The following is a 72,089-nucleotide window of genomic DNA, read 5'->3' on the forward strand; positions in this document are numbered from 1 at the left end:
CACCCCGATCCGCTCTTCGATACCGGAGCAGCTTTTACCGGTAGCAGCGGGAAAGTATACCATGAGCCCGCGCTCCTCCATGAATATTCGAAATGGAGTCTCACTGCAAACAATGAGGACGCTCGTGTTCTGTGACAGCATCACTGAATATCCCGGAACAACATCCACCCGATTCTCCGGCGAGCGTTCCACCCGTCCCCGTTCCTCTGCCCACCGACACCACCAGCATCCGGCGATAATGGTAATGATGATCGTAGGCAGACCACTCCCCCCCCTCTCCCCCTAAACTCCAGTAGCCTGCATTCACCCCACAGCGAACCACTATCACGAGTGTAAACCGTCTCGGAATTGAAATGATGGTGGTCCCATATATTCATGTGCAAAATGTCGCACGTGGATGCAAAATATTTGCGTCTGTACTGTTTTTCATGCAAATCGGACGAAGAAAAGCGCGAAACGCCTGCTTGCCCCGAGATCGCACCCTCCTCCATCGCAGCAGAGGTCTCCTCCAGGATCGTTGAATTGCGCGGCTGCGAAGATGAACGCCGGGTTCCTCAATGCTGCATCATGGCACTAGGCGAGAATCTGTTCTTGAGCGAGGAGACTCCGCGAACATTGTTCCAATCTGTCCCGATTCGATGAACCCGTCTCAAAACGATGGTCTGAGTCGACGGAGCCACTGAAGATTGCGGGAGTACACTGGCTAGAAGAAGTTGAGGAGGGGCACCGACAAATGGAAAAAAATCAAGTCGCAGGAGACTTCGATTTATTGATAGCTCGACAAGTCCAACTTCGGTCCCGATCCGAGTCGGATACGGAATTCAGACGAACTCCATGACATGTGTTCGGGTTTTCATTTCGCCTCGGTCTCCAAGAAGCGTATGCCTGCCCAACGCAAACACCAAACGTGTACAGATGACGTCATTGACTTCGGGGAATGCTACAAGTAAACAAGGCCTCCGGAAGGTTGAGCTCCGCAGCCGAGGCAGCTGAATGACGCAGGGGTGGTACGACCCATCTCCAAGGAAATGCAAGCGGAGGATTCAGGACCACCACGTCATTTACTATCAGAACAGCATCCACGATCATCGCCACGTGCTTAGTTCTATGTAGAAACAGTGACGGTCACATCCACTCATCAACCCTCAATGAAACCGAGGTAGAGGACGCGGTTCTAAAAATCCGGAGCACGAAGGAGATACACGGTCAGGAACAAGCCATTGAAAGCCATCAGATGGATTCGTGTATAATCACCACAGCCCCGGAAAACGAGGGCGAGAGTCAGAGCTTTCTTGTTATTGAAGCCCCTCGTGTGATTCCGTATGTCGTATGAGTGGGCTGTCGGGTTTCCGCCTTCTCGGATCAATGGTGCATTAATGCGAGTCTTTTATTTGGATTCGCGGCGAATATGACGATCCACAAATACCTGCCTGCCTGCCAGCTCGTGCCCTCACCGACCGACCGACCGACCTGTTCCCCTGCGTACCTACCTGCATACCTTTTCGCATACTTGGGTTCATAGCTGTCTGTATCTCAGGGCACCCGCCCGTTCTCATTTCTGTCATGCAGCAAGGAGACGACTCGTCGTGTTCCCGAGAGCTACAGAAGCTTCTCCGTGAATCCTTTCATATCGTGTTGTCCCATGGAATTAATCTCCCGAAAATGGACCACGGCCTTTTGGGGAAAACAGAAAAAAAAATTCAGAACTCCCGCGAGATAGGCTGCCTTGAAAGCTCTAGGAACCATCTAATGACTGATGAGTGACTTCAGACTTCTTCGGCGACCCGGGATTCCCAATCGGGCTCGTGCTCTGATCGCTTCCATGGCTACGTGGATATTCGATTCGCCAAGAATCTGAGAATTCTCCCTCTCGATGCGACGGTGAGACGACCGGGGCAGCCTGCTCAAGCGACCAGACGATGCTGGAGAAAGTTGTCTCCAAAGTTTGCTCACCGGATCCGCATACGTTCACTGATACAGCGCGAGCTCGATAGGCTCGGATGAATGTACACAAGATCAGGTATCGGCTTGGAATAGAAACGGCTGGTCTATCATGCTGTTTGTGCGAGTCTCTTCTCGATGCGGTGCACCCCAGGAGAGAGGGGAATGTGCTCGCATGACCACGCTGTGAAGGAGTTTGTTCCATTTCTTTCGAGACGCCGAACCCTGCCTCCAGCCCCGTCGGAATATTTCGCTGCTGTCGTGCCTGGCCTTCCCCTATATGACTCTCACGTTGTTGTGCATCCGGTGCACTCAGTCCTTCATCCCCGGTCCAGAATCCAATGACATAGTCTGATGATTCGGCAATGTTTGGCTGAGGGCTCTATCCCATGTGTAAGTGGTTTTCGGGAGATGCATACAGCCCCCAACATAATAGCATAAGCGAGTCGTTCAGAGATCAAATGATAATTCTCGCTGAGAGAAAGGAAATAAGCAAACGAACACGGATACGAGCTAAATGAGCTGCAAGAGGCAAAGCGGCACAAAAACGACCGAGGGCATAGCTGAATACACATATGTGCGCGAAACTGAGGGGCCGTGCGTGGGAGGCTGTGTCCATTAAAGAAATCCAGCCAGCCGAGCGGAGTTCTCACGCTGGCCGGCGGGGAAGGCGGTGTTGAGCTGGTCTGCGTGACGAAATATCACTACAACAGCATCTTGAGTCTTGAGGGATTAGCTGATGGAAGGCTTGAGTGGAAGCGCTCTCTTCGCGAGTGACCGAGTTAGTTCAGGGTTAGTCCATCAATGCTAATGCACGCAGACTGAGGTGGGAAAGTATGCGCTTGACCCACCACGGGTCATGGGTGCGAGTGTAGCCTTCTGTCGGACCCAGCGCTTTGATAACAACGGCTGGGCATCGAAAAATGGGATGCCCAGCGATCTGGTTCACGCAGGGTTGAAGCCTCCAACCGCGAGATCTACGGCACGATTTGCTCACCGTACATCGTCGTCTTACGGGTGCTCGCCGAGTTCGATCGCAGCTCGAGAACGCTCTTCGGAAAGCCGCCGGCATCCAACGAACTAGATTTTTCCCTGTCGACGGCAATACCGGGGAGCTCGACGGGAGATCCCTCTCCTCAAGTTCAGATCTACTACAAAGAGAATACGAGAGGCTTTTCGTCGGGTTCTTCCGCAGACGCTTCCGTTCTTAAGGCGAGGATCGGAGAGTCAGGCCAGGAGGGGAAGGGGAGTTGTCGGTTTGTAGCGAGAGAGCTTCCGACGGGGCTCTGATCTGGTACGCTACTCGTGGCCGTAAGGAAAGACCCGCTCAGCCTCCGACGGGAACGCGGGAGGGCCGGCAGCGTACGGACGAGCATGACCCGAACACGACGCCCCCGCGCGCAGCAATGCAGCACCCGACGACGTGGTGAGCATTTTAAATCGCTGCTTAACTTCAATTGAATGCAAAGAGACCCAGCAGCAGCTGACGACGAACGAGAGTGCAACCCGATTGCGTGTTTGAATCTCCTCGGTTGTTGGACTTTTTATTAACGTCGACGAGCGTTCGACAGCTCTCAAAAGCGCTTGATCCTTCCGGATACCCTCGTTCATCCCAGCGTTTGTCGATCGGCCGGACTGTCTGTTCATCCGTCTGCTCCCCCTCCCGAATGAGCGCCCGAAGGGAACGAGTACAGTGAACCCACTTGTCTGGTGATTTTCGAATACCGAAATGATTTGTGATTGAGACTTTCGAGAAGAGGTATTCGATGTGACCCTTCTCCTCACGGACACCATCCAGAATCTACCCCGTTCGATTATCATCGCCCCATCGGAAATTTTCCCCTTTGTCGTGCTCGGCGACGGTGATCCTCGACATCGGACTATCGAGAGACTGAACTGTAACTGCGACGTCAACGAGGATCCGTCGCTCGTGCTCGGGCGAGGAGCTGCTGCTGACTCTTACCGTCGACGTCGGTCCTTCGTGTGCTCGGTGTGTCGAATGTGAGACCCGATGCAGGACATTATTATGGAAGTATTCAGAAGAGATAAGATAATTAATCACAAGGGTCAGAAGAAGCTGTCGCAAGAACCTCGCAGCGTGGACTTGAGTTTTCCTTGTCTTTCCACGGGAGGGAAACTAAGCAGGATAATTAGAGACAGTTCTTGCTGCTCCCACTGCTTCTCGGAGCAGTGGGACCAGCCCTCTTTCATTCAAGCGGGAGGAAATGGCGAACCGTGTAAAACAGGCGAAACTTAGAGCAACATTTGTCTCCTGGCTTCGTGAGCGGAGCAGAGGAGCAAGAAGAAGATTCATGATAAGTCTCTTCGTCCGTTGCAGACTGACTCAGCAGGGGAACACACAGGTGGCGCCAATGGTCGAATTACTCAAGTCGAGGGCTCTAAGGAGCAAGCGATGAACGTTTGGTCCTGCCACATCCAAAGGATTCGGACCTCAGGTGTCCTGAGCGTGCTTGTTGGTCAGGCGGCCAGCCTGGCAGCCTTCGCGTCTGCCGGCCGACCGACTGGTCGACCCTGGAGCCGACCAACCCTTGCGACGGCAAGGCTTAAGCTCCTAACCTAATGGGCCCTGGGAAATGGGTACGTAAGCCTCGAGGATTATCCACCCCACCGACCACAAAAGACCATCTCCTGTGACAAGTCGCGAGCGCATGAGTGTCTCCGCGACGCGCTCAGTATTTCAAGCCGAGAACGAGCTTCTTACATATGTGTTTATGTAACGGCACAACGTCTCAGGCTCTCTTTCTCTCTTTTTCTGTGTGTGTGCTGGAGCGGGCACGATGCTCATTGACTACCTACGTTTGTGGTTCTCCCCTGGAGACGAACAAAACGAAGTCGCTCTCCGGAGCTTACGCGGGAGAACTCCCGCACTCGAAGGCTGGCTTCCCCGCAATCGACTCGGCAGGGTGGAGGGAGCGACATGTTCATGATGGAGAGAACCTGTCGAAATTCGACGGGATAGAATGTTTCGACCGGCTCCAACGGAGTCGGTCAGCAAACGGGAATCCGAAAAGAATCGGATAGATCGGGTCGCGGGAGCACGAGACGAAGGCGAGATTGTTTTGCCTCGAGGTGACTCAGCAAACCCTTCGGCCAAACTGCCCGTCCCTCGAGTTCCGCCTCTTCAACATGTGAGCCCGCAGCTGGTTCAAATTGTCGCGCCATTCCTCCTCTCGTTTTGCCCCCGGCTCCCTCTTCCTCCCTCATTTGTTCGTTCGTTCTCCCCTCGACGTGTGCTTCACTCTCCTCATAATTCTCCTGCCATCTACTTCTCCACCATCAGCAGGCGAGTAGCCCACTGCCCTCCACTCCAAATGCTTTCTTTTTTTCTCCGCGACGGCGGGGCGAAGCCACACAGTAATGGCAGATTGCTAAGATGAGAATAAATGTCGGGAGCACAACGGGCGAAACCGCAGATTGAACTCGGAGCAAGAGAGAGAGAGAGAAAATTGAAGGAAAAGAAGCCGAAGACTGTCCGTCATTCCCGGCGGCGCTCTGAATCAAACGAGCCGGACCTCTGGGGTGATAAAGTTTCCGTCTCGTGATTCACTCACTTTGGATATCCGTTGCCTAACTCTGGCCCCCCCGACGCGACGGCCCTCGGTCTCGGAGAGGTCACGATGAAAACGAACATATTTCAATTTCCTACCCAATGGCGAGCTTCGGATCATCTCCGCGCCGACCGACGACTTCTCTCGAGCAGGTCGAAGTCGTGTTGCCACTTGGTTAGCTCGGCGGAGGATGGCTAGGTATGTCGAAAGCCGATCGGTGGGCTCCGGCTCTGGACACCGGCATTGATTATAATTTCATAAAGGCCCCACCGGACCAAGGGAAAGAGGAATTCTGATTTAATCTTCTGAGTCAATATTGGATGACGCTGCCGCGAGCGAGCTCCAAATTATTATGATGTTCCCCGTCTGCGGCGTAAGCCGAGAAAATGCGGCTTGTTCATCATGTTCGATCTCCGATTCGAGACACGCGATCAGGTTGCATCTTCCCTCCAATCTAGAGATTCCACAAGAGGTTCCATCAGCGAAAAGGAGAGCTCCGAGTTCAGACCGCTGTGGTGCTGTCTAATATCGCAGACTCTCTCAGACCGATGATATTCTGCGACGTTGGTCACCTCCGATCAGGTACCGTGAAATTCAATTTTGAAACGATCCCGAACCAAATCAGACGCGATGGGTCGCAGTGACGTGTCCGACCGTTTACGGCATATCAAGGACAAATTCCAAATTCTAGATTCCCTCGGAGAGAAATCCTACGCCAAAGCTTGAGCAATCGCGAATAAGTTGACTCGGCGAACGGAATATCCGCAGGAGAGAAGATCCTTCCTCAGGGATCGTGCAAGCCATGGATGGATTCGCACGAATGGAGGGCAGGGTATTATTCTGGCGGGATTGAGAAATGTTCGGGATGATTCATTAGCATGAGAGATACGATATCCATCTCGCAGAATTATCAGCCGCAATCGGCTGGTGTTCGGTCTCTAAATGTTCGAGCTCAGCTGGACCCGGGGCAAGCTGTGAGCGATGAGCTGACCGGCAACAACCGTATGACGTGGTATTCCATTAATTATGAATATTTTTATAGCCCTGGCAGAAATCGCTACCGCCTTGACGACGCTGCTGCTTAAGCTAACGTCCTTGAAGATTTCATTGTCCTAATCAAGCTGAATTCAGAGCCGGCCTTGCGTTCATCCGGATGGTTTTTCCTCTCGCTCTCCATCCGTCCTTCTGAACTCTCATATATTGATTCTTGTGGCAGAGCCCCGGGAATACGCTTGTGGCGTTACCAGCAGATCGACGCCGCCGTGACGTTTCCTCAAAGCGTGTGGAATTTTTCCTGGCATAAAAAATGACTTCGCCACTTTTTGGGGTCTCTCTCTCGTTCGCTCTCACCGAGTGGACCACAAGATTTTTCTCTAGACTCTCTGCCAGTTTCTCTCCCGGTCGGCTATCGCTGAAACCGAAGGACGTGGCTGGTTGGAGCGACCGTGTTTTGATCCAGTAAATCTTTGAGGAAGAAGAACCTTTCCTCCTCATCGGCTGGGTCTGTGTCTTCCTCAATGCGCCTCCTTTGTAGAGCTAGCTGCAGCAGTCTCTGATCCCGTCAAAACCTCGGCCGTCGCGTTTTTTCCTGCCCCCTCTCGCGCTCGCTCCTTCTCCTGAGATAAGAACTGGGACTGAGGAATGGGTTGTCACAAAAACACCCGACGATCAATAGCGTTCGCTGACCTTGTGCGGAATTCCGATAACCTCTTCCCATACGAGTATTCTTCTCATCCCGTTCCTGGGACGACGTCGCGTCGCCGTGAAGCGGTCGGTCCTTCCAGACAAGAGAATCTCTGAGGATTATGATGGATGGATGAATGAACGCCTCGAGAGGTCAGCAGTCTGAGCAGCCGACCGTGCAGCGACCGTCTTTGGTGCATTTCGCGAATGTGTCTCCAACCGCCGCCGGATGATTCTGAGGAAGCGACAGGTAGACTGAGAACTCGGAGCCGTCGTGTTCCATTTTCGCTTCGACTTCCGAAACCGCGATATCGGAACGAAGGAAACGAGCGACCCTACTCCGGAGGTCGCACTCCGAGGAGCGTTCAACGACGTGCGCGGGAAGACAGTGCAGTATCGCCTGAAGCCCATGATGACTCGGTGCTAATTAGCATGGATGGCCTGGAGGGCAAGCAGTCTTGTTCCCGGAGCAGCTCCATGGCATCAGCCGTGGCCGCAATAGACAGCTGAGCCCGGGTCGTGATTATTTTTCCCCTAGGAAAAGACGATCTCGGCCGGCAGGTGCAACTCGGATATACTGTAGGCAACTGAACCAAAGAACGATTCCGATACCATCAGCGTCAGCGCCGCTACGAGCTGCCGCAGCGGAGTACTGCCCAACAGCGATCGGATCCTCCGAAGCGATAAACTCCAACGGCGACGACGACTGACCAATAACCCAGGCTGCACAAGCCACGCGGCTGCAGCACAAACATTGGACTCTTGTGGGGTTCCTTTTGTTTTCCAGCTCATCCCGTGGTTCGTCTGCGGCCCATAGGATTCTTTGGCTTGCCCCGCTGCGGGATCGCCGCTCCCCTGGCGTTGTCCGTCCGAATGCGCAAGGTCTTCGTGTATCGAGTCGGACGGACCAATTGTCTGTGTCCTTATCTCACCACCAGTGGGCTTGACAGTGGTCGAACAGAAGGCGGACGTGGCGGGCGTTTTCCTGTTCTGCCCAACTGTAAAACCTGCCTAACGTCCGCAGCCCGGTCGTTCGACCGTTCAGAAAGACCAGGACAAAGGGGAGAAAGCTATGGCTCCGAGAGGGGACGCAGGGGCTAAATCCTTCGACGACCCAGGAAGTGCCTCGATTCAATTGTGTCCCAGTTCCGGTTCGGTATTGCAGGGCGGAATCCTCTTGTCCTCTTCTTGCCTCCCGGGAAAGGAAGGAAAAAGGTGTTTTCCGCTCGGACCACATTCTCACGGTTTGTAGAGCGGTCGAGCTGGGGACATGACCGTGCTCGGGGCTTTTTTCCTGACCTGACATCGAATCCATGACGCTCCTCTGGTTTCGATCAATATTCCTGCCTTAGCCATTACCACCGTCTCTTATCGAGGATTTTGGTGATAATTGTGTGATTCTAAAACAACCCCGAGTTCTCCCGGGAGACTCCATCTCATCGCACGCTGATCTCGCCTCTGGGGCTCAGATGCCAATTTCCAGCGGAGTGTCCACGGGAGAGGCGTCCTTCCAAAGATGTGTCGACGTTGATGGAACCTCAAGGATTCGAGGTCGCAGACGCATTGTGCGCGACTAAGTTGGCAAACTCTTTTTTCTTCGTGATGATGAAAATCCTGCGCGGAATGAAAACTTATTTTGTGGAATTCCTGAGGTAACTCTGCCGAGCTCCGCGCCCGCTCCAGGGCCCGCCTCCTGGCTCGTTCGTTCCGTCGCGAGGCTCTACGTTGAGGTTAGTGGTTGGTCCGACGAAAGCTGAAATTAATATGATGATGACGGTGGTGGCGGTTGCGGTGGCGACGATGGCTGTGTGGGCAACGTGCCGAATAAACCACTGAACTAATCCACCAGGAACACCTTCCAAGCTGAACGAAAAGATGTTTATGAATTGTAGAAACTTTTTATATTCCCGCACGCTGGCCGCTTGCACCACATAGACCTCGGGGAGCTTTTCGGCGCTCCTCCACTCTAACTTCGAACTCGGCTCATATCGTGAAACCAGGACTCTCGGAATTGGAGACTCAGAATTCCGTTCGCCTCGATGCTTTTGAGCTTCGCTCCATAAGCATTCAAGTTGCAGTCGGAGCGAGATAGGGCCCTCCAAAATGAGCGAGTCGATTGAACGTTTTTTTCCCAATTTTTCAGAGGAAACTATATGGCGGTCGCGACGAAGTTCGGACCCCTCCGTTCTTCGGAACTGCTCATACAATTATTATTTACTGCATCATACGGATTCCGGGAGGCCCTTAGTCCTCGTTCGCTGACGGCGTAGGGGTAGATTCGGCGTTCATCCAATCGATCAATTTCGTTTGTGCAAGCGAACCGCCCCCCGTACTTCGCATCAGAGCTAGGAAGGGCCGTCAGTGAGACTACGAAAACAGTACCGGGAGTGATATTGCCATTGTGGTCGTTACAGCGGTAGACGAAAGTCGTTCATCCCCTTCACGCAAAATGAGCAAGAGATATGTTTGCGTCGGGGTGCGAGTACTGTTGGGTTTCTGGTTTTCATCATTCCGTATCCTGCATCGCCTGCGCCATCTTCAGGGTCAGGAGCACACGGATGGAGCAGAAGGCAAAGTCGAGATTGGAGAGGAAGAACGAGGAAATAGGGGGAATGAAGAAGGAATAAGGACAGTAGGGACGGGCGGCATCACCTTCTCGAAACCCAGACTGAGAGTTAGCCCAGGAGCGTCTCCCGTTCCCCTTCGAGGGGCGTCTTCTCCCTTCGAGGTAGTCTCGTAGGCGAATCGAGCGAGAACCCGGGCTAGCGATCCGAAAATCCAGTCAGGAATCGGCATCACGGTTGCTCGTTTCGTTGTTGTGGTTGTCGTCTTCGATATGGTCGGTGTGTGTCCCCGCCTGCCGGTCCATTCAATTGTTGTTGAGTGCTCAGTGCCACGTGACGTGCCTTTCGCTTGAAAAGAGTTGAAAATTAAGAATTCCATTCCCTACAGACTCGTTCCCTTGCTTCGCTTCCTCTCCGTGTGCTGCTCCCCATGCCTTCACTGAACCACGATGCCCTGGATTTCAGGCTTCCCCCTTTCCTCTCTCCTGGACTATTTTTCCTCCTCGTTGCTTCTTCCTCGCTCCCCGCGCGTTTTCTTCCAAGCGGGGTGAGCAGGGCAAATACTTCTCCTCTGGCATCCGTTCCTTCTACTTTTGCCTGTAGACTGTTTGGCATTCAAACCGCGCAAAGCTTTGCGACTTCCCTGCTTACAAGCCGCTGCCTTCGATCCCACAAACATTGCGATTGGCGAGCGGCTGCCAGTTCGGATGGCTGCTTTTTGAAATATTGCCTCGCGGACATCTTCAACCGAGAGCCGTATGTCATCCGGGGCCTCTGGATCTGAATCGGGTTTATTCCGTGAGATATGCACCATGTGACATTTACTTCTCGAACTGTTGTATGTATGACGAGAAGCGCTGCGACCGACCCGCGAGTTCGGTTTGGTCGAGGCAGCAGAAAATCGCGTATTTTGACGTCAGTCGAGAGGTAACCGGCGTAGCGTCACGAGATAGCTCACACCATGAAGAGCTCGGAAATCAAGTCCCGAGTTGAGATTCCATCCCAATCAGACGCGTTCTCTAGCCTCCGACATCGAGACGGTCCGAGCGATATTTGGAACATCGGAGATTTAAATTCCCCCAGTCAGAATGTTTGCCACGTTGTTTGAGTCGTAAGAGACGTTTCGCTGAGAACCACGCAATTGTGTTGACAGAATTAGAGATTTTCCAGGATTTTCTCCTCGAGATCTAGCTCATGCTACAGGAATGAGGATCCAGGGAGAGGAGACATCCGCAATTTCTCAGAGAAGAGTGGCTCGAACGACCTTCGGAGGAAGAATTCCCACTACTGTGCTCCTCGTCACCTTTTCCCGGAGTCGACAAAGTAGCGCCGAAAACTCGGTTCCACTCCAGTCGGGCTTTCCATCTCCCTGAGGGAAACTTGCGATTTCGATCGAGGGCATCAGCTGATAGAGTTCCTTCGACGACGGTGGAGACAAAGTCGGCGGAAAGTACTCGTCCCAGCTCGAGGTCGGATATTGCTATTTATGAGACGATATGCCTCGAAGTACGCGGCCGTCCGCTCCCAGGATTGTGTCCTTGAGAATGCCCTTCTACGCAAGACTCAATTACGCCACCGGGGCCGACGCAAGTTTTCCTCGAACACCCCGGCTCCATACCTCCCTCCAAGCACGTCGTCTAGCGAGAAATGATGTTCCGCATATACTCTAGTTTTCGACATCAAAGAGGTCGGAGGATCAATTTCGTCGAGACCTCCGTCAGGTGTTTCCTTTAGTTCATTCTATACAGAGATAAGCTCTCGGTATTCGGGAGCGTCTTCATGGCGGAGGTAGGCCACCCCAGTCGGTCGCTCAGCGCTCGGTATGATTCACCTGCTGGCGGCGAACGGAAATGACCACTTGTTAACGAGATCCGCTTCCTGTGTCGTCAGCCTGTTCTCCTGACCGCTTGTCTCCCCGCCTGATGATTCTGGCTCCGAATACGAAAGGAAGAGCAAAAGACATGAGAGGTCCACCCCTGCCAAACTCCTCCGTTTTGCCCTCTATGCAGCCGGACGTACCCCAGCAAACTCCAACGTACTTTGGCGCTACCCCTGGTCCGGGTTTCGGCCTCGAGGGATACCACAGCTCTTCCGAGATCCGGCACGAGCAAGCTGCCTCGTCCTGCAGTACATATTCGGCCCAACAAGGCTGTAATGAGCAACAACGCTACCACAGTGGCTACCGCAATAGTTTCCGTGAATAGATTGTTCAACACGAGGGAGAGTTTGACTGTTGGCTCCTGACTCTTGATTGAAGCTTGCTCTACCTCCAATTTGCCTGGGGTGGGGCCACTTACGCGATAACACGGCTGGGTAACGAATCGAGCGGCATAAATACAACGGGGAAGAAATGAGATCTGGGCCTGACCGGCTGAATCGACTCCGGACCTCTTGTCAGACGGTCACGATCGAGTGGAAATCGTGTACCGCTTCTCCCGTTGATGGCGGGAGATTCGCTGCGAGTCCAAGTTCAACGAGAGCAGTGAGAGATCTAATAAGTGAATATTTTGCGCGATCCTGATTTAGTCCCGACGAGGGAGGGACGAGCAGAAACTCAGGGAAAAAACGGAGCCGTACCCGGGAAGTTCGTCTTCCTCTCGGCGATCGACGGCCAGACTGAGTAATTCGTCCTGAGAAGGATAATCGTTACAAATGGCCGCAAGTGTTCGTCGTCGTCTATCCGGAGGACGACGCGCCAGTGGGAGTGAAGGGAGCGAAGGAAAAAAAAGGAGAGAACTCGCGGGTTGGAAGCCGCCACTTAATTCAGCATTGAAAGCTCGTTCTCTTAGATTCTCGTTCAGCCTGCCAGCCAGCCAATGGATATTCTATGCAACCGTGGCCTGAGCTAGGAACTAGATCTCAACTGGAAGAAAGCGGCGTCGACGACGGTGGCTACGACCGACCGACGCGACGGTGCCGAGCGAGGGAAAAAAGGAATCTTTTTGTGTTGATCGTTCTTCAGAGCTTTTAGCGCCCTCATTCATCTTCATTGCTCCATTTATTGCTCCTTTCCAAGTTCTTCTTCATTCGTCGTTCCTCTTTGAGTCGGTCGGTCGCTCGATCGGACTTGCTCGTTTGCTCGCTCGCTCGTACTCTCGGGAGCCTTCTTTCACGTCTCCCTCAATTTCGTCCTTAAGCTTTGGGCAAGCTATTCGTCCATGTTGCCCCCGATGAATATTGTTTCCCACGCGCCATCTACTCCGCTCAGCTATATTCCAGATGATGTCGGAGGAGGCCAAGAAAAAAACTGATATGTCCTGGCTTGATTATTATAAAACTTATCGGGAGGTGATGTGGGAAAAATTGGCCCGTAACAAAATGCGGAAGGGCAGATCTCCTCCGTGGTGCTCATGTGTGCTGTTCGTCCAACGCTACCTCGATTAGCCACTTGACCTGGTCGGCTCAGGTGCACGTCACGCTTGCGGGTGATTCGGAGAGACTTTTTTTCCTCCGCCGCAAACCTGCCGAGACATGACGACGATGATCGAAGCAGGCTGCCCTTCGATTTTCCCATCAGAGCAACTTGCGTCATCTGCTCCCTGGCTGCCGTCGCTGTCAAGTTCGACATCTCGCTCCATCTAACCCATCTATGAGGAATTTCGGCCTCTACAAGATCCTCTAGGGGGCAATCAGACCAGGCGTCATCCATGTCGCAAGGCTCGAGTCAGGGCTCGCGCTCCTTTCTCCGGTTGAGCTTCTCTTAAGGACAAATTCAAGCAGCACTACATGCAGTTCACCACGATCACCGGAAGAAATATCAACCAGGCCCGCTATTCCTCTCGTCCTCCGGTCTTTCTCCCGTGGAGCCCGTGTTACTTATTGCTCGAGAAGCCTCCACTCCCTCTCTGCGGCGGAAGGGGGGAGCATGGAGGCAGCGTGCGCATTCCGAGTACCCTGCATCGGTCCGAAACTCCCGTGCAGGGAACTAGTCATTCGCCTCCGAAACAAACAGCATTCGGATAGGAAAGGAGGCTCAGGTAGGTGGGTCGGCCGACTTGTAGGCAACGCAGCGGTCAGCGGGAAGCCGGCCGTCGGGGGCAGGAGAGATTTATTCGTGTCTAATATTCGTACATTTCCACACACACGAGCAGCGGCAACATGAATGAGCTTGTCGGGCGAATTTGTGAAGACGTTGCTTCCGCGTGTGCGAGCGAGACAGCTCTCGCGAACTGCTAAGAAAAATGCAAGTCGAATATATCACGGCTCTTACTCCCAACTCGCTGCGGTGCGAGAGAGACCTGAGTGAATGCTGGAGGCGGGGGTGAGGTTCGAAACAGAGGGTACGATATGGGCAGCAATTTCAAGCAGACCAAGATCGAGTATTCGCTCCTTAGCGCATTTTCTTTCGGATTGCTCAAATTATTTTATCATTCCGAATCCTGCGGTGTTTTCGAGGTCCGACTCCAGCCAATCTAGGAGCCGAGGCGTGGAGCTCTCCATGGATTCGATACGCTTGCGAGCGGAATGATTCCGAATCTGGGAAGGACTCACTGAGAGCCCCACCTGGCATGGAGAAAGTCCGACGGCTTTACGATTCGAGTGTTATTTTCTTTCCAGTCGGCAAGCCATGCAGTCAATGGGATACGTCAGCAAATGAAACAAAATTGCTTCCCTCGACAAGCCTCACTTCCACCTAGCATCCAACGACCACCATTGACGACATCAAGGTTTGCGTCGGTGGTCGACGATGACTTCTGCCAAGGGTCTGCGCGTCTGCTCCTTTGGACTGATGGTTTGTCCATGAGCAGTTCGTTCCCTCGCCGTAGAGGATGCGTCGCCGCCATTGCCATTTCCCCCGTCGTCGATGGGGGATGGCCCGTGGTTGTTATCGTCGGCTGCGGCGTTTGTAGCGTCCGCGAAGCGGGTGGGATCAATTTTTCATACGGAGACCGAAACACTCATTTGCCGCTGCAACCAACAAAGAGGAGGCAGATGGGAATAGGGGTCGAAATGGCAGGTGGAAACCGGCGGAACAAAGAGAGGAAGCGTACGATACCGGGGGAAGACGGAATCTCAACTTCGCTCTGCCTTAACGTTCTTTTTCGGTGTCTGACATATTGCGGGAGCAATTCCCTCGGCAGCTGAGGAGCGGTCGACGGGGAGGCAATATGAAAACAATTCTCGTCCGGTCCCACCCGACTCACAACAAACTAATATTTTACCCTAATGCCTCGAACGAGCCTCTCTCTTCCTCTATCTTAGGAGTCGCGAAATCAGCATCGGCGAGCCCTCGTTTCGACCGTATGTGAATCGACTTCTCCAGCGTCCGTCTATCAGTCTAGTTTTGCGGCGAACTCGGTCCCGATTGCTTCCAGAACTTCGTCGATACCATCATCAACGTCATCGATTCCGATTTTCCGGGTCGCATGCCCCAAGGTGGCATCCTCGCGGTATATGCGGAATCCACGCGAGCTACTCGTTGGCGAGAGCGACAGATTGATAGAAAGTGTATAAAGGCGTCAGGCATAAAAACGTACGGCAGCGTGAAACGGCGGACAAGCATGTTGACAGTTGGCCACCGGGCAGTCCACGCACGTTGGCTATAAATGTGTTCTGCATCGTACTTCCCCATAGAGATTTGCGTAATAAATTCGTGCATACATTCGGTATGGCTGCTCAGCCGAGCGAAGAGTTTTCTTTCGGTCTGGTTTTCGGTCCTGACTGGCGGAGATAAGACTCGCGCCGAGATATTTGTCCAGACATCGAAAGAACATCGGAAACTCGACCTTCCTGAGTGGAAGGAGAAAACTCCGCAAGCCTCATGCCCGCCGATGGTCACGAGCCGCGGCATAACGGCTCTCTGGGAGTTGACACCCCTGAATGCTCCGAAACGAGTAGAGCGATCTGAGGGCTCAAGCGGAGCAAGTCTTATAGAAATTTATCTCTAGCCGACGGTGCTTAAGTCGCTGCGCTCTACTTACGGAGTAGGTTAGGGCAGGATATGGGTTCGATGGCTGAGATTGTTCCCGAGGGTGAACTTTAAATCGTCCCTCCCGCGAACCGAACCGCTCGTCCGAGTTGACTTTTCCTCAGGCTACGTTCCGTCAAAGAATTCAAAAGGAGGCGCCTCCCGAACAGGTTCTCTGGAACACCCCGTTAGCCGTCACTCCGGATTTTGGAATCCTACAGCTGAGCGCATCCTCGTAAGAGAGAAAAACATTTTCAAACTCGCTCGACGATGGTGTGTGCTTATACGCGAAGGCGCTGAGGAGTGGATTCGAAGAAGGCCTCGAATATTTGGTTGTTTCTTGTTCTCGACGTCGGGAAGAAAGAAAGACAGTATCCACCGAAACGACCCCACACTCCGAACGTCGGAGCGTCCGATACGAGCGAGCTGATCTCGTTTCCGAAGCCTAGCTCGGGACACGCGGACTTATTGCAGACATGCACCCAATTCAAACAAACGTCTTTTCCATGCTCCGGCGGAGCGCTGCTCTTCTTTGTGCTCACGTCGCAACGGTTACACGGCGCGTGCCAGGACTACTCTGATTGCGAGAGGAATTTTCCCCATGCACAGCTGTTCTTACCTTTTCCGACGAGCCGGGCCTGAAGAGCGGCTACCGCGAGATTTTATCGTTCCAAATCTAGCTTTGTCAGAGTCGTTCGCAGTATTCTGGACTCCCTCATTCAGTCTTTTGTCACAGTTCTGATTCATATATCATCATTCCATAGCGGTACAGAAAGCTGGTGAATGTCGCGTCGCCTCCAAAAGTGAAGAGCGTCTGAATAGAAGCCGACGGGATCCGGACGGAAGCGCGGGGTTCTGGTTTGAACCTTGGGATTCGCGCACACCCACATGGTCGCACAGAATATCCAGAAGGTCTGTGGCGCGCGAAAGCTCCGCGCCAGTCTTTGTTCCCGCGACCAGAACGGGCAACTTGTTTGCTTTCAGCTCGACCAGAACTCGGCTGACTGTCGACTATCTGCTTTGAGTTCATTTCAAAAGCTCCCCAACGAGAAGGCCCCCTTGATACGGGATATATCTGCAATCTGCATGATTTTCACTCTGCTCAACTCTGAGAGGGGGAAGTTGAGGATCTCGAGTACCACCCACGGAGTAGTGGATGGTTTCTTCATGGATATAATAGTAAACAACAATTGATTCTCTTCGTATTCTCCGCGTATCGGGCATGGGTTCCTCATCATTCGCTAGTGACTGAATGCTCCTAGGAGGAGATCTCCCATCACGGAATCTGATTTTCGATCGGAGACCACGGAATAGACCAAGATCGGGCCCGTATTCCAGTTGCTCGTGCAATCGTAGCGGCATAAGTCGCTGCGTCTCCCGTACGGTTCGAATCCGCTCGCTCGAAGTTATGCAAATCGGGTTTTTGTAGCTTTGCTTCTCAGTCAGGCTTGTGATTTTTTCCAGTTCTCTCGAGAAGAACAACTCGTCACGCTCTATAAACGCTGCTGGCAAAACTTCAAGTGCTTGGGCTGTTGTGTGCCTGCCTACCTGCCGCCTGCCTGCCTGTCCGTCCGCCGAGAGAAAGTCGGACGCTGCTCATGAATGAGGCACTCTACGCAAGGAAAAATTAGAACGGATGCGCTCGGTCAAGCTGTGTGAAACATTCTTGGAGATGTTCTTCGTTTGCTCCCTCGCTTCGTAGATGCTTCCCTTTCATTGGGATGTCCACTCGTTGCCAGGCTACCTTGTTCGACGTTTAGGCTTGTTTCGACAGGAGCATACAACCCTTGTCGTGGGCGAATTTGTCAACAGAATATGTTGTTCGGGGAGCCCGCGGCATGTTTCCCCTGAAGACTTCTCCGTTCCCCGACAGCTCCTCTGTTCCCCTCGCCCTCCTCCCGTATCTCCTTGCTTTGAGCAGCGTACAAGGATGCAGACAGCGGAGAGAAATCGGAAGAGGAAGAAGCCGTGTCCCGTCGTCGTCTGAAGTATGCCATCGTGAGGTCTCTCGGTGGCATTCTTGTCAAGGCCCTCGTCTTCCCTTCGTCTGGCGTTCCAAGGGACACCACATACTTGCTGGTTGACCCCCAAGTTGAGGACAAAGCGACTCCTTCGGACCCTCTTGAGCCGAGATCTCCGGGAGACTTTCGATATCCTCTCTCCCTTGGAGGGACCCTTTGCTGGCCTCGTTCCCCTCGGTCGCCTACCGGTAAAACCTTCCCGGAAGCCCCCGGATACGGTTCCCTTCCCCGTGTTCAGGTTTTCAATCCAAGCCAGGCTTGCGAGCTTGGTAGCGCTCCCGGAGAGTTTTGTCGAGAAGAACAAAAAGGACGAATCTAGAACAGTGTACGCCGGAACGAACTTCGTCGGGTGTTTCCCTACTTTTCTCCCTTTTTCTCCACTACTCCGATGTCGTCCGAGCAGCCAGCCCGCTCGGCAGCGGTGCTGGTGGCGTTGTTTCTTACGGGAAGCAAACTTCGTACACATACTGAAGGAGGCGGCTGGCTGGGACGCAGGCGGGACGGTAGGCAGGCTTGCAGACAGCCAGCCAGGGAGTGAGCGCAGAGACGACCTTGGCTTTTCCTCCCTGGTTTTTTCATGCTCGTTGACGAGATGAAGTGGGTGGCAGCGCTGCCTCGAATCCGCTCCCAGTCGGGCAACGTTCAAACATGCCCTCGCTCGGATTCTTCCGTCCCGGAATTTCTTTGTTTCTGTTGTGCCGAACAAACAGCAAATGCAAACCAAAGCGTATTCGTTAGTCCGGGTCGTCGTCGTTGCTTCCGTGGCGACGGCGGTGGCCCTGCGGCTGCTGCTGCCGTTGTCAACTTGGTCGTCGATGTCGTTCCAGCCCGATGTCTCGCACCTGACCCCACCGTCGAGCCTCTTCTCTCCGTTAAGCGAGGTTTTCGCTAGGAAGCAGTAGCCTCGAGATTGCAACGATGTTACAGACTATCTCCTTCCAATATAAGACCGAGCTACACAGATTGCTCGCGGCGCGGCGTCTATCCTGATCGCGATCACAAATAATAATAATGACGATAATAAGAACCGGTGAGCCAACTTATCAGCATCCATTCGCAATTTCGCGAGCAGGATGCGCTTTGGCTCCTTCGACCCCCAAACGCTCTGTGCCGACTCTCTGACGTCACTGTCGCCCACGACCGAAAACCCGCGGGGAAAGCACGAGTGCGTCTTGAATCGTGACGAACGAGAGGAACAAAAGAGACATAACCATATCGACTCACGGAGGAACCTGAGAACTAGCTTCTACAATGAGAGAGAGCATGCTAAGGAGAAACACTCTGAACTATCTTACTCTCCCGCCCGACTCGGGCATCCCAAAAACAAGACTTGAGACAATTTATGGATTCCTGTGGGCGATCATGTGCTGCTCCCGCAAGTATTGACTTAGGTTAGCTTGCACAACGCTGAGAGAACTTAGGTTCTTCGAGAAACCACACCAAGCTAAATCCTGGACCCTTGGCTATAGTTGGACCGATCTCGGGAGCTTTCCAATCGGTGGAGGACAATCACTCCGACTTTGCGAGGAATTCCACCGCAGCAGGCCGACGCGGGCAGTTGGACAAAGAAGCGATTCGTTAACGCCTCGAAGCCGTCTGCCTGAGGCTCCAAGGACGATATTGACCGACTTCTCACCGAGATACGTGATTAGAGATCTAATCTTCACATTAGTTCACATCGGGACAGCGCTTGACAAAGGAAACGGCAGTGGACAGACATTTGTGAACATCCTAGGAGGCTCTTCTCCTGACTGTTTCCGGAATCTTCTAGGATTTGTGACACTACCCTGCGATTGTACTTGTGCAGATCAATCCATTTGCGGAGGGGGTTTCTGAATCAGTACTTCAGGAGAAAATTCGATCCGCCGGAGCTGATGTTCGAGCGCTCATCGACTTAAGAGCTAGGAACTTCTGCGTCTTCAAGGGAGGCATAAACTTCTACGTGAGTCGTCTTTCTCCGAGTCGCATTTTTCGAGCCTCTTTCCTTCACCGATCCTGTTTCATGGAGCTGTAGGTCGCCTGCCCAAGATTGATTTAGAATTTTTTACGCTCTATCGCAACCTCCTCATAGGGATCTACTTTCGTTCCGGATACAATGGAGAGACCGAACGTCTTGCCGATAACGAAAATAGAATCTGATGTGTCCAAGATTGAAAACCACCGTGCAGAATGGGGAGAGAGAACTCCCGGAAAACCCCGCAACAAATTGAAGCTGGCTTCGCAAACTCCAAGGCAGTCTCCAATTGGGCATTGTCATGTTCAATGAGTCTTCCGAGAATCATTTCCTTTTCTCGGAGGTCTTCGGAGGCGACTCTCGGAGCAAACCTGCTTGCTACTTATTATTTATGCACAAGGCTCCAAAATGGAAATCATCCATCAGAGCTCCGGGGGAGATGTCCGAAATGTGGAATCTCTACTCGCACCAAGAACCAGAGCTCGACGTACTGGAAATCTCGGGAGGATCTCGCATCGGAGATACCCGCCTCTCCTGCTATCTCTGAATGTAAGCGCTATTCCAGACTACATAAGCCATTCGGAAATCAGGGAACCGGCTTGAAATGTACGGGCTCTCTCAAAATGTTCCGAGTCCGTTCAGGGAAGCAGAAATCGGGGGAGTCATTTCCCTCGATTAGGTTAGACCACACGCAATCGGAAGGCGGTTTGCTACGAAAGCAGCGACCAGTATTCGTTCAGATGTGTTCGAAGTGTTGTTATTTGTGCACATTCTGAAATTGACCGCCAGGCAGAGTACTTGGAATGGCTTTATTGGGGGCTCTTCGGGAGCTATAGCCTGTTTGCTCACCCCCCATTCGTACGCTCAGCTCCTCGCTCACCCCCCCAAGGTGGGTCTCCATTCACTCTCCAGCCGCGTCGATGTCCGTCCGTCCATGCGAGCCCCTTCCCCGCGACGGCTCGAGTCCTAGCCCAAGTAAGAGGAAAAGTACAAGGTCCATGGCGAGGAGAGGAAAACGGACGGAGCGAAGGCGGGGAGCAGACCGCTGTTCGCGGCGTTCCATCGACGCGAACGTACTCAATATTGGTTCCGGCTTGAATTGACCAATTCGTGCGATGGAAGAGCCTTCCCCCATTCTCCATCGCTGCTACCACGGTGGTGCGTTTGCCGTGGCTCTTGTCTGTTTGAGGAAACATCTTACGGCCACTCAGGGAGTTGAGGCCAGCTGAAGCCGGAATTCGGACTCATGCTGCAGGAGCTACAGTCGACCAAGAGGTGCGGAGAAACGAAACCGAGCATGCTCCCCCCCGCGCAGTCCCATCTCCTTCTTTTTCCCCTTTACACAATTCTCTTTCAATCGCGATTTTATTGTCGAATCCCGCCCGTTGTTTCTCCTTCAATGGTCATAACAAGCTTGCCAACTCCTCCACCCCCTTGGATGGGTCGGTCCATCTTCCTCTGGTCCCCTCTCAGGGTGTTCCTTCTTTTCATCCCCGAACGCTCAGGTAATTCGAGAATTCCCACGGACTTCAAATGATTGCGGAACATCTCGCTCTCTCGGTCTCTGAGTGTTCGAAGCGTAAGTTTTTTTCCGGGGTGGTCGCTCAAATTGTCGGAGCTCATTTCGATTTCTGAAGTACTGCGACCCGCTGCCAGCTGAGGACTGGAAAGCTTTTGAACGCTCGTCGTCTACCCCGAGCTTCGGGGCGTCGTTCAAACTTGTTGGTCGGAAGATATATTTCCAGCGAAATAAATCGCTGTTGCGAAAATTTCTCAGCTGGAGTGCATATGCGCGCGAATGGGAGGCCTCTAGGACTCCATCTGCGGCGCCATTAGGTTTTTCGCGCAGTGTGAGCCAGAAGAGCGTGTCTGGACAGTGCGAACAGCTGACTGTTTTCAAGGTCCGGGGGCGTAGGCATGGTGAGTATTGTCGAGGCTTCGTTTGCGACGCAGTAGGCAACTCGCGACGGAGACAGAACTTCGCGAAAAATCCATCGTCGTAGACGGTGGTTTCGCCGAGGCCGGAGCGGCGGACGAATTACAGCTCGCAGTCGTCGTGGATGCCTCGAAGCTCAGAGTTGAGAAAACCTAGAATGAATGGCTCGGTAGAGTTCTCGCAGCTGCGGCGCTGTAGATCGACGACGGGGGTGGAGGACTCACGCAGAGTTCAAGAGGGAACGCCGGAGAAAGTGGCGCAGATTTAAAAATATATCCGACATTAATCACCACAACCTGAGCGAGCAGGCGAGCCTCGTGAGCGCACCGAGTCCTAGAAACAAAACCCGTCGGGCAGGCTCGACCGACGAGTTGGAGTCTGCCCGACCCGGAGCCGACGGCCACAATGGCTCGCGGCGATTCGGAGCCGGAGCGCAACGAAACGCCGATCGGACGATTTCTTCTACGGGCCACCTTGTTGTTCGCCGCATTCTAGAGAGAACGAGTCTCGGGGAGCGTTGTGAATGCGAAGCACACCCAACAACAGGCCGGTCGAGCAAACGGTCTGCGTTGGTTTCCTCGTCGCAACGTTAGCCCACGCACGCATTTGACCAGCCGAGTGGCCATAGGCGGGCGCCTAAAGAAATGCAAAGTGGGCATAGCGAACACAAAAGCAGCAGTTCCGTCGACGCATCGTGCCTGAATGAGGACGGACGTTTCTTCTCCCTCGTTGCTATTCAATAGTTGATCGTTGTCGAGTTTTAGAAATTTACAGCGCACCGATTTAGTTTCCAGAGGTCGATATTCTTGTCTCGGGCTCGGAGCTCTTCGATTGCCGAGCTGTTCGTATCGAGCAACTCAGGGCCGATTCGAAGATCCAATCGAAAGAAAGGACAAAGAGGAATAGAGGGAAGTTTGCGACACAATAACTAGGAACCCACGCGACAATGAATAAGGTCGTGGGTAGGCGGTGAAGAGTCGGAGCGCCGCGAGCGGAGTCGCTCCTTTTCCGAGAGGGAAAGCCCATGTCCTTCGTTCTCGAGAATTCCAGATTCCTAGGGAGTGTCACAAGCTCGGCGGACGAACCAGAACGGGACGGAAACTGATTTTGTCAATGATGAGGTCCTCCTCCTCCTCCGATCAGGGGAAATACCAGTCCGCATCTTGCGTTGCGAGACAGATTCTCCACAGCGGCCTGTCTGGAATACCGGACGTCCTCGATGTCAGCCGACGGATCCGTGGCAGTTTACCTCGAGACAGAGAAGTAAACGCCTCGGGTGGATTCCTATGGATGATGAGTGAATACTACCTGACATGATTACCGCGGCGTCTACGGCCGCATGCTCGCTCGCTCGCTCACTCGTTCGCGGACGGGTATTGTGATTCGAATCATGGCTATTTTTCATGACTGGCCAGCGAGACATGCAACTGATCACCAAAGCCCTCAGCGATGCTGGGCAAAGTGTTGACACAGCACGACGTTGTGATCGAGTGTCTGGGATTAAGCCGCGAGGAAGATGGAGAAGACGGCGGACGGAGACTGTGCCATACTCAGCTGAGGTGGGCGCCCACCCGTAAACGAAAGATCGCTCGGATAGATTACTCAATAGAGAAGCTCGATCCGACCGGCGCGGCGTTTGCCCCGGGAGACGGGAAGAGCGAGGGCCGAACCTACCAGCAACACGGAAAACCGTTCGCAACTCATTGAGTTCCTGGCCTAATCGAAAGACTCACTCGGCCTCTCCGGGCGGAACTTCCACTTGACGTTTCTATGCGGGAACCAGGAGAAGAGAGAGGAATTATTACAGAAAGCGAACAGTTCATATTTCAAGCTCTTCGGTCGACGCCCAAGACCTGATTCCCGACCCTTGAAAGATTCGACGCGCGTGTTTTACTTGATTGTAGAATAATTTCAGCACCGACTTCAGCTCCATCATAATGATGACAGATTCCACTTCAATGAGTTGCAAAAGAGTCTATCGATGTGTGATCATTGATCATGTTTCATGTCGACTCAATTTTGAGGAAAAACGTGAAACGACTGCTATCTTCTTTCGAAACTTCGAAATCGCGGGTCAGATAAGCTACCCACGGAAAAATGCTGTGCCATTGTCCGCTGACGTATCGCTCACTGCCCCGAAGTCGAAACAGGCGAGAGACCCGATGAACATGTCGGCGGGTTTTTGAGTTCCGCCGAATCTCACTTGCCATCTACTATTCGCTGTCTGGAAACATTCTTCGAACGACGATCCGGAACGCTATCGTATCAGTCATCGGATTTTTGATATACAGTCGGTCGAGGCGCTTCTGAATGCCCCATGCCCGTTTCCCAGATATAAATCTTGAAGCTCTCAAAGATGGTCGGGAATCAGGAGATCGTCCGACGCTCCCGATACACCCTGGATAGAAATCGCTCGATTCATTACTGTATCCAGATGCTTGACTCCCAACGCATGGAGGTGAGCTTGTCTGGAAGGTCATTCGCCGGCCGACTCTGTGAGTTGAGAATTATCGAAACCACTTGCTCTTTTTTTGAGGAAATTTTCCCCTGAGGATCTTATTCAGAAACATGATCGTACACAGCTGGACGCTTCCAGGAGTATGGGAGCGGAGAATCAACACCATGGCAGTATTTTTTCCTCTATACTGACGGAGAAAAAACTCTGACACATTTTCGCTCAACGAGTAGGCAGCGGAATCGGTCAAAAGCTGAAGATCATCAAGCTCTCTGATTGAGGTCGCCGTAGAACATGGAAAACACATGCTCCGGACGTTTTTGCCCCAACTGCTGAGTCGGGATGGAGCCGAGCAGAGAACACGCTACAAGATCCTTTTTCTCCTTATTCCAGAGTCTCAGACGGCAGGATATATTTATAACATATACATATATATAGGTCGGTACTTGTGGCAACCTAATGTTTCAGCCACCATTGCGCTCGCGGCGCCAGAAAACATCTCGTTGGGTTTTTGAGAACATGCACATAAGAATATGGTCTCTGATCGGCAGCCAGGCTGATTTGGTTCTGAGTAAGGCAAAACGATCTCTCTGAGTGAGCTTCTGATTCCGGAAGTTTCTGTCAATATCGAAGAAAGCGGGGGAGGATCTCGAATGTTTACCGAAAGATTTCCGATCTCACAATCAGAGGAAGGGAATCGGAAAACCCTGGCCATCTTAGCGAGATTCGCGTCAAATACGTGGGGACCTCAGCACGTTGTTGCTCTGGGGGCTCGAGAAGAATTCACGGTCCAGAATCCGGGCCCGGGGGTAAGCACACGGAGGGAAGAGGAGAACGAATTAAGCAGTTTCTCTGTGTTCCTTTTATGTGTTGCCATTCATCGTCGCCTCGGCCGTCATTGCCCGCAGCCGGAACCGTCCTGCCCTGGCCTAATGTGTCGGAAGGAAACAATCGTGAGCTATGTACGTTTCTCTTCTCGTCCTGAGTCTTGTTCCCTCGTTTCATGTGTGCTCCGTTTCCGTATCCGACACTCGGCTCAGGAGGATTGAATAGCCGGCTGGGTGAGTGGTGCGCGCGGCTTTCTCGTCCGAGTTCAAGCATCGTCGCCCTGGACATCGATTCTTGCAAGGAACGACGACGTTGGCAGACGGCTTGAGAGGCGATATTGGTCGCTGTTATTATCTAGGCCGTCGTTGTTAGTTCTGATGGAGAAAAGGCCACCATCGGCAATTTATTGACAAAATAATTTCTCATTTGTTCCCCATCGATCTCCACGATAACAACAACGTCAGGCAAGCCGGCAGCCGGGCAACTTACGGATTGGACGGAAGCGCGGCGAACTCAATCTGTTCTTTTCCGAATCTCCGCGCTCCGTTCACTGACGTTGACGGAGAGGTCAGTAGCTGAACGGACTGCAACATTAATGGCCGCAACGACACACATAACTATTCGGCAATCGCGTCCTTGAGCGAGCTGGCGTGCGAGCGAGTGAGTTCTCGGCTCACCGTTTGCCATGGAAACATGGCGCTATCGGGGTCGGTAGTTTCAGGCGGTCGTAGGAGTAAGCGAGCATTTCGTTCCCCATGCTTCCAATCGTTCGATCGTTCTCCTCGAATGAGGACGCCCTCCTTGGTCGTCTCAATCGCACTCGTTGGAGCATCTTCCCGCACCGAGGTATACCTATCGATCGGGGGTTTGAGACAATAGTTGGGTGACGGCCTGTCGGAACGCGTGAAGCGTCGTTTAATAATTATTTTTCATTATAAATACTTCGCTCGTGGAATCACTCGGGACCCGAACGAATTTTCCCCCGAGTGGTTTCTTCTGGTCACATATCTTCCGGCGGCATGCGCCGGCCGACGCTCGATACATAATATTTGGGTCAACTCGAAATGATCCACCGAACAATCACGGAGATGCATCGCGAAATCCGACCCGATGCAGGAAAGACCTTGGCGTTGGATGCTCAAGTCTGGAGTTTGACTTATTGCTCTGCGCATGAGCCACGACGGATTCAGGCTGAATTCTCAAATGCCGCGATATCTGAAGGGTCTCGACTTACTCGTACGAAGCGCTGCGGACGTCTAAGGTCCATGATCGACCCGTTCGAGAATTGATTGTGAGTAATTGTTATCATTGAGAGTTATGTTCCAAAAAGCCGATTTCGCGCACTAATGGGATCGACATGGATCTCCTTGTCACGTGAACAGGATGTCGATCGTCCCCTAGACACAATCCGCTTCTTTTCCGGGCTTCTACTCCATGTCGGAGACTTCTCCCCATACGCTCGGGGAAAACGACTCTTTTCCGCCTCCTCGATGCTTTCGAATCGCTCCCGCGGCCGAGCGAGTAAAACGTGTTTCACCCGTTGTCTGAGCGAGACTCACCCGGGAGAGACCAGATTCAGAGGAGAAACTGCTGATTCCGGAGCCCAATCAAAGCGTGAAGAGCACGCAACAACTCTTGAGGCGTTTGCATGTTTGCCGAGGGCTCTGAGAAGTTCAATGCCTCAAGCTCAATGGGGGTCGCTGCAAAAGCCGCACGAATCCGCTCGGAGAGCCCGTGCAGGGGCGAACCGCGAATCTGCAACCGGAAAAAGCGAATTTCGTTTGCATGGGAGAAATCGCCCGCTTCACGCAGTTTTCACCCGCGCCGACGCTAGAGGAGCCCGATAGAAGAAGAGAAATTTGACTTTTCGAACCGGAGTGATCCCGAATCGATCCGGGTTCCGTCTGCGGGCCACAGATCGCTTCGTCCAGCCATGAGTCCAATCATCTAAAAACTAATTGCTTCGAAAATTGAAACTCCTCAGATTGGATACAAGAGCCGTGCAAGGAACGATCCGTACGGAGCAGAGGGGATCCGAACGCGGTTGGCAGGCGGAAAAAATGTTTTCAAAGCCACCTGAGCCGACAATCGGAGCGGTTGACTTTCAATGATCGATTATTATCCGTGTGTGTTCCCTGACGTGTGTGTGTGAATGCAGGCTAACCAGAGGCAGCCTTGTCCAATGCCGTTACGGAGCCGGTTCACGGACGTATCGACCGTCGCTGGTTCGTTGGCTGTCGGTGCCACCACCGCACCGCTCGTGGAGGGATAGCACCGGAAACCGAATAGGAAGTCCCCGGTGGACGGTCTACATCTGAGCCAATTTGGACCGAAGGCAGCCGCTACTTCACCATTTTCATCGTTGTAATGTATCTTGTGCCATTGGCGTCGGTCGAAGCTGCCGTGGCTATTACGTTTGAATAACGGTGCTATCGGTACATCTATATATCAGCCTATTCTCATCGTACAGTATTAGCTCCCAGACGTCATGTTCATCGACAGCGCGTCGTTCTGCCGCGAGGCTCAATCGATAGCGCTATACTGCGCCACCTTTCCGACAGAGCACCGGAATTTCTCCGTGATTGTACGCATTTCTGCGTACTTCGGTTGACTTCTTCCGCCACCCCCACAGGACTCGCATCAGCATGCTTCGGTCAGAATTTCCATCGGCTCGATACATTCCTTTTCTCGATCAGGGATATTCTGATATCATCAGCCCGCCTCCACATTCTCTTAAAATATTCGGGACAGTGCAAGAATCAAGATGTCGGTCTCTGTGAGCGAAAATCACCGCGAGCTTCCCAATATTCCATGAAATCTGTCGACTGTCGAAGTGGCCTCGTCGCTTTCCTCGATTCGACAAGCGAGTTAAAATCCGAGGCGTCTGCTCTGCATCGAGGAAGCTCATGTTCCATTTTTCCCCAGTCTCTGGGAAAGGGAAGCAATTGCCCATTATGCCCCCAGAGCTAATCAGCTATCGCCGAAGAAACAAGAACGACATTTCGCCGGTCGATATCTGGGGCTAGAATCATCAGAATGATTTTGAGATCACGGGGAACCGCTCAACCGAATGTTCACAGTTGTTTTCCGGCGGTCTGACAACGTAAGTGGCTGATGGGCAGTCGGAGCGATCGAGTTATTCTACGAGTCGAGAGTTTTCCAGTCCGATGCATTTGCCCAGCTGCCCTACGATGAAAGCGTGCGGCTGATGCTGTACCGTGCTCCGAGAACTCGACGCTGACTCCAAAAGTGATTCAGGCTCCTAAAAGTTTAGCAGATTGAGGATATCAGAATTCACCGATCAGCGTGTCTCGCATCAATTGTGCATCTACCAAATGCAATCGGCTACCCTGCCCCCGTTCAGGAATTCGAATGAATTCCGAGCCGAAGTACGGGAACGATCCACAGGGACAGATTATTTGGTTTTCGAAATTAGTCATCTCTCGCTGCTTCTCCCTGTCGGAAACAAAACTGCACTCATCCGTTACACCGTCTTCTGGAGCTCAATTAAGGCAGTTTGTGTTTCCAGATGAATGGTCAGCTTACAAAGCAAGCAGCTAGGACGTCCTTGCCGAGGCGCATCCGTGTGCCGATACGTTCTTGGTTAAGTAGCTGATCCATCCGTTAGTTCTCCCATCCGGTACTCCGAAGGACAGATTGTTAACTGAATTCAATCCGGTGCAGCTTGAAGAGGAGAGAAGGACGGATGGTTGAAACGATTCACCAGCTAAAATATGTATTATTCCGCCTATTATGCACGCTTACAAAATATGATCGGGGTTCCGGCTTCTTCAGCACGAAGCCGAGTGAGCCAATATTCGGCTCACTCTGCACTAATGCGACTCTAAAAATGCCACCAACAAACTTCAAGCGACTGGGGTACTTATTACTCCCAACGACCCATGAACACTTGAGTAAGTCCGCTGCGAGTGGGGGCTGGGCTGGTTTCACCTCTAGCCGGAATATTTCGTCTGAGCCCGAGTTTTTCTGTCGTGTAGGTTTTTGCCCGCATGAACAGGAACTTCCGTAAAGCGCGTAGATGTCTCCACCGTAGCAACTTTCTGACACGACCCTCCGGGTTATGAAAGAGCGGACGAAAATTATTTATTGGAGAACACCGACGAGACCCGTCGAAATGATTCTCGAAAACTAGACCGTGGGTTTGCGTGGCTCGGGCGAATGAATGGAGGTGCCCCGCTTCTGAACGAGGCGTATGTAATTTTTTTTTCACGTTGCTCTGGCACGGAAACATTGCCAGCTGCAGCGATCTCTGCCCGTTCGCTCACTGTCTGAACTACTGTTTGTTGCTCGCTGAACTGCGGCGGCGACGAACGACGACGGCGGTGACGGCGGCTGTTGCTACTGTCATGTACCGAACGTCGGTGCTTCAGGTACGGAACCTCGGAGCGACTTCCGTTGAGAGCAAACTTTTCAGCCGACTGAACAGCACGGTCTGCTCGTCGCATATGTTCGCGTGTTGATCGAGGAGGGCGAAAAGGTGATTTGGGAACGGTGGGGGTTGTTGACGAGTTTCAGTTTTTAGCTCGATTCGACCTTACCGAACATGTGCGTCTGTATCCGGCTCGATTGAAATTACGTGGAGCGTGATCGACCTCGTCTCCAACGGATTCAAGACATCGGGAGCCTGAGCGAGGAGCTCTTCCCGTTCCGAATTGGCTCGACATCGATCATCCTGATGAACCAAATCCATTCCGACCGAGCCTTGATGATATTCAATGTTCCCGCGGCCTCGAACCGAAGTACAGAATTTTCCGAAAATTCTCCGAATCCTCCGTTGGAACGAGATCGGCCAATCACGCGTGGAGAATCAGAAGTCGACTCCCCAGCCATAGAACTCCGACCGAGATGGGGTGATTCTTCATTCGTTCGTCTGTCTCCCGAAAAGTTCTTCGTCGAAAGCACTGTCCAGGGGGAAGTTGTCTCTGACACCTGCCCGGCTAGACTTGCTGCCTCGTTTATTCGCCAATACTTTTGCCCCCGGTGACTCTTCCTCGCAGGCGGTGAAGCTCACCCGTCCGAACGAGCTCGTTCTCGTCACCCCACCCGAGCACACCTCATATTACTCGGAGTTCTTTCGTTCAGCGAGATCCCCTCAAAGCTCCGTTACAAATGGACCAAATGTCCAAATTCAATATTTCACCGTTAGCCGACGGCTGGACCGAGCAGCCGCCGTGGCATCTGGAGCTGCGCCCGTCGAGAGAAGGATAAAAGTTTTTTCCTCATCCCATCTCATTCGGCTTGTGCAAACCTCCGCACCGAATAAAATTCATAACTCCCGGGAATGAGTGCGGAAGAGAACGAGTGGCGCTCCCCTCCCGGAGTTCCTTCGCAGGAGGACACCGAGGAGGCATCTCAGCAGCGAGATTGGAACCGAGCAGGACAGAATGAGTCGGTGCGTGGAGGGTGGAAACTGGAAGAACGAAGTTTATGAAGACGACGAAACACCATGGCGCCGCCGACGAAAGCCGAAGAGAGCGGAAGACATGAGAAAAGACCAATCAAAACCGAGGGGAGGAAGTTCGGTGAAGCTCGAGGAAGGATAACACGATCGTCCAGGATATCGGAGGATCAGTCATGAATGCTCGTCGCTCGCCCCGATAAGAAGGACCGGCAACGAGGACTCACAAGCCGCCAACACCACCGAGGTACCAGCTATAGCTTCAACGGCAGAGGCTGTTAGGCCTATGAATACTTTGATGGATCAGTGTCTTTCGTACTTTTTCCCTCCGCTTGGTCTCACTTACTATAATGATATTCGCTTAATGAACGAGTAGGCAGACAGGCAGGCAAACCTGCCGCCGCGCTGCCCTGGGGAGCCAACAAACGGACGAGCCGCGGCACGAGCCGCAGAGCTCGCCGAGCAAGACCAAGATTGTGTCGGTCACTTGTTTGCAGGCCAGCCCTCATTAGATTCCCGACAGGTTGCCGCTCGTGTGAATTCTATTCATTTTCCGCGGTGACTTCGCAGGAATTTGAGCCAGTTCCTCATAGAGTCAGCGGCTCTCGTTCTTTTCGAGAGACGGACACTAGCAACTCGATATTAGACATCAAACGGACGGCTGTGCAAACGGGCGCTTGGGCTCATGATAGCTTTGCTGGTGATGATGACGATGATAACAATGCCGCCCGCGATGATGATTTTGCCTCGCGTGGTCTATGCCTCGCGGTTTCCGGAGCGGCCCCTGGACAAACGGACATAGACTCACTGACGGGCTGACTGACTGACTGACTGATTGGTTAGTACGACCCGTAGAGGTTCTGACCGTGGCAGCAACGGCCGTGGTGAAGGTGGTCCGATGGTGTGGATAGAGAAAACGGCGTGCCTTGGAATGCTTCCTCGTCGGACGCATCCTCCTCTGGGTCTTTTTGCCTCCATCGACCGGGTCGCTGCCGGCACCAAAGCGTCCGCTGCGCTACTGCTCCCGCAGTCGACCCGCAATCACAATGGGAGAAATGCCCTTTTAGAAGAAACGGTGAACCGGCAGCGCGAGCGCCACTTTCACTAGATAGATAGACTTGACGCTCTACCGGTCGGTTGACTGATCTTTCAGTCGGGTGGTTCGTCGTCGTCTGTCTGTCGGTCGGTCGGTCAGTCGGTTGCTCCGTAAAGCCAATGAACGGATGGTTGCCCGGCTGGCTGGCTGAATAGATAGATAGATGGATGAATGGAGGAACAGATGGACGGACGGACGGACGGACCGCTGGACGCACAGACGGATGGACACTTGGTTATGTGGATAGACACACAGACACACACACGGACGCGGCGTCGAGCCAGCACTCGACCGGTCAGACTTTCACCAACGCGACGACAACGACGACGGACAGCTCGCCTGCATCCGGTGGCGATTGCGGCAAAAGTCAATTTCGACTACGGTCGTTTCGCCCCTAGTGGTTCCACGATATCGTTTCGTCTTTGAGCAAACAGAACGTAAAGCGCACGCGACCGCTTGGAAAGTAATAGTTTGGAAATAAAGTTTAAGCCCTGCAAACAACAGTGTCGGATGCGCTTCCTTTCCCGGTAACGACGGACAGCGAAATCCGAGACTCCGGTCTGAATAACCGGAAGGACTTGCGGGGATCGATCGGCGGCGCCTTCGGGAGCGAAATTCGAACTCAGCCCCTGAGGACGCTGATCTGTACGGAATCAACCGATCGTACAAGGCTGGACGCTAAGCCATCTACTACTCCGGCTCCAGCCCTTGCTCCGCTTGTGGCTCCCCCGGTTTTTGAGCCAGACGCACAGTGCGGAAGTCGCAGAAAGGGGGTCCGAGCGTGCTCGTATTTCCTTAGAAATGATCGCAATCGCTCACGAGACATTACGGACACCCGATGACTTGTCACGATTGCTTCACGAGCTAAAGATTATATTTCCCCTGTTATCTTTCTGCTTCTATTGTTAGGGAAACGAACTCTGAACGGGTAAAGAGATGGGGATTAAAAGGAGATGTGGATTTCTTTCTCGCTAGAAGGGGGTTACTAGACCCTGAAGACCTTCCACAACCGCCAAACTCCTGCGATTCATGATTCGATGCTCTCGACATCCTACTGCGAAGTCGATCCTCGCAGCCATAATTATTATTTATGGTATAAAAATAAAGCTGGCCGCTAACAATAGCAATATTTCATGCGTTTGCTTCTTTTTCCATCTCTATTTCCAGCTGCAATCGAGCAAACTTTTGGAATTTCACAAGAATTGTTCCGGATGGGGCTTCGATGCTGTCTCCAGGTCGCGTTTTCGCTACGGAGCCGCTTTCTTTTATCCCCTAATATATTGGAAGTTAGAGCTCAGAGGAATTAAGGAGGTCGAATCTCGGAGTCCCTTCGCTACGACCCCTATCTAAGAGCTCGGCTCCATGAGTTGATCCTTGACCGATGGAAACAGCCATCGAATGCCTGGAAATGAGACGGACAAAAACTCGTATCGGATATTCAGCCAGGCTCCGTGAAGTTACACCGGGAGGCAAGTCCGATTTCGCCGATTCGAGTCCTGCGCTTAGGAACAGCATCGAGGAAATTCATGAGCGACTTGATGCGACGACTGCGCCGAACGAAATGCTCAGATGACCTAAAGTGGACCATGCATCTGATCATTGAGCCTCTCACACGGCACGAGTTCTCCGTCCTCGATTTCGCTCAGTCGAACCTTTCAATAGGTATTTGGGTATTTGGTGATATTGGGAGCCTATCACGCTCGTTGTTCGACCGAAACGTGAGCGAAAAATCGCTTTGCAATCGCTGCGCACAATCTAGATTGCCTGCCGCATTTGAATAATCTGCCATTACACGACTCAGTTTTCTCATTGCCGCCCCATTCTACCTGGTGGAGGGTTTTTTTCGTGATTCGATTCAGTCTCAAAAGTTACAGGCTCGTTTATCTCCAACTCGCTGGCTAGACCGTCTCTGAATAGAACGCAGTGCTTCGATTCATTCCGATTCGACTTGGAACTCGCCTCCGGGCCAAAAACCTCAAGGTCTTTGAGAAGTCAAGCCAATCAATGGTGAGTTACCCAGAAGTAGCGGTAAGGGATCGAGCAAGCTCCACTGGGAGGCCCCCGGTTTCCTGGGAAGAGCCCGCGATCGGCACTAATAATTCTGATCGATTTCTGTTTCGGGGAAATTCAAGCCGAAATTCGCCATTCTGACTCTCGAAAGACAAATTCCCTTCCCTCCCTCCATCAATCCCCCTCCGCCACTTTTCCGTCCACAAATTCGCACATCGATCGATCCATCGATCAGTCAATCAAATAATTTATCGATCAATCCGTCAAATCATCGGTCCTCTGGTTAAAATCGTCGCTCGGATCTACACAACGGCTGGTGCCCGTCCAGCGACACGCATCTGCTGCTCATCATGACTCGCGTATCGGATTATAATCAATCCGCATCCATCAATAAATCCATTCATCATCCACTCCAGGAATCGAGACAGGTCTTCGAAGTTGACCATTAGCACATGTGACGAGCGAACCGTCAATTGTCCGGTCCGATATCCGCTATCTGCCCGCGAATCACTTTCCATGCTTTGTCCATCAATGTATCGAGCGCATGATCCATCAATCTACCATGGTCGCCTGGTGGAACGACCACCGACCGATGGACGCTTTGTTGTCGCGGGCGAGGCGTCGTCGCCGACGTCCTCACGACGGACGTGACGTCTACAAGACAAAAGGCTGCCCGCCTTGTGAGTAATAACAACGAAACAAATAATACGATTCATAGCGGTCGCGCACCTCGCTCCGTTGTTCCTCGTTGTCTTGTTCCTCATTTCCTTGCGTTGCCCCCGCTGTCACCGCCGCCGCTCCGCAAGATTCACGTCGCTCGTCTTGACAGCGTCCAGAACCGACGTTTCCGTCAACTGCCACCGCTTCTGCCGCCGCCGTCGCCGTTGTTCTTGTTGCCGCTGCTGCTGTCGCGGTGGTGGCCAATAGCGGTGGCGGCGGTAGTCACCGTCGTCGTTATACCGTTGGAGTTGGTTTTCCACTCATCCGGTTGCTGATCGGGTTGGTTCTTTGTGTGGCGCTCACTTTCCTCTCCGGTTACGCAACGGAATCCATCCGCGTCGTCATCATCATCGCGGCGGCAATGGCCGCAGCGACGACGACGCAATGCCCGCCGTAGTCTCTTTGGTTCCTAGGCAAACCGGCAATGCGTCGCTTGATGGCGCCCCGTGCCGATTCCAGTGGTCGGTGGTGGGCACCGGCATTGTCATTCGCGAAGCCGAATCGAAAGCTGAGCCGAAACCCAGCGGACGGACGGACGGACGGACGGACGGAACGACGGATTGACGTACAGACTAAGGACGAACGTCGTCGTCGGCGGCAGCGGCAGCTACAACAACGGACCGGTTCATTCACTCATTGTAGCGGGGTGTCGACACCACCGCCCGCCCGAGCATCTGTCTGTCTCTTTGCCGCGCTTGCTAACCTGACTGACTGTGTCAATCTGGGCTATTATGAACTTACCAGGCATCTGTATGCCGAAGGTGTCAGGCAACCGATCCGGCGAGTTACCAGTGAAACAAACGACCAGTCAAGCATCTACTTGGACTGGTAGGCAAATCGAGCAACCAAGCGAAAGACAGCTCGCTCAGATTGTCAACGACTGCCACCACGCAAGCGTTGACGACGGCGCCCTGTGTTGACAGCGATTACGACTCAGTCAGTGAATGAAGCAGGTGACTTGAAACAGTTCCTGGAAGTTCACACTGCGCGGTTTTCCGGCACTCCGTCCCGCTCCGAGGACTCTCGCTCGCTCGATCGACATCGGATATCAGGGAAGACATCGCAGGAAACGCCAGAGATTCGTCTCCCTGAGGCTAACCTGTATGACGAGGGAACAGCGAGAACAGTGTTTCGAATCCTCCAGCTTCGGAATTGTTCAAATGGGAACATTTGCGAGAACGGGGATCGATCAAGCATTTCCCCTCGTGAATGAAAATTCCCATCTGTATGAGAAAGAAATGATTGTATGAGGATTCAAACGTCAAGGATTATACATTCGGGATGTATGATACGTAATAATAATAACAATAATAATAATTGATAGTATTGTGATATACGATGTAGTGATGTAGTAAATTTATGTAGATAATGAATGTGGAGTCAAGTGTATGTTCAATGACGCAATGAGGACTAGCATTCGAAGAGAATTCGAGTAGATATGTATCCGGGTAGCTTCGGGAGTCCCGAATCGGGACTCTTAGTTCCGAATAAGTTTAAGGATGCCATCGGTGGAGAGAAGTAATCAAATGTCCTTTCGCGACGGTAAAATGAACGGCGGGAGTTTCCGAATGTTAAAATTCGACATATTCGGCATATTCGAATCGAGCTTGAGAAGCGAACGATCGAGTCCAGGTAATGACCACATTGATTTACTGCCAACGATAGGTACATTCTGCAGCTACTATACTTGACTGAACGGACGAGATGCACATCATGGAGTCAATGGAACTTCACGCAGGACCGTCGTCATTACAATAGATTTCGTGGACGGTCACGAGACGAGCTCGGCGATCGAGCAGGATAAGTGTATTAGAACCATATCAGATACCGAATCATCTCCCGGTCGAACTTCAGACGGACCCGAGAGTGAGCCGTCTTATCATCGATTATCGGGAATTATGTCCCTGCAATGAGTTCGAACTCTCATCAGAATCTCCGAGCTGCTCGGGGAGATTCTTCGAGCCTACTGACTTGCTGTTCGCTCGCATAGGGAAGTCGTGGGATACCGTCGACATTACTTCTAGATCAGCAGACGCGGCCAGCTCGCAGACTAACGAACGACCGAAAGGCCAGAAGGAAGTAGGATACTCGAAGAACGGATCGAGGAAGTTGTACTCTGTTTGTGTTCTGAGCGGGAAGCGGAGAGCGTGTTCGCCTTTCTCGAGGCGCGGCAGCGCTCTCGACATGTGGGTGGTAGAGGAAACTTGGAGGAAATGGGAAAAAACACCGACGACACCGAGAAGCGTGAGAACCCATTCACTAAATCACTGAGAACAGAAGAAAACATGTGTTCAGGGGATCTCTGAACTCCTTTGTCTTTTCGGGAAGGACCACTCCCTCCCCCCTCATGTCTGTGGTGGAATAAAGTCACTAATTCGTTCCTCAAGTTTATTCTCTTAGTCGTGCAAGGAAGCTGTACGAGCCGCACCGATACCTCAGAATACGTAGATCCATTGAGAAACCATTCTCAGGAAGGTCAACTCCCTCGCCCTCGACCCCCTTCGGTCGAGGGCGCTACAGACGTCTTAGACTCGCTTCACGCATAGACGAGTATGTCCACGGCTCGGTCTTGAAGTCAAATTCAACACCATCTTCGGACTGTACGGGCTTTGGACCATTGAATTTCCGCAATGGACCGTAGGGCTTCGGCAGGGTAGAATCGACTACCCCATTGGAGTCAGCACCTCCCGTTGGAGAACAGGTGAATAGTCAATGCAGATGTTCATGTGGTTGGTAGACCGCTCTCACTCACCACTCGGCAATTCATCGGTGAATATATTTCCTGTACCATGAAAATGCGACCCGCGATAGAAAGTTCACCCGCAGAAGCGACTTCCCAACTTGAGGCGCAGATCGAAATGTAGTCATCAATGGTCATCGGAATAACGACGTCGGAACTTCGTGAATCATAAAAGGATTCCGTGATCTGGTCTTCGGTTCAAAAAGATGAAGACCTGTCGTTATGCATTGAGCAATCCTGAAAAGCCGCGGTTCCAATATTAATGCGGTGACCACAGGGCAAAGGAGCGCGTGTGAGCATCGAATCGAAAACACAATTATTCAGCCTATCGCTTGCTTCAACTAACGGATAACTGATTGGAACGGCCAACTTCCTACCGATATGCTTTCCAGTCGCGCAGGCTGGATGGCAGTCCGTCAGTGCGTGCGCCGTCGTCGTCGTCGGTCCGTCGTCATTGACGGCAACGACGAACGCCGGCCGCCGTCAACGATTGATGACATCACAGCACACGCGCGTACCGACCACAGCTATGTATCCATGACCGCACCGTCTTCAAGTGTTCCCCTCAGTTGGGAGATCGTTTTCATCGAATATCAAACCACTTCCGTCAAAGTGATTAGGAAATTGTTCCAGTGGTGAAGACGGGGACATTGATCCCTGCTCGCTGAGATCCATACTCCTTCCACGGTTTAGCTCCTGGACGCTCCGGAGGAATGACCGAAATCTAAAAACGAAGTGCGCTCTACGAGCGCGTTCACAGCCGTTTGAGTTTGGCGCTAAGTCACTCTAACCGTCCCGGGACGTTTTCCGCACTCATGGAGCGGGGTCAAGTACAAATCGATTGTTGTGAAACGGAACGCCGTGGGAGCAGGCGAAAACAAGTCAAATAACTCGATTTCGCGGGTTAATGGAGACGCAGAGACAGCGGAAAAACTAGGTCACTTTTCGAGAAACCAAGAGTAGTTCGCCTTGGGCTCACGTGGGAAAAAGGTCGACCCAAGTCTGCATTGTAACTTTCAGTTTTCTTTCCGTTCGGCGCCGCCGCATCCAGCATCGCCACTTCTTGTTGTTCTCCTAAGATTCAAACGCGAGTAACGCTTTTTACTTGGTAACATTCTGGATTTATCCAGATCTATTTTCTCTTTCTCCGGGGCGAACGGAGGCGAGTAACGTTTTAAGCTACAAAGCGAGTGGGCCGCTTAGGAAACAAGAAGTGTAGTCGAGCGTTGCCGTCCGTAAAGCAGCACAAGGCGATACTTTTTTGCTTCTTTCTACATTCGCTCCCTCAGTCAGTCAGAGGTCTGAATCGTCATCCAAGGATCGCGGTGGCGGCAGCCGACCCGCGTGGCACCCGTCGGGTCCACGAGCTGATTGATGCTGAATCCCGGAGAAACCACCGAAGCTCGCGGCGGCCGGTGAGCAACGACGAGCTAAGGCGTGGATCGGGTGTCGTGATGGTTACGGCAGTTGGATAGTTTTCTCCTTCTCGTCCGAGTAGTCTGATCACAAATCCATCAAATCAAAAACGATCCCGGCTTAAGTCATCGAATTCGATCCGGCTGCAAGCGATTCCTATGCCGCGAAAGTTGCACGAGTGGTAACGCTTGCAATCAGCCAACGGAGCATGAATCCGCCTGAAAGCAAATTCAGTTACGGCAGCAGTTTCGCTACGACATCGACTTGTAAGGACAACTCGCATATCTGGTTCCTCTAGCAAGCGAATAGAGCAGTAAATTTTGAATGGAGCTCCCCGTTACGTTCAGCGTCCTCGTGCGACTGCGCAAAACAGATTTCGAATGCAAATGACGTCGACGTTTTTTCTTGCTGGAACAACGAGTTTTCGATCGAAGTTCATCTGTGTGAAACCAGCCAGCCGACTGAGCGAGCGACGGTCGACCAAACAGCCAGATGAGTGACTGGGTGAAGTTACAAAATCGCATTACAATAACGTCTCAGGCGAAAAAGCAGCAAAAAAACTAAAGCTAAAAAAAGCAACTTATCCGATGTGGCGTTCTCACATATTCCATTGTATAGATATCTTGAATTGTTTTAGACGCTCCCCAAAAATAGCGGACGACATTCTCGCTCGAGAAAAAGAACGAAAGCACGCCGATCATCGACACACCACACGGTGATGTGGCGGCTTTTCCGCCGCCAACAACAACGGTGGCAACGTTAGCAACCGGATTGCCTGTTTCAACATCGAAGTCGGGAAGAGCATTGCAAAAATTCGCTCTTCTTAGGATCAGCGTGGATAGTGCGTCAAATATCATCGTCGTCGCCGCCGCAACCGGTGACGCCACAGCGTTATTCTACCTGGTACCAACGACTACCTGGATCGGTACGAGTGCGTTTCGCGCTCTTCTTGCCAACGCCGCGACCAGAATACTAGTGTGGAGACCGTTGCCAAAACCACTCAAGTTACTGCCGTCAGGAGTATCTAGGGCCGATACTGCCGAGCGGCTCACGTCTCGATTCGGATCGGTACTGCGGTCGGTGCCAATATCACACTACTTCAGTTGCAAGATGCATTCAGCAAGAAACTGCTCCGTACAGAAACTTCGATGAGCGGTCGCTCGCGATGTTTTGATTTCAACGGGACCGAGGACGTGACGATGATCCGAACGAATCCAGGACCCAACCCCAGACTCCCCCGACTGCGGAAGATTATTCTCATGCGGATTCGGGAAGCTCGGCGACCGGCACCGCAACGCGACAAGAAGAAAATCGTCGGTACCGCTTGCTGGATCCGTTAGCCTGGAAAGCGAAACACATGTCGAAGATTGCTGCCGTCTTTTTTGGCTGTAGTTCGTCGTCTCTTTTTTTCCCCCCGCGCCACCGTCGACGTTCTGTTCGTGTGTGAAGATAAGGTCAGTTCCGAATGAAAGGCACGCTCATGAATTCAAAGTGAGAGTGCTCCTCGTCGTCGTCCGTCGCTGTTGTAGAAGTACTATGTAGGTAGTTGTAGCACCATTCCATGGGCCGACTTTCGGTCGATCGCGCTTGCGTCGGTTTTCTTCTACTATCACACCGTCCGTCACTCTGTCCATCGCTCTATTCTTCGCGCGATGTGGTCGATTGGGAGAGACCGACACTTGTCGGTATCCGACATATGGTACAGGTCAACTCCAGACATTTCTCTAATTTCTCTTTCAGGCCATAGATAGTGTTCACTGATCCACGCTGACCGCGAAGCGATATGGTGTCGATATTTGTCATGAGCGACACTGATGATTAGTCGAAGGCGATCCATGTGGCTATTTTCTTTCGCCACGACTCAATGAATTCTCGGCTTGACAGTGCTTAAACTCGATCGGACAGAGGCCTCTGGTCCCGATGCACAAGTTCTTCTTCGCGGGCGTTCGTTGAAACATAGGGAGCGTACTCGGTGATGGCCATTGGACGAATTGGTCGAGACAGCCGTCTCGGATACACATCGAGAGGACTCTAGCTATTTATATAAATGTGGGTAAATGTGCCTGGGCTGGGACGACGCGTCGTCTGATGCCTGTCTGCTGCTCAGTCAGTCAAATAGCCGACCGACCCGGCGACCGGCTAGCCAAGAAACTTGTTCGTATGAGGGGAGGCCCTCCTGAATGGACTGTGGAGTATGTGCTGGATTATTTTTAGACGATGGAACGAGATCGCTGATTAGGCCCAAAACAGCGTCATGCGATAGACACAACTTGAGGAGCACGGTTTCTCGCTTTTTTATCTACTGGATCATCTGGCTGAGTTAGTTATGCGTTGCGGGCGGATTTCCTAATTGCCTCTCGCTCTTTTGGCCCCGCCGCGTCTCTGCCCCTAGTCAGGCCGACCCCGGTGAGCTGGGGGCGAAGTCTGGCGCGACTCGCTCATGGGCGAATCACCGACCATGCAGACTGCGTGTTGCATCGCCCGGAAATTTTCGAGCGGGCGAAACTCACGCGAAAACTCTCCGCCTGCGGGTGCGACCTCTGAGAAGGCACAGAGCCACGCAATAAAAACGATTAGAGCTCGCCGCCATATCTCGAAGCGGGGAACATCACATACTCAAAACGTAGGGCAATTAGTCTACACTCAGTCAGTTTCCTTCGCTCCAGAGAAGAGCGTCGGGTATCTTGTTGTTCTGCGCGAAATGTGGAACGCGCGAACGGGATCCGACTCTGATGTTCTGATCGAAATCGAAGTAGGGTCAAAGTACCAGTTTCGGAACATCAAAGGAAGTTCCCATAGACCCCCAGCTTATTTGGGGAAAGGGGTACCAGCGATGGGGCACTCCATGGAAGTCTATGGGGAGCTCCGTGACCGGGTCTCGGAGCCCCATGTTAAAAGTATAGTTCCATAACTGGTAATTCTACCCTACTAGGGATCATTCAAACTGTCAGCTTGAATATGAACGAGTATGACTCATATCTCACGTGTCTTGCGGGTGTAATTTGGGAATGGGATAATTATTCGTCGAAACGTACGCAAGCGTTCCAGAATGATCGGTCGGAGCTCGCCACTCACGAAACGCCGGTGAATGACGGGACCCTTTCCTGTCCTGCTGATACTCATTGTCCTTAAGTTTCCCTCCTCAGAGAGAAGCAGAAGAGACTTCATTTATTTAAGAAGAATGAGGAATGAGCCTCAATTTGCTCGATCCTTAGCCATTGAAGCAAAATTTTCGAATAAACTAAGCAGCTCTGTCGGATGCCGCAGTCTCTGCAGCGAACAGACGGAGGCCGAAACTCATAAAAGCCAGCCGCTTATAGAAGGATCTTAAAAGCTGCGTGGGATCCGATGAGACGATGATAAGAAGCAGATATTGCTTTACTGTGTTATATTCATCATCAATGTAGTGTAACTATACAGAGCTATGATATTAAGCAAGCAAGACTATAACGTCTCACTGTGATGGGATGAAGCGACGGGCGGCGTCGCTCGTCATGCCCGTCGGACTGTGAGCTGCGACGAGTTATGGTAGTCGAGAACCAGAATATGGGCGAAATCAGCGAGATCTGGAATCGAGTCTTCCTGCATCAAAGTTGATGATGACATCTTATCACAAGATACTGTCCCGGGAAACCTTGCGGCAGTTGCCCCTATTGTGAAATACACATATTTGTCTCTAGATTCGAAAAGTCTAATCGGCCACTAATTGGTGCGGCGGAGCCGCTCCAGAGACGATTACAAGGATGCGCCATCCGAGAACAAATAAAATTTGCATACTAGTAAAATTCAGTTGAACGCTCCGATTGTTTCGAAACTTGGCAGTTGCTTCTGTACCCACTGAAATAAAGCCTCAGATCGACGGTTTGATGAGTTTGAAGCGGGAGCACTGCTCACTCAGCGAGTGAGACTGTCACAGTCGAACTGTTTCCAGAGCGATCAGGATAGAGAATGATTTTCATCTTATCCTCGCCGCCGATGACCTCAGCTAGGTGAATCCCTTGAAGAGGCGACCGGAGCTGTGACTAATTCATCAATCGTTTTGGCAATGCAAAACGCCAAGCTTAAAAATAATGCTTCAGCGTGTCTCTTACGACACACTGTCGCATCGGCGTCGATCCGGTCGCATCCGAGTTACGGTTGCTCAAGATGTACACGGTGCTTTGCTGTCACGCTCGATTAATTCTCCGTCGTCGCGTGCTTCGAGCGAGGGTAAACGGTGGTCGATTCTGCTTATTTAGAATTGTTCTAGAAATAATTAGCCAGGGCCGAAGGATGTCGTCAGATGACCTGAGCTTAGTTTTTCCTGCCATGCTCGACCTACGCGGAAATCCACTCGGTGGGCATCCGACTGCTGCTGGTGACTGACTGCCGTGCCGATGGGCATCCGAAGCTAGCTGACCCGAAGATCCGATTAGTCAATGGAATTTTCGCCGGGCAATATGAAGAGATGGTCCAAATAAATCTTTCTAATGCCGCAATTATCGATATTGAGCCTCAACGTGATGCCGTAATGGCTCACCCCACCACCCAGATCCGCCACGTGATCGGCATTCTTGCGTTTTTCCGCTCTCGTTTTCCCGTCGCTGCCTCCGGGGAGATTACACGGTCCCGCGCCCTGGATCGAATCGTTTCGGATTTCTGCGAACGCGAACTCCGTCTCGTTCAGATCTTCGAATTCAACGCTCTCGTATTTTGGAGTGAATCACTAGAGGCGATTCGTCTCCCAACATTTTTCGAGGGGAAAGAACTGTGGCTGATTCGTCATGTCAAACTGCATCGACAAAGATTCAATGTTCACGATCTCCCGCTACTGTATGGTCGCGAGGGGGACCTAGGCCCGTACGATCCTCTGAGCGAGTTTCGGAGAGAGCGCGTTTCCCACCATATGATCACGAACGGATGTCGTCAGAAGTTTGAGTCTCTCGCCACAGATGGCGCGTCTCGTCCAAGCGCTGCGTAGACGGGTGCTTTGACGCTAGACGGCGCGCTTGGCGGCCGTTTCACTTTCCAGTGGCAAAGGCACACGTGCTTTTACTGCGGGCCCGCGCTGGATGCGATGTCTTTCTCTACCAACTGTCGGCGGGTCGCACTCTTGGTCAAGGATTGACCAGGCTAACCTCTACACTTTATTTATTTAAGTACCTAAAAGGGTACTTGTCGAGAATCGGTGGGAAACGTCGCTCGGATCGATCCTCCACCGACGATCAAAGCAGGCTCGCTAACGGCGCTGTCGAAAAGGTGAAAATTCTCTACTACGTCAACAACAAGGAAAAAAACGTGATTTTTCTCGTCTCGAGTGAGTTCTGTGCCCCCGGAGGATTTACCAATTGTGCCTCGAACCAGTGGATAACCAGTGGATGTGCGCTACGGAGTGGATCCTTACAGAACTAGTCAGCTGAGCGTCGTATCGAATCATCTGCTTGTTTCGGAATTGTGTTCGTTTGTTTCCTTCCTTCATCTGGAGATCACAAGTAACCCCTGTTGAAGCTCTGAAATTTGGAAATCATGACTGTGCAACGATATCTCCAAATTCAACAAGGCCAACAAAATGGCATCAGCAATTCGTCGAACGGCCAGCAGCAATCTTCGCATCGGAAACTCGACAGGTCGCTGTCGGAGCCCAAGAGCCCCAAGGGTCAGAGCCAGAGCACGAATTCGTCAAGATACAAGACCGAATTGTGCCGTCCCTTCGAGGAGAGCGGCGTTTGCAAATACGGCGACAAATGCCAATTCGCTCACGGCTTCCAGGAGCTGCGAACTCTGACGCGCCATCCGAAATACAAGACGGAGTTGTGCTGCACTTTCCACACGACGGGCCTGTGCCCCTACGGATCCCGTTGTCATTTTATTCACAATCCGGAGGAGAATCGTGCTAAGATCATGCCGTCGTTACCGATACCGCAACCGATGAACCATCACAATCATCACCACCACAACCACCATCAGCAGCAGCCACCCCCGCATCACAACCATCATCATACTCATCAACAACAACATCAGCAGCAGCATCAACAACAACAGCAGCTGCAGCAACAACAACAGCACCACCACCATCATCATTCACAACAGCATCAAGTGAAAGTGATGCATGGCTTGTGCCATCCGAACGGTGGTGGACATCAAAACACTCTGAGATCGCTCTCGATCGGCAGCAGCGCATCTGTCGGATCGTCATCGTCCACCGGGGAACTTTCTCCATCGTCGTCTCCCGGCATGTTCGACGACCCGTTCGCTCCCGGTGGTTTCTACGGTGCTGCCGTCGCTGCCGTCACGTCGAACACTTCGACTCAATCGGCTTCCCGCAGCGGCGGCGTAGTTGCGGCCGCTGCCGCCGCTGCTGGAGTCGCGCTCCCGCATGCGTTTTCGGCTTTCGGGTCCGATTTCGAAATGACAGCGCTCGCCGCAGCCTTCAGCGCCGCCGAGAACAAACATCGAGGTCTGAATTTGAAGAGCGTCGCGTCCGCGCCCGTCACGCCTCCTTTTGGATCTCAGCTTAACCTACTGAGTGTTTCGTCGACGTCGTCGAGCTCTTCGTGTGGACCGTGGGGATCTCCGACTTCCTCTTGTTCCTCGTCATCGTCAGCATCTTCGTCGTCGTCGTCCACTTCGTCCTCGCAAGACATGTTCCAATTTCCCGCGGGCGAACTTCACTGCAGCCAAGTTCAGAACAACCCTGGTCAGCTGTACGCTGACTCGGCTGCGACCCAGTCTAGTCCCGTGGACTCGCTCTCGTTTGAACTCGGAGCCATCGCTCTGGGCACTCCGCGCACCAGAGCTAACGCCAATTCGCCGACTCAAACCCGTCTTCCAATTTTCAACCAGCTCGCCCACTCCGACTGAATTACCTCAGTGATTTAAACCGAGCGTAATGATTGAGACGGCAGTAGGACCAGAGTCGGTACGGCATCCCCTCGACCGAAGAGCCGCTCCAAATCCAGACTTATTCGGTTCGATTTATTTTCCTCTTAAATTTTCCTTTTCGTCCTGATTTGCGCATCACCCCCTCCCGATACGCGTTCTTCAGTTCTCTCAACGCCACAGGCGATGCGAATCCTGTTCTTATTCTTGAAATCGTTTAGAAGATCCTTATCTCGATATTTCGAGCTGCGACTCAAGCTCATCGATCGCAGCCGCCGTTTTTTTGTTTTTATCGAAATCCACAAACCAGTGGTCGAGTTATCGGTACGTTGCATATACGGTGGCGTACCAGACCGAGACCGCTATCGACCAAACGTATACGCCGACTTTAGTTTGCGTGCTCCACCGCGGATCCCTGGACCCTTCGGGGGTCTAGGTCGTCGGCGAGGGGTCCGCGTCAGTTAAGGATTGGAAGACGGGGTTCAGGCGACGCGGTGCGTCAAGGAAGAGTCTAGGAGTGAGTGTTTCAGTCAACGTGAGAATTACGCTTGCGGCGAGCGAATTCACTATAGGATGGTGGTCTCATTAGCGGGCAGTTCATCAGCACCCGCCTCGCAGGCCGAGCCCTCGAGAAGGGTGACGGCGTTCATCTGTTGGAAGCCTCGGAGAACAGTAACTCTGGCGGGACTGCAAAACGCACAGCCCACGGAATATCAGTGAGTGGAAAGGTGGCAACTAGCCCCATTGCCGGATGGTTTTTACTGCTCGAACACCTGCAAGCGAGAAGAGAGCCAGTCGAAATCGGAAAAGCAAGTGATTTCAACATCATCGAGGGGACGTAGAGTCTCCGATTGTCCAATGAGTATATTTTTCTAAGTTATTCAAGTTTCGCCCATCAGCAAACAACCTCTTATTAATTATCATTACTTATTAACACCATTGTGGAAATACTAGATATGGCTAAATTATCGAGCAGACAACCGAAACAACAAACAAACGAAGCAGTTCTTTGTACCAATAGTGTGTATTGAAAGATTGTAAAGTGTATAGAAATTTGACGAAGGACCTCTCTCTACCTTAGCACTGAGCTTCCGGAGGTTTTCGCTGGTGTTTCTGCAGTCTATATACGTCGAGTCCAGAACGGAATTCGTGCGAACTCCTATGACCAGCGGAATCGTCCTCAGGTTCGCGTTATTGCTGGTCAGTATGACGTTCCACTGTAGAAAGCTAAAAAAGCAAAAAAAACGTGATGACAACCATGGACGATCCGCGGAGGTGACTGAAGCTTCCCTTCGCGACTGCGGGTCGATTGCAGCTGCGAGAAACCTCCGCGAGATCGACCGCATGAAAATTATTTTTGGTACCTAGACTTGACGGATGAATGCGTGGCAGAGAAGAACCGGTCATATCTCGTCCTTTTGATGCTCGGTCTCGGGTTTGGCCTTCTAGTCCCGGTCCTCTGAGCATTCGCTTGCTCATGTCCGTGCTGACGATATTTTGACGTTTCGCGACTTCTGCTCGAGTATTGACTCAAGTTGCAAAACTCAGGTGTCCGACGACTCGTTTCTCACGAATACTGTACTCACAGGCTCAGTAGTTGATTATTCCAGAATGACATATTATAATAATTATTATATTATTGATGATCGTGACCTACCAAGGTCCGCATGTTCTCAGCCAGCTTTCACCTGTAGACCGAGCATTGACCGATGACAAGCTTAGCTTTCGGGAAAATCGCCCCATCCGCTCTGCTCTTCCCTTCTGACGAGCTCTGGTGTTCAGCACCATTAACTAATGGATTCCTCTAAAATACTGGAGGACGTTCAACTTGAAAGATTCCAAATGAGCCTCTCGTGGTTCCTCCGGCTACTTAAGAGTACTAAAACTATCCGCTCTTCCTGTGTGGTTTCCGATACTCTCTCCCTTTTTCCTTCTGGTCGCTTTCAATATCTTGTTCTCTCTCGCTTTCTACCGATGCATCCTGGTTCTCGGTGCTCTTATACCCGCTCCAGGATACACCTCCCTCATTTTATCTTTTCTCCTACTCTTTTATTCGATCACTCGGAAATCCGAGTTTTCCTCTTAGATGGTTCTTCTCGCTGAAGATTCACGAGAAGAACATCACCGAAACCTCACAAATATCCTACACCAGAGCAAATGTTGATATTCAGGCATCATATCGTTGTTGGTTGTATTTAATAATTTATTTTTCAAGACCGAAAGGAAAACCCAAGCGAATGAGAGGTTACTGATGAGTCGATGCCACCACCATTCACTGCTGATAACATATTTTTCCTTTGAATTACCGCTACCATCCTGTTCTGAATGAGACCTTTGTCCTCCTCGACGCCATTCGAGAGAACGCTCTTTGCTGCTCACAGCTCTGCTCCCGGCTCCTCTGACTGGAATGTTTCAAATGTATTTATTTCAAATAATACCGGATGACTCGGGAATCCCATTTGTCAACGGGTAGTGATACCGGAACTCGCGACTGCACCCCCAATGGGAGCATGACTCCCTCCTTTTATATGTCTATCCGATTCTAATGCTCAGAGCTCAGTCGTTGATCCCCGGTTCTCTATTTCGCGAGGGCCTCCACGAACTCTGGCCGAGAATTCTTCGTATTTCGATGGTGATGATGCGATGCAAATGAGAGACCTGAAAACCGGGCCTAGCCAAAGAAAGACGAGTCATCGAAAACGGTGCATCGCGACATTTTCACCTGTCAACCGCCCGGATATACTAGCTCTCTCAATCGTTTCGCGGAACTCAGATCACCTTCGAGTCTCGCTTCGGGTCGAGAGGAACTAAAATCGCTATTTGTGATTCTGAGTGTTCGATCATTTCCATACATCCTCTTCAAGTCAGATAAGATCCTTGGGAACACGACTTCAAACCAAGAAATTGAGCTTCGACCATTGCGGAGAGATTCGATATCAGATTGAGTTTCCACCGTCAAATCCGTATCGGAATGAGATTCCCGATACGCCGAGCAGAGCTTGTTCCCTTGGGTGTCGTGTCGTTGTGTTCCGGTCCCTGCGCTGACCGAGTTGTGGAAGATTTACATACAGAAATTCATCTCCATATGAATATAAAATATCTAACAATGTAGGGAAACCGAAGGCAGAGAATAGAGACCTATGAACTTCTTCGAGAAGATACTATACACACTGTTGATGTTATTATATTGTAAAATATTAGACGACCCGAATCAAGCCAGGTATTCTGGTCGACAGCGACTCTTGATTAATATTTCCAAATGGATGGACCATATATGAACTATGTATTTTCGAGAGAGACCGAGAGCGAAAGAGAGAATAATTATTCTATCGTCATCGACGATCCAGGAGAAGCAGATGGACGACGAATCTACGACTGCGATGGAGGTATAGATACGATGGGATATTCATAATCTACTCCATGATAGTCGCTAGGAGGGTGTTATAAAATGAGAGAGCGAGAAAGAGCGAAAGTTAGAAAGGACGGAACGAGGGAGAAAAGCTGCAAAGCAATTTAGTAAGAAGAACTTCTTCTGAATAAAGCTTCTGTTGAGTTTATATAAAAGCCGATGCCTTCGTTTCCTCATTTGGGATTGGGGAGAATCCAAGACCTTTCCAGGCAGACATGAATACAGGGAAATGGAATCGTAATAATTCAAGGAGCATCAATAGGTGATGGGCATCGCATACTCTTCTCGACCGTCCTTGTCGGACCCGCTTGTTTTTTGAAGCACATAGGAGGTCAGCGAGTGAAATCATGTCACAAAATTCCGCAGCTGCGCTACGAATCTCCCATGTGCGGCTCTCATCAATAGCGAGAAGTCCGGCGTTCTGATCTCGAAACTCCGCTCTACGGAGCGACTGGAGGAATTTACGGGACCCTCCTCAAATAGAGAAACGCTTCGTTGTTGAGGCAAGTATATCCGACGATTGGTGCGGGCATGACAATGGAGGATTCACGTCTATCGAATTGTCCCGTGTACTATTGTCAATCCATCTATTTTTGTGATTTTTATTCATTCACCTGTCGAGAGTGAGACCTACGCAGGTGTAAAGGTGGGGTGAGTACAAGAGACGGTCGCGCGAAAAACCGTCTGATCCAGCAGTTTTATACTCGTTCTCTGCTTCGTTTGCCCATGAAAGTGCTCGTTCGTGGCGGAACTACGAAGGGACTGTTGCTGATTGTGGTAGTGGTTCGCTTGGTCGGTTGGTCTGTCCGTCTGTCTGTATGTCCGCCCATCCGTTCGTTCGTCCGTCCGATGACGGTTGGTGTCTAGAACGGGCAAACGAATGAAGAAACGACCGAAGGAGCGACGCAACGTTTTCGCCGACAGACTTTCCATTCGCCTGCCCGGCTGTTCAGACGCCCGACGGTTCGTTCGCTCGCTCGCTCGCTCGCCGTCCGCTTGCTTGCCTGCCCGCCCGCCCGTTCGCCCGCTTGCCGGTCTGGCGACCTGCCTGGCTTGCTTCTTGATCTAGCGGAAGCGCTTCGGCCAAACGTCCACAGCTGCCTATGGAGCTGCCGCTGGTGCCGAAGTTGAAGTACTACGACGAACAACAACCACCACCACCACCGCCGCCACGGTGACTAGCAGCCTTAGCGAAAGTAGCTGCTGGAGCGACGGCAACAACTCGCTCCTTCGCTCACACATCTTGACTATGACGGCGATGATTTATGCCGCGCGCACGGACCGACCGACGAACGAGCAGCCAACGAAGCTGCCGGCTCGTAGATTAGATCGCACCACAACTACTGCCGCCGCCGCCGCCACCACCAACATCAACAACAACGGCATCAACAGGAAGGATGTTATTGTTGACGTAGTTAACCACGATTCCAGGGGCCGCCAGGCCAACAAAGGGGGTAAGGGGCAGCGCGGGACCGGCCGTCAAATCGAAAGAAAAGCGTTAAAACCATTACTTCAACAAGCCGCGTTAACCCACGGACGATCAGCGATCCAGACGGTGCCCGCTTACGTAATAGACTCGGCGAGTTGTGATGACGAGGGCACGCACTTTCGTTTAATGCTTTCCACTAAATAATTACGCCCCTATAGTTAGATACAGCAACGCTCCGATTGAGTGCAGTCAACTAACGACCATTGCGAATGCCGACGACGGAATGAATATCTTCGGGCCGCTCCACGGACCGAATATCCCATTCGATTCGACGTCATACGGAATTATTCGCGAAACTCCTCCAGTAGTCAATCGTCTTATGGAACGAGTGGATGAGAACGGCTCTGGGAGACTCCTATCGACAAATGAGAGAGCGCAACGGCAGCGACAAATTGTTGCCTCCAAATAGAGACAGGAAAAAAAGAAAAAGGAAACGACACGGAGTTGACGCTTGGCCAAACATCTAGCCAGCGAGCGGGATCGTCTGAGCCTGGTCCCTCGAAGGTTTGAGCAGAACGCAGTCACCTAATGACGGTGTAAGGGCCCCAAGTCGGGCAAGGTCAGGATCTTCTTCTTCTGCTAAATTTAGGTCGTCGCTTGAGCATGGCACAAGTTGTAGCCCTCAAGGCAGCGATCAGCAAGCCACACGAGCCAGCGGCAGCACAAAAACAAGGTCCCACAAATTTTAGTTCACTCCAACGTTGTCGTCCCGTTGGCTGTTGCATGGAGTCCCTTCAGACTTACGCGTCATTCTCCATGGCGTTCTCGAACGATATCCTCCGACAAAGACTTGCCAGCAGTATTCATTCTCTTGCCGCTGCATGCGAGACCAAGCACATCGCCCAATGTGATATGTAGGTACATCGGAGGTATGTTTTCGAATCGGATCACTTCCATCCTCTTGAGATAAATCCGGAAAATTGTTCAGATCGAGTGGCAATCAGATGTAATTCCCTGAGCCGATTCAAACTACAGACAGTTTCTCGTTGGCTTCGAGGAAGAAAGAAGGCAGCGGCGGACGATGATTGGAACAACAGCGGTGGTCAACGGTCGTTCTTGCTCGTGGCGTTCCAAGTCTCAGATTGTGATTATCGGCGCACTGTGACTCATAATCCTTTCAACCCCGAATGAAGATAAGAGGAGCCACTCATTTCCCGCTGGAAGCAGTCCCATACGAGAAGTCACTGTTTCAAGTGGCTTCTCTTCCACAAGTCCGTCCGACGCTTCACCCGGACAGCTCGTCGGCTTGTCTGTATCAAACCGATGCTGCCTGGTGTAAAAGACGCTTTCTTGTTTCCGGTATTAGCAAGCAGTGATATGGCCGCTGCTGCTACTGCTCGCGGACATTGTGTTCCGACCCAGACGCATCGACCACCGCCACCACAGCATCAACAACAACGGCTACGACCTCGACGTACAAACCGGCCCGGGGAAGAAGCCGACGTTGCCGCGTACAGAGATTCCGTATCGAAAGCTGCTCGCGAGAGTGTAGCTGTTGTTTCGTTCAATCTCTTCGAAGACACGATCTTGGCACTTCGGCCGACGTCATTATTGATTTTGGCTCGCTCATTCAGCGCATGCTCGGCCGGATAACCGGGTACACAATCAAGTCGTTTCATATCTCATCTCCCGAAATGCGTTAGTTCGGATTCAACACCCCAATACATTGCCCACGAAATAATCGTGCATTCCGTGATTCTACTGCGGAAACGCTCGATGAGTGAAACCATGGCGATTCGAACAAGATTCGTGGGCGTACTGGAGGCGGTGGCAACAGCAGTAGCGGAATCGCTGCGGAGGATCCGATTTCCACTTTAATCAGCGAGAAATGAGACTTCAAGACTTTCTGAACTCATCGGACTCGACTGGGTCACGCTTGTGATCGAGTCCTGTCCCGACACCCAGGGTGGGGAACGACTTCGAAGGACATCCGCTCCCTAAGTCCCATGATCTCATTCAATGATTCGCTTCTCGAGGCAGTGATTCCGAGAAAGGCGACGACTGAGCGACAGATGAAAAAATGAATCACGAAAAACATTAACGGGATCAATCGGCTTGCATGTCGGGTTCGGACTCGGGATATGCCCTCGCCGAATTCTATTTATTTCCTCAGATCGCTCCACACCGAATCCATCGTCGATCCATCCCATTCAGCCGATTCTCCGCGACTCATCGAGAAATCTCGAGAGAAAAGAAAGGAATAATCCCCAAAAGGTCTATGATAGACGCGCTTACTCGGGACAGCATTCAAAGAGCGATAGTCGCCGACTTGTTCGCTGACTGAGTGCTGCTCGAGCTGGTAGATGGAGTGCGATATGCAGTGCGTCGCCTTCCGAACACTAAGAAGCTTCCCTGTGTCGTCACCGCGGAATAGGCGAGGGGGATGGATGTGGACAGGAATCCCTCACGTCGAGTTGACCTCTCCAACTCTCCGTCTAACGAACACACCAGTCGACGCCGGACTCTCCAACATAACGACCGCTTCATAGAATAATGCGCTGGGCGAACTTCTACCCAAGAGGTTCAGAGTCGCGACGCTCGAAACATCCGCGCGAAGCCGGAATTCGAATACCGATTCGGGAGCGGGTTCGACTCCGGCTCCGAAAGTCTTGATCGTCATCATGGAACGATGTCGATCGATACTCAAGGAGCTGTTCCTTCGAGGGGGCCTACGCACATATGATTCATGACGGTCCGGATCCCGCGAAGGAATGACCATCTCGACGGGTCTGACTCCTTGCGGCCGATAGGAATTCTGAGCGGCCATCAGTCGGAGCTTTACATGCTTGACGAACTCGTTCCCAATTCACGATACGCTGCGGCTCACCTATGGCTCCGCTATCTTTACGAGGCAGTTTCTGTTGTTCTTGCTGCGCGAGCGGCTCCCGTTCTTCTCCGCTGTGGTTTAGACGGGTTTACGAGTCTATGATCTCAAGGGGTCATTCCGGACAAACCTCTGTTGCGTAAGCGCTCCAAGGACGCACGAATCCTTGAGGCTGATTGTGGGATCGTTGCACCGACTAGAACGAGTCTAGAGGAAACGAGCATGACCATTGCTCCGCCACAGTCGACTCATGCGTATGGATGATCCCCGTGTAGCTTTCCACTGTATAATCTCAGGTGGATCTTCGACTTCGTGTCTTATCTGCCCCATGCAAGAGAGATAGCTCTCTAAGAGCGAGTCTACGCTTCCAATGTATACTCATGAGGCACATCCTCATTCGATCAACAATATCTGCGACAGACCTCCGCAGCATTCGACGTTGTGGCTCGAGTCTCCGAATGCCCTCCGTAATCATTGCGGAGATTCATGATCTCACAGAGCCCATCCATGTCGATCGGAAGTCGTCCTGATTATTTCATTGGATGGAACTTTGGGAATTGTGATTGGATTGGTCGGGGACAATGAATCTCGAGATTCAATGTGATAGAACGCTCGGCAGCTGAATCGAATTAGAGCGTGCGCTGCGAGGTCGGGCTTACCTTACGAACTCAACGATTCGAATATTTGGAGCTCAGCCATTCGACCATCCCGCTTTCCTCTCGCTGTCGAAACTCGCACATATAGGGAAATCTTATTCTGTCGAGGCTGGAGTTCACTTCTGGACTGGCTTCATGACCGCTCTTCGTCACCCTCTTCCCCCACCTCCGGCGGCTCCTTCGCTCCCCGAAGATCTGACTTGTGTCGACCACATTCACAGCAACTGACATATGATTCCGGTGGTTAAGGGAGATGTGCGTTTTCCTGACGAGTCTACTCTGTCATTGTCGTGACCGGCGATAGGTACGCTATGGCTCGCTCGTCGAAACCTTATGGAAGATCGGTATCGGATGAACCTGAACTTTTCTAAAATTTCTCTCCTTCCCCCCGACTCGCAGAGAGTCAACGCGGGATCAAGAGCCGCGGAGTACAAGTTTTTTTGTCAAAGCAACAGATGACACGAAAAACGGGTATCTCCGAAGGCTTGCCAAAAGGTCTTTTGAATTGCTGAAATTTGATCATCCCCGGATTGAGAATGACGTACAGTGACCTCCACCACGCGAACGCAGAGGCAGCTTCTCATCTTTCGAAAGCTTCAGATAGATTGGGTCCGATAGATGTTTAGACAAAGCCGATAGAGATCTCAATCCCGGTCTGAAATCCGACTATCCCAGAGTGACAGAGTGAACATTCGGAATCGAGAATGAGCCTTCCGCTCAAGAGAATAGGAACGACGCGTTGCAAGTTGTGCTACCCGTTCCAAAGTGTGACCAGCTGGTCGTCCGGAGATTCGCTGTGGAAATGCCTCCCTTTGGCGGCGACTCTGGTTGTCTACGTAGAGTTTTAGAGTGAAGTGGAAGAACTGCCGCGTGAAGATCGCTGTCGTCGACCGACTCAATGGCTCATTGACCGAAGACCGACCGACCGAGTGCCTGCCTGGCTGTTTCGCTCAAAATATACCCACCGAACTCTTGAAACAACATCCCGTAATACGGCCAGGCCAGACCGCCTACCGGCCGCTCGGTCGGTCGCTCAAACAGTCGTCGTCGCTCCAAGACGTTGTTGTCGTCGTTGTGGGTTCGTTCATTCGTTCGTTCCATTTACAGCATGCTCTCTGGCAGCCGCGACGGAGACGGTGGAAACAGGCGGCATTCTACAGCATTCTCGTTCATCCTCGTTCCACGTTCTGTACAGAACCTCGATCATTCCAAAAGCACGCAACGAACCGATTCGAAAAACAATGTTAATTATAGCCGTTTTACGTCTAATTGTCGGATTGTACTTCGGCTTGCGTGCTCACCCGGTCACCTGTTCGTCCCCCTCGCGTTAAATCGTCGGACCAGTGACCGGACAGAACGTTAAAATGTGAAGCGATCTCTATCAAGCGTCTACTCGGGTCGCCAGGACGCTACTCTCGGTGGACTTTCGCCGACAGCGACGATCTCGACTGGTCACTGCAGATACGGATGAGCCAGTCATTCAGCTTGACGTCCACCCATCCGTCAACTCCGTCTGCCTGACTGTCCGTCTGTCTGTCCCTGCGTCCATCGACGCTCTCTGTGGATGGTCGATCTCTCGGTGCGTAGGGCTGTCGGTCCGTCTGTTTGCCGTGTTTATCAGTTGCGGGACACTGTGCGTGTGGAGGAGCTACTCTTTGAAAATTACTGCGCAGTAGGCTGAGTTTGTTCGTGTTCTTTAACTTGATCCTTTGTTGGTTCATTTAAGGTAGAGATCGAGCCTGAGCAACATTGGCGAACGACGTCGGATGTCGCGGTCAGACAGACGATCAGGCTTGCATTCGAGCGGGAAGGTAGTTCCACAGACGGACAAGCATATCCTTCAGCAGGTCTGCGACCTGTGGCACGGTGACGATGAACGTCATCATCACCATCAACTGCATGGCGATAGACATGCTACTTGTCTGACTCGGGGCGGTAACGAGAGCAAATCGTCAGAGAGTATCCCAATCCTCCAACGATACTCCCTCAAGGACCAGAGCGAGCACACTCCGTGGAAACGATAGCTTCCTCGCGGAAACACCCACGACGCTGTCAGAATTAGCTCCGAAGAATCATCCTCGACGGACTCGCTGACGATATCAGCTGCGGCAATCATCAATGGAGTCATCACCGGCTATGATAGATGATGCGCCGAATATTTTGCTGGGGCGAAATCCAGGGTTCTGGAGGTTCTCCATAATCCTCGAGGATCATCAAGAGTTCCCTCTCGATGGGCAGCTATACGGCCGAATTCTGAAAGCGTTATCAGCACAAAATCCGTACCAAAAATGAGTCGATTCAGCGAAGTCGACAGAGCGTTCGTGTTTTCTGATATCTAATGAACGACATTCACGCGGAAACGTGAACTCCAAGGATCAAGCACAGGTCTATCTGACTATCAATTCACTGGATGAAGAATAGCTCTCAGAGACAGACAAACGAACGAGCAAACAAGCCGGGGACGGATTGACGGAGCAGACATGGCGGTCGAGTGGAGCCGAGTTAGTCGTTCGCTCGCCGAAATGAAATACAACACGCTATCGACTCGAGCGATCGTGTAGTCGAGAGCATATTCTCTCCCAGACGAATGTATTTATTCGCCATTAATGCTCCCATCTCCACCATCGCCCGTTGTTCGGTCGCTCGCTCGGACGATTTGCTCGCAAGCCTCTCGGATCTATCTCAACGGACGTCGCTCCACTTATTCTGTCTATCCGTCCATTCGTTTTTTCGTCCAACTGATAAGAATGAAGCAAAATCTACTCGATGACGTAATCGAGTGTCAGTCGATTGCCTACCGTTCTCCCATCAGAGCGATCCCTTAGAACCACTTCGGTGCGGATCGTCTGTGACGTCAAGACAGAAAGACACTTCGAGCAGTTTGCCAGGTTCTGCTGAAGCGACTTTGAGGAGAAGGGAGGAAGGACAGAAACGCACACGTGTACACACCGCACTCTCACGCATGAAACGAACGACACGAAACTGGTTCCCTAGTAGAAGCGAAAAAACGCGTACGTCGAGGATTCCTCTTCGCCATTCGACGTTTTACTCACCCCGCAGGACGAGTCAATTTCCATTTTCGTTATTTGGGGATGTTTTTCTCACATATGTTATCGGATATTTTCCAGTGCTCCATCCTCGAACGAATCGGTGACTGACGCACGTATCGACTGATTCCACGTATTTACTCGTCGGGAGATTCGACCGGGTTCTCTCTGGCAGGTTCCAGCCTGTAGCAAAAGACGGTCTGAGATTTCAAGTGCGGAGGTTCTTTTTGCTGACAGACTTCATGGGTAGAGTTTCAGTTCTCTTGTGGATTTTTTCCTGAAAATCTTCTTCTCCCCAGTCATAGAACAATATATGTACTTGTTCCTGAAGCTGTGCTTGCCCACTCTACCTATCGGAAACGTTCGTCAGATCAGGGGCCTGCCTCCGGTCGGGGGAAAAGATCCCGAGAGAGAGAGAGCCTTACCAGTCTATCGGAGGACAATCTACTGGATCCATAGGGAGTCCGGACAAGCGACTGTCCAGGACTTGATAATTAAAGTGGTGTTCGTACTAATTTTTGGTGCGTGCTCCAGAACTCGAAACGACGGGCCGCGATGCCGTTTAAGATATGAATCATTAGGATGACGTTTATCTGTCCGGCCACGGAGCTCCAAGTGGTCATTGAGTCGACTTTGACTCCTACCGTCGATTGCACCGGACGCGTTACCGCTCACGTCGAGTCGAACGATGCTCCACCGTCCGATGAGCTGAAGCTCGCTGGAGTGAAACCATGTGGAAAGTCACTCAGCAAAAAAGGAGGAAGACAGAATAGAAAGTTGAAAAGCTAGGAAGTTACGACTCTAGATGATCTTGAACCGCCCAGCTGCCTCACTGAGCTCGGACCAGGGAATGTGCAGCGAAGCCTGGAGTGAAAAATGACGCATTGGACCTTCCTTTCCACGGAAGTCTTTTGAGCCTTAGGACAGGAAAATATTCTGCATCTGCGAAGCCTATCAGCGCCAAGTACTGAGGATCACGCGATTGCTTGTCCTGAGTGACTTCAATTGAACCCCTCTTCGGCTCTGCACTCGCAGCCGACAGACACAGGACCCCGGCACGACCGGACGAGGACTCGAAGTCATCTGAGCCCGAACGGAAAAATAGAGTAGGATCATCTGCTACTCCCTACATCGAGTCTCTGAATGTATTCGACCGAAATTCAGGATGAAATTCAGAGGGACTCACCAAAGGAGGAGGAGGACTTCAAAGCAGAGCGAGCTATTAGGAGGAAAAATCAATCCACCCGCGTGGCCTTGCCCTCAGAATATTTTCGCCATCCAGGGAAAGTGTCCCGCAAATGCAGTCTAATGCACCGAACATTCGGATTCAGAGATCGAATTTTTTTTTGGAAAAAATGAGCGGAGAATCCGTGGCGCATCCGTTTCTACGGGAAAAGCTCCCTGTGGACCAGCTAACAGAGCGGAGTCAATGGATGATTTAGACGATTACATCCTGACTGGGAAATCAACTGTGGCGCTCTGCGTGGAAGATTCCTCCAGCGTCTGGCTTATGTTCGTCCATGAGTCGTTCCACTCTCTCTGGTCGCCTTTGCTCTGCATTCGGTTTGTCGCCAAGCGTTGTCATTGTCCCCGCCGTCGACTTTGCTTGGTCGTCTATCTCTGCTTCGAGTGAGGGTGCTGGTGAACAGGAGTCACCAGAATCGTGCACGGCTGAATGCAGAGATGGATAAACGGAGGCACCGATTCAGGGGTCCCAACGGGCCGCTCGAGTTCTTAAGGCCTCAACGGCACAAACATGTACCGCGTGAGCAGACGGGCGAGCAAACAGAAAAGACGAAATCCATCGAGTCATATTAGCTGATGCGGGTGATCAGAGAAGCTTCAGATTCATCCTTCCAGGATAACCTGGTGTGCATCGTCGGTTTTCCGCTCAGAACGCCGACAAACGACTGACTCGACCATCGTCCCCGCTTGTTTTCTTGATAAGGAAACGTAGCTCACTGAGACCACGGCGAGGCGTTCGCCCCATGAATAATTCAGTTCAGTACGATGTCACGTCACCCTGCTTTAGGATGTACGGTGGTTCGTCAGGATTATCCGATGATGGAGCCCTGATTCGTCAAAAACGTAGGGTGCTCAGCGCGCGTTTATCCGCCCATCCTCGTCGACTGAGCTGTCGGCGATGACAATCAATCCAGCCTCGCACGCGAACGAGCGTCTCGCTCGACTCTCCGACATTCTCTGCTGAAAAAACACCGCTAAATCTTCCGAGTCGGAACTTCATGATGGGATTTCGGATTGAATTCGCTATGACTGAGATGAGAACTCGGGGAAGTATTCGGAGTTTCTCTCGCTCAAGGAGGGAGAGTGTATCCGACCTAATGAATGGATAGAGGAGGAAAAACCTCGAGAGACGAGCTCCAGAGGGTGTGTAGCCGCGCTATCGGTCTTCCCGAGTTTCGTCCAGAACGGCCTTCCTCTGCTCTTTCTGGTTCTGTCTGCTTCTTATCCCGATAAGCCTCTCGAATCATATCAAGTTGTTGTCGTTTCCGAGTGAGGCGATGGGGAGTCTCTAAGCGAGATTCGCTCGATGTCTGTCGAGAAGCGTCATCCGCTCAAGATCCGCAAAGATCCCACGCAGCGATGGTTTGGTGGAGAAACTATCTACAGCACATCGGCAGTGAAAGCCCGCCGCGCCGTACCCAGAGGAGGATACTCGGCCGCTATTGAATGTTTCGAACAGCTAATAAGACGATTATAGAGTTCAAGGAAGACTCGCTCGCCGTGTCTATGGCGATTCTCTCCGGGTCGGGGATCGAGCCACTGATCGATGTCTCCAATCAGGTCTCCGCACAGCGATCCCGTACTCGAAGCAGTGGCGCACAACGAAATCCGGAATCACGAATAGGAGACCAAACCAATAGAGCAAATTGATGACTCCGTGAAACGCTTCCCGCCTCACGGATTTGTGGAAATGCAGTTTTTGCTCTCATTTTATCGAGATATTCCTCCATCTGTGATAAGGCATGGTATTAATCTTGAGGGCAGAGGGTGACAGGGGCACATTTCGCTCAACGGAACTTATTCAAACTCGATTAGATGAACATTCGGTGAGCGCAGTGACATCGCTGTCGAAACGAAGATCGTTTGAATAATCGTGGGCGAGGGTGAGCTTTTGTTTGGCACACATCGTGCAAAAATACGAAGCTTCGATACAGCAGCCAAGGACCTGCGGACGGATTTGACTTCCTTGAAGCTTTCGCCGACAACGTTTGTTCCGGATGGAAGACATTATTTAACAACAACAACAACGACAGGTGATGTCGTGTTATCTGGAACATGAGCGTGAACCCTGTCTACAGGAAGGAAAGACAAGCATTTATCAAAATGTTGTCAGGCAGAAAATTCAAGAAAACTAATGCTGCCGATCTCATTGTTCGCTGAGATTCTCGGAACGAGGTGTAGGAGCGTCACGACTCGATTGGAATGGCGACGATGAGGAAATTTTAGCAGGGATTGACGTGGGTTGATGGCGGCGGAATGCCGAATCAGACTTATTAGGAAAATCGATTCGAATCGAAACCGCTGACTCTGTGGCACACCGGTGTTCTATGTCTGGCTATTCCCGGTGGAATGTTTTGACAATAAGACCGTTGTCCCAGGATCCCTGACTGAATCGCTTATTTTTCCACGGTTGTCCCGTAGGTGTCGCATGCCGCCGCTCATTCCCATACGGGGATGGTAAATGTTCCCGGAGGAGGTTTTTTCTTGTCGGAAACTCAGCAAAAACTGATGAAAGAAAAAACCTCAAATCAGTTTTCAACGGCTGGTGGCTCCCGGTGTCACTTCCTTCAGCGGGAACTGATTGGTTGGTTGCAGGAGGACCGAATAGCTGATATAGCTTGAGGATATTCGACCCAAGCAGCAACGATGACGGTGGTGGCAGCATCGAAGAGCACCACGGGGTCTAACGGTTAATTTTTTCCTTCTTTTTCGTTGATCCAAGCTACGGTCGGTGGCTTCTCTTCCTGGCCCCTTGACTTCCCGATTTTCACATCAGCAGTCTTCGCATCAAAATTGAATATTGTAGGCAACGTCGCGGGTCTTTTCATGAGCCTTCAGCGGACCTCGATTGAAGATAAGGCCCAGTCGTCCATTGTCTCAGACTATCAGAGCTGAGCCGACCAAATCCCTACCGGGTAGGCGCTGCACTCGGCTCCGTCGGCAATCGTCCCCGTCTGCCCTCTGAAACAATTGGATGAGACGGCGTAAGCAATTTGATTTTAGAAATGAACGACATCTACCAAGATCTCTCTGCGCGGGGACACTCGCCCGGGTTATCCGTGGGATGTGAGGGCTGGGACCTTCCTTTGGACGTCCCCGGATACCTTCAGGAGGAATCGATTCCGGAAAGGGCACCGGAGAGCCGATTGTCAGCTCAGGTCTGCCGACAAGGATGCAATGGAAGCCGAAGAAGTAATGTATAACATGTTCCTTCGTAGGCACATGTGGGATGTGAACAGCAGACGTGCATCGAGTACATTTCACTCGAAAGAGGGTTCAACGGTGTCCACTTACCAAATCACTGAGAAAGGCTAGTGTGGCTTGAGGCTTCCCTCCTAGAATTTCATTCCGGGACTTCAAGCGAAGTCGCTCTTCCAACAAGTTTGAGTCTATGGGCACCTGGTTCTAGATGGATCAACGAAAGCGAAATTGATTCGAGAGCGGAATTTTATTACAGCTCGAAATCCATGCATCGATGCGCAATCAGATCGAAACCTGACTCACGGGTCCACCCTACGAAGAGACCTCCTGAATTATCGGACCATTCTCTCCGCGAACCGATCGCTACGGAGCCTATCACGTACTGTACGCGTGAAGGGACCACCTGAGTGATCGGACCGAATTTCAACGGCACCGCGCGTGGTCTGATTGAACAGCTTCAACAGTATCTTATCAGCTTCATTATGATAGGGAACGAATCATATGGTCGGCGCCACTAGCGAAATCGCGGAGACTTCACGCTCTGTATGTTCTCCCAGAGGAAAACTCCAGATCGTTCCCCACGACATTGAATCTGCTGGCGTCGCTTCGCAGAGCGAATATAGAATTCGATCTGCTTCCTTTTTCTAGAAAGTCCCCCGCCGCAAGGCAGACAGCTCGTAAAAACAGACAACCAGACACCGGTCATACGCCGCAAACCAGAGAGAGCCAGTGGGTGCTACCCACAATAATTCGAGTCGGTGATCTAAAGATGATTTCACGAATCGAATCGAATTTGGCTCTCACACATCGCTACTCGGAAGTTACTTGCCGAACAATCAAAGGATAGACTGATTGCTCATCGCCAAGTCGATGACGCTCTTCAGGAATGTCCCGACATGAACGATAGGCCCAAACAGTGTTCATAGATAGCCCATTGAATCTTCTTCATTCCGAAGTCGGTCTCCGAGACGTCCTTTGCCGATTGCGACTGCGTTAGCGTCTATCGATGGCCCGCTTTTCGCAGCTTGCGGTCAGATACTCGGACATCCCGTTGATCGACACACAGTGGATGCGGTGGAGCCACTAGCGTGGTCTCTGACAGGCTCATTTCAGCAATATCGAGGGTAGACTGAAACGAAATAGGCGCCTGAATCGCGAGGTATAAATCTGACGGATCATAGCTCCAAGCTCAGAGATAAGAATGAAAACTTCCCTTCGAGTTATCCAAACGACTCAATTCTCAGATGCGCTGGCATGCGGCGATTGAAATGCTCCAGAGGTCTACGTTCAGTGGAGTCTTGGTCAGAGTTGGCTTCTTAAACGAAGGATCAGCTCCGCACAATATAATCAAACGACTAATGGAAGCCCGAGCGATATTCAGAAACAGTCCATGCAAGGCTCAGCACAGACAAAGGGTATCCCTGCATCTTATTTAGTTGTACCGTTACGCTGCTAATCAAACAACAGCCGCGTTCCAAGCCGGCACGGAAACACAGACGATCGACGAGGAAACTGATCACCGGCACTTTCAAAGTCAGTCATCGGGACGCCCAGCCGATGAAAGGCAGCGATCAAGCGACCTACGGATCGATCGATCGATTGATCGTTCATTTGTCCGTCAGTTCCTCCATCGCTCAGAGCCGCGAAGCTAAAGTGAATGGAGAAAACTCCATCACGCATTACGATTCAATGTTTAGTGTCAGCTCCTTCCGCTGCGCTCCGATCTTCACATTTACCGGGTCGGGTAGTCCTGGTCGTCCTGGCGTACTACTCCTGAAGTCGCTAAGAGATCGCGACTCGCAGAGCACACAGTACGCGAGAACGATCGACCGATGGGTTCCGACAATAGTCGAGCTGGACACAAATGATCTTCTGAATATCGACCGGGTACGCAACGTCTCGTCTGGAATCGGAGATAGTTGGCTGCAAGCCAAAGACCTTATTATCGACTAAGCTTCAACAGTATCGTAGTTGTAGAGTGACAACAAGCGAAGCCAAAGTGCTCCGACGCAACACGTCAAAGAATCAACTGGAATCTGAAAGCATAGAATCGATTGCGGGGCGTAAAAGTTTGTGCTCGATCGCGAAGGAATCAAACGCACAACGTATCCGCGCAACTTAGAGACCACTTACGCTTGATCTCGAGGAACGCCACGTTTCTTCTTGTGTCCTTTCAGAACGGAATAGTAAGATGATTTGGAGAGTCGGAGACTGGAACAACATCACCATCATAGAAGGCTGATATGAATGCGATCCGATCGATATTGCTCGAGAGTAATAGTAATCTGACGGGAAGGATTCGGCCCTGTCCACGGGATTTCCAGCTCTGCGTTCCCCTGTCCGTCTCTCGTATTCGCGGGAACGTCGTCCCATCAAATGATTATTCGGGCGCTATTAGACGCGTCAGCTCTGACGTCGCGTCGTTCCCGAAAAGCGATTATAGAAATTCCTGCCGAATGTGGCGATAGACGGAATCTCCACACCCTAGCGTCGTGAAGTCGCACCGACGTCACTCCAAATCCTACGTCATCGGAGGCCGTCGAGCAGGTGCGCCGAAAAAAATATTATCCAATCGCCAAGCTATTCCAGCTTTGGAAATTCGAGCTGCTTGCAATAGGAGAGGTAGTAGGCCGGCCGAACGAACGAACGGACGGACGGTCGCTCGGCCGGTCCATCGGCAGCCGTCAAGCCCTAACGCTCCAATTTTGAGCTAATCTAAAGTCCCGCGAGCCAGGCTTTTCGCAAAATGGCAATTTTTGGTAGAGCTCGCAATATCGGGGATTACGTCCGCTTGAAACTCGTAGATTTCGAAATCTCGGTGCTCTGGAGACATCTTTCATCTATCGCGTGTTTACCGGTGACCCTTGATCGAACAGCAGTCGACCGGAACAGGCGTTGTGGTCTCGAGCTGCTGCTCTAGAAACTCGAGCAGAGGATGTTGCGAAGATGGCGGGGTGCCTCTAAAACGCTCCAGACGAGAGCTCCGTCGGTCGCCGTTGTCGCGTTCGGCTCGTTGCCTCTCTCAGACACGATGATTGTTGACGTTTTCTCCTGATAGAGATCACGGAGTAGTTTGTTCACACTTGAATAGAAGAGAGGAACGGGGCCTCCGTCCTCCCGTCGGGCATCTCGGTCCTCGACGGCCAAACGGATAGTCAGCAGTCATTCGAGACCGCTCGAAAACATTCTGCGTGCCAGGACGGCTAACAAATAACATACTTGTGGGGATGAAATGATGGATATTGATGGAATTACTAACGGTAGGGTAATTGCCGTCTTTCCATAGTATTAGAAAGACTCCAGGAGTCAAGTCAGACCCCTCACAACTAGGGGCCGTGAACCTGTCGCTTGGCCAGCCGGCCGAACGACCGACGTGAGGGTACGAGGCGAAGGCTAGAACGCAACGCCAACCGACTTCAGAGCTCAGATCGGAAGCATCGACCTGCGGCTTTCGAACTAGCTCCATGAGCTTCTTACTGGTGGAGAAGAGGCCGAGTCCCCCTACGCAATGCTCCAATGCCCGATAATAATCAGAAGCATTAATCCCTGATAGATTATGACGTACTGATTTCCAGATACATAAATCCGGAGCTTTGATTTCGCAATAATTTCCGTCCTCAGCTTTCCTAGCTTAGCTGGTTTCGGGGACGATCTCTGCTCCGCTTCGGCGATTCTCGCACCTCCAACACGAGCCGCATAGGAGGCAATCGGAACAATTTCATAGGAATTCCACCACGTGGAGGAAGTGTTAATTCGTTTTTTCATCGTCGCCTAGAGCTAAGCCGATGCAGTTTGTCGATGGCGTTTTTCATCGTCTGACAAGTTAAACACCTAATATCAGTGTTTTGAAGAAGGGAGAGAAGACACCGTCCATCGCGTATCTGGAACAACATGATAGCATCCGAGTTTGTCGGAAAATTCTCATTATCGAGAAGACCATTAAGAATTCCGATACTAAGAAGGCGTCGCGAAGTGAGACTTAGGAGTCATTCGGACCGGCCCAACGAGGCTGGATTCATGGAGACCATGGAAAAGCACGTGACGTGGGCAAAATCTGAAGACTGTGGAGTTGGAGAAGATTGTGCCTGTCATCTGCTTGTCTCATCTGAATACGAACATAAGGAGAAGTCGATTGGCTCGATCGTAGCGCAGTGCCATGGAGCAAGGCGCAAACATAAATTTACGAAAATCCCCGATCCGCGAACAACCTTGCTTTGCCTCGGCGTCGTTGGCACAGTTTGCCTTGTCACTTGCCCTGCTGCTGCTGTTGCATCGGCTGTTACTTCTGCTTTTGCCGTGGTAGTCGTGTGGCATTCGTCGTTATTTTCAATAGAAAAAAGCCGAGAAAAAATAACACGCGTTGCTGTGACCCAGGAAAATCATTACCCGCAGCATGACTGGAGATAAGTATCTAATAAACAAGTCCCGCTGCTACTATTCTGTCGAATTCTGGTCCTGTACTTCTGAAGTTCGTTCCCGATTACGTCCGTGGCTTCGTGGCGAATGAGAACTTTGCTGGAATACTTCGACCAAGGCAGCTCTGATCGAGGAGCGGTTCGGCAGGAAATTGTGACATTTTTCGTAAGTTTCTCTTCCGCGATCTTCTTCGGCGAGTTCGAAAGTCTCGCGCGAGAATGGAGCCATCATTCCGACATGGTTCACCTTGATGACATTCGAGGCTAGAGCTCGATATCGAGCTCTTCCACACTGAGTTATCCTCGGGATTTCGGTCGGTTTTCGGACTCCACGGAGGTCGGGGAGAGTCTTCCCCGAGCAACGGGGATGGACCACGCGGAGTCCCGACGAGCTCTGATTGAGGTCCCTCATCGACGGCGTCGCGTCGTGAAGAGCTCTTGCTTCATTACCTTGGGAATCTAGAATCTATTCCTCTTCCGTGAAGACTCCTCGATCACTTTGGAAGCAATTCCGCAATGTTTGCCTGAGTCACCACGTGCTATTTGCAACTTTGCAAGGCCTCATGGATGGCTGGAGCTACCAAACTGACACTTTCACACCTGGAATTATGAGCGAATGAAACCCATGACGGCTCTAGGATTCAAGGGATCATAGCACTCATGGATCGATGGGACTCGGATTCGATGAATCGGCGTATTTGAGTTTCGTAAAGTCGTATACAGGAAATTCGATTCTCTATCCAGCTCCGCAAGCCCAGCGCCCTGGCTTCGAATCGGCTGACGGATACACGCGCGAACGGAAACTCAAACGGCTACCTAGCGGCTGACTGGCATCGTTTGCTGGAGAGTCCGCGTTGAGAAGACGGGCGAACGAACGCGCGGCGCAGCCGGCGTCAGCATCTAAACAACTTTCACTGGCGACTCGTTCTCTGTAGCTTCTATCCGCGTTCCGGTCATGGGAAGGTGAGAGCCGCCAGACGAACGAACCGACCAGCTGAGTGACTGACTGGCTGGCTTTCTAGCTGACTTACTGGACGGACTACCGCCTGGCCGGTAGGTTTGTCCGTCCGACTGTTCGTCGGCCGCAGTCATCGGAGCGAATCAAGCTCAACTTGTGTAGCTACTGCGGCTCTTGTTGCCGCCGCAGTCCGTCAGTCAGGTGGCCAGTTGGCCAGTTATTTAGTCAATCAGTTCGTCACTTCAAAGAGCTCTTCACCATCGCGTTGGAAGACTGGTTTGCGTCCATCGAGAAGCGTCATTGATTAATAAGCAATACTTATCATTGAACTGATTCGTCAGCCACAGTCCCGACGGAATTCCCGTGATTCTCGGTTGACTCTCCAAATTTTCCATTCGTCCGAGCAGAGATGACTCGCCGAATCGGACGCGGCGGCCGGCGTCCTTGGCTCGTCAGGAGCCTTAAAGGTGCTGAACAGCAGCAGTCGAACATCGGATTGTTGGTCGCTGGCCGTCTGATCGAGCTTGACGAGGGACGCTGCCGGTTCCGCGAGGATCCCGCGTGAGGCGGACGAGAGAGGAAGCCTTGCAATCGGAAACAATGAAGCCGATATTCAAAAGGGAAAAAAGTCCACCTCGTCGGATCGTTCAAAACAGATCGCTTCCGATGGTTAGATGTCCTTCCGAAACCGCGGCTAGTCAGTCGATTCTTGATTCCAGTGCTTCCCCCTCCGACTCCGCCGCGGGTTCGACTGGATGACCAATCGCTCGACGGCCAGTTCTCGCTTCAGCGCACTCTGCAAGCTTCGCTGCCCGCGCGCTCGCGGCTACCGCCGCGAGTGTGGGTCCTGCCACGGGGCTTGCCTACCCGGCTACGAAGCAAGCTGAACGCAGAAGAAAGTCCTTCGACTTTTTCAAACGAGCTATCTGCAGTGAGCCGAACATCGGCACTCCTGCTGTCGACGAAGGAAACCAACACAGAAACCGTTGAAGCTACGGCCACCGCCGCTGCCGGCGAATCCGGCAACGAACGCATACTGGAAACAAACGGCGCATGAAAACATAGAGGAAAGGTCGCTTGAGCTTGTCATCCGCATTATTTTTCCTCTGCCACGTGGTGGAAGGTCCCACTCACGTACGTTAATGCATTGACGTAGCCAGCTATCCTTAACACTCCTCGTTGGCACATTGCCTTTCGATGGAGCTGGTTCTTCAAAACGCTCAACTTGAGAGAAATCGCTCCTGAGATAAAAGGGATATGAACCTGTGATATAGTATCACAGGAACATATGGATCAATAAAACCATGAACCCATGAGACGGAACTTGAGCCGCACTCACGGGGTGTCGACGAGCCTTGCGTCGGATCAGCGAAAGTTCAGCGCGGACCGCGCGGGATTTCGTCCGCTGGAATCCGCGATTTGTCAGTCAATCAGTATGTCGGTCGGTCAACAGAATGTCGATCAGATGTCCGTACAATGAGATGTGAGACGGAGATACTCGCTTGTATTTGTTGTTCCGAAGCGGCGAGCGAGCAAGGAAACGCGACGCCGCGCAGATCTCTGCCGCCCACGAAAGACGACAACGAAACGCGAACAACGGCCGTTTAGCAGTAAATCAAAAAAAAAAAAGGAAAAATAATAAACGCGTCCGTCGACAAACAGCTTCGGACTTTGTTGGCGTAGACAACTTCCCTGTCGCTTCCTCAAGTAGACTGAGCGAAGTCGGGCGTTGCGTCGTGTTGCGTTGCGTTTCGGTCCTTGCGGGCGGTGTCCGACGTCAGCGACTACAACGGAAAGACGGCGGCGGCGGCGGCGACGTTATTGTTGCAGATGTCGTTGATGAAGAACGAGCGACGCCTTGCACTTCGGAGCGATTCTAACGTGGTCTAACCTCTTGGTTTGCCTGCCGGGCACGACCCGCGCTGGCGATCGCTTCCGATTCGTGGATCGGGGTGGGATAGATGGCCAACAATGACTCATGTCAGGCAACGACAAGCTTTGAGAAATACTGTCGGTCAATTCGATGCTCCGGGAATCGGTTTCGGCTTTAGTGATTTTGTTGGACGCTTTTTTCAAGTTTGGGAACAATGACCGCGGAAACGGCCAACCCGGAAAACGCAGGGGATTCGCCTTTTTCGGTTTCGTGTCGAGGACGACTGAGACCGTCTGCTTTGGATCAATGAATCAATGACGGGCATTCATCTGTCGCGTGTTTCTCCTTCCTAGCTTGCCTGGGCTGGAAATTCGATCCTTGGCCCATGTTCGCGCGTTTCTTAGCCGAAACCCATCGCTAGAACGGTTGACGACGCGACAAAGCTCGGGAGCGTGACGTGAATCGGGACTTTTGAATGTATCGACAAGCCGAATTCCGCGTCTACAAGCGTACTCTTGCTGAACCGCAGCCTTCACCCGTTCGCCGGCTGAAAACGCTCATTCTCCAGCGATTCTTATCCCCCTTGAGGATGTGATTGATTATAGATTTGTAATTCTTGGACTTTGATAAGGGAACCCCTCCATGGCGCGAACTCAGATCGGGCTGCCCGTCGAGCGTGGCGGAGAGAAGAATTAGACTCCAAGTTGAGATGGACGGAGACAAATGCCGATTTCTTTCGGTGCGAGACTTAGAATATCTCGATATGAATACTCCAGACACCATGTCCTCTCCTGTTTCTAACGATGGGGATTCTGAAGAAGACGACCCCCTCTCCAAGCATTAATCTAGCTAGAGCAGGACACTGCGAATAGGTCACAGGCTTCCGAAAAGAATAGATTCAGCCATATCACTTCATTTGCTTCGTGAACTTCCCCCCTTCTCGAACCGCTGAACAGTATCACGGCGTTGGAAGCGGTGTCCGTCTTCGCCGTTGTTGTCGTGCTCGTCGTCTCATCGCAACTCGGCTCTGGTCAGCTATTTTCACCCTCGAATGGCCTTGAATGAACTGGTTCGTTCTTCTGACCACTCACTCGCTGTTTCTGCTGTTCCTTCTGCTGCGCTTCTCTGGTCTGGCGTCGATTCCCCTCTTCGGCGAGTCAATAGACGGCGGCCGTTCAGCCCTCGTCATTACCTCCTTCTCTTCGTCATCAAATACTTTCGCATCGGAAGTTCGCTTATTATCGTTATGATAAACGGCATATGTATCATCCCTTAGAATCCTATCCAAGCCGGATGGCTTTTCGAGCTCTGGATGCCTTCTCCGTCAGCCCCAAGCAGGAGGACGAAGTCTTTCGATGCGGCTCTCGCTGCAAACGAACTCTCTCAATCATCCGCTGAGTTCGTCAGGGGGATCCAACGGGGGAAACTGAGAATCCTTCACCCTGCGAGAGGGGGGAAGTCCATGGAGGTTCCAGCAGAGCAAGCTAGGTACCGTATGACCGACAGCAGATTCAATGATTAGTATGATGGCGCTCGCAGTATAACGGTGGACACAGTTTTCATCTGCGACGCTTGAACCTTTTGACGGCGGAACGAGTACACTGCACGATCCTGGAGAGCGAAGCAAAGCCTCCAGAAACGATCAGAGACGAGACCAAAAGGAAAACGTTGTCGATCATCCTCATTTTTCCGCTTTATATTCTATATGTTCCGAGTCGAGCAACAAATCGATTCTCCTCATCATCGTCCTCCCGTGCTATCGACTATTCGTGGAATGCCATCGAATTCGGATCGCTGACGCGGGGATTGTAAGGCAGATCTTGAAGAAGGGGAAGTGACTCACAATCGGCCTTCTTCGATCGAATGGAGCCGTTTCCCATCTGTGGTAGCTCTTTACATTGGCGAAATTTTTTGAGGAAATCTAGCGGGGAGTTCTGCGTCGCGGGAAGACCCTCAGAAACTGAACGCTTCTGCTGTTCGATGAAGTCGTTTTCGAGTGAAATCGCTGCTTCATTTCCATTGGATCACAGAGAAGCAAATTACGATTGTTGTCACGAAGAACCTCTCAGCTGACTCAAGATCTGGGGTTTCCCTCGCATTCTCCCACATTCTCAGAACATTAACGAAATTCCATTAGTTCACAGAACTTGATCGTTAAGCGTCCACGGAAGCAAGATAGGTACAAAACTTCGATCGCAAGGTTCTCAGATGGAACAGCTCATCCGCGCAGGAAATCTGATTTTACTTTCATCGATCCGGACATCGCTCAAGTCAACCAGGATGATGCCGTTGGCGATCTAAAGTTTCACCGTTCCGCCCTTAGTTTCACAGGATTACTTCCCTCCTATGAGCAAGCAAAACGACGCCGTTGAAAGCGGAATCGTCGACCGCAGACCGCCGGCGCCGCGCCGGTGCTTGACCAAGCACCGCAAGCGGACGACAGGGGACACCGCGAGAATGTCAAAAAAAGAACCTCACGCTTTGCTCTTCCGTCTGCAACGCGTCGTCGCTGTTACTGCCTCCCCCGCCAGCGCTGTCGCTACAGCCGCCGCCGTCTTGATTGAGCTGCATTCGGCGCAAGTACAACATTAGTCTGAACAAAACCTTCCTTCAACGCGAACGACGCTCACTGCCGTCGTCGGTGACACAAACTTCTCCCAAAACGAAGCGCAGGGTCACACGTAACGACGCTGCGGAACATCGCGAGTTCTGCATCAAAATTCGACTTTCGTCGAAGTCTTCCACGAAGGGCGATTGATATCAACGGTGAATCCGAACGTACTGATGGCCCTCGAAGGGAATTGATGACATTGTGGGCGAAGGGGAATCAAGATCTTCCCCCGAAATTCTTGGGAGAATTCATTCTCACTGACAATCTACGCTCGGAGAATACCCAGGCAAGCCTCAAATAGAAGGCTTGTGTGAGCTTGCAGAATCCGTCTCCTGGATTGGCCGAAATGGAAGCCCAAGCCCCTCGATATCTTTCTCCCGACCCGAAATTAGGGGGGGGAGTTTCTGAAATTTTCCCCGAAAAGTATTCAGATGGCTCCCGCGAGATCCCGGACCCAATATGGGCCAGTCGAGGAGACGGGAATGAATTCCCACCGACAATTGATCACGTTTATAGAAGGCTCTCTCAAAACAAGGTTATCGAAGAAGAGCATTCGATTCTGCTGCGGAATCACCGAACTAATTTCCCGTGCCTCGCGTGTCGGGAGGAGAGGCTGGCGTTGATCCAGTTGCTCGACTGCGCGGCAACATTGAGGAATCGGCCGATAATCATGCATCGTTTCGGCTTGATTCGGCCTTTTTCCCTCCGAAACTCACTGGTTCCCCCGATCATCATCCCCGGCATCGGTCTCACCAGGGTAGATCCGACGAAACTTTCCCGCTCGAAGTATTTCCCCATGAGCTAGCACCGATCGTTGGATTCCGTGGACGACTCTTCACGAACTAACCAGGCTCTCCATTCCTTCGGAAGATCTTTTCTCAAGTTTCCTCTAGCATTCCCCATGCTCTTGGAACAAAATGAATAATTAACTGAGCTCGACATTCAGCAGAGTTTCAAAAGAAGCGCTGACATCATCAGAATGAGCGTCGAGACGCGGTAACGGCTTCGCAAGGTTGTCTGTCTCAGTGAACAGAGGATGGTCGATGTGAGATGGGGAGGGGGGGGGTGGAGGGTGGAGGGTTGCCGTTTAGACGAGAGCTTGGGGGCACGCGCGCACGGGGGCAATATGAAGAGCAGAAGAGGCCCCGACGAAGATGGAGATGGCAGCAGAAACGGATTCCTTTGTCAGAGAATACGTTCATCTCGTTGCTCGACAGCAGTCGTCTCGAGTTTCCGAGTGAAT

General features: G+C 51.8%; 1 protein-coding gene across 1 annotated transcript; it reads left to right on the forward strand.

Moving 5' to 3' along the window:
- The first annotated feature begins 43,765 nt into the window (after positions 1 to 43,765).
- On the forward strand, positions 43,766 to 45,100 carry LOC100897859 (mRNA decay activator protein ZFP36L1-like). Its single transcript, XM_029112958.1, has 3 exons — positions 43,766 to 44,183; positions 44,379 to 44,501; positions 44,577 to 45,100. Exons 1-3 carry the CDS (start codon positions 43,766 to 43,768, stop codon positions 45,098 to 45,100), a joined length of 1,065 nt encoding a protein of 354 aa, XP_028968791.1.
- Positions 45,101 to 72,089: the final 26,989 nt, after the last annotated feature.

This window comes from Galendromus occidentalis, unplaced genomic scaffold, assembly GCF_000255335.2.
Source record: "Galendromus occidentalis unplaced genomic scaffold, Mocc_1.1 scf7180000075389, whole genome shotgun sequence".
NCBI lineage: Eukaryota > Metazoa > Arthropoda > Arachnida > Mesostigmata > Phytoseiidae > Galendromus > Galendromus occidentalis.

Coding starts and splice junctions, on each gene's coding strand:
- LOC100897859 (XM_029112958.1), top strand. CDS start 43,766: ATGACTGTGCAACGATATCTCCAAATTCAACAAGGCCAACAAAATGGC. Junction 44,184..44,378: donor ACCGATGAACCATCACAATC/ATCACCACCACA, acceptor ACGGTGGTGGAC/ATCAAAACACTCTGAGATCG. Junction 44,502..44,576: donor CGACCCGTTCGCTCCCGGTG/GTTTCTACGGTG, acceptor GCGGCGGCGTAG/TTGCGGCCGCTGCCGCCGCT.